This window comes from Thamnophis elegans, chromosome 14 (genome assembly GCF_009769535.1).
Source record: "Thamnophis elegans isolate rThaEle1 chromosome 14, rThaEle1.pri, whole genome shotgun sequence".
NCBI lineage: Eukaryota > Metazoa > Chordata > Lepidosauria > Squamata > Colubridae > Thamnophis > Thamnophis elegans.
In genome coordinates, this window is record NC_045554.1 from 21,263,688 (window position 1) to 21,314,857 (window position 51,170).

Here is a 51,170-nt window from a genome sequence, read left to right on the forward strand (position 1 = left end):
TAATTACTTCCAAAATTGTGTAACAAAACTCCTTTTCCTCCTATAAAGTCCTTAATTTACACCTTTCTTGGATTAAAATCTTATTTAGCTTTTTGCTATTTGTTTCAAATCTTTAAATTCTTAACATTCTTAATTTTACATTTGTTCTCAAAGAAGGTAAATTCAAGTGTCTATGTAAACTTGTCATTTTGCAGATCTCTAATAGCCTTAAGATTATTAAATAGATAATTTTTTAACATGATTAGAATGGCGTTTTGAGATGGAGATAGCATTGATGGTACTCAGCGGCTGGATCCTGGATCCTAGCTGATAAAATCTCTCTGGAGAGATTGTGAGATTGCTCCCATGCACACTCCAGACAGCTGATTCTCACGAGAAGTCCTCAGGAATTGAGATTTTGCCGTCAGTTTATGAGTTGAGTGACTGGGAGTTGAGGAATATCATCTAAGCTCACAGTTGTTACACAGCCTTTTATAGACAAAAAGCTTGACAAGCTACATTTTATAATTTTGTTAATAAATGAATGAACTAAGACAGTAGCAGGCGCAACCGGCAGTGGGTGAGATTGGTGAATCAAACTGACAGGTAGTGGTGCTGTGCAACTGCTTGTGTAGAGTGCAGGAGGAGGAGCAGAAAGAAGGAAAAGTAAAGTTAAAGAAACCAAGGTAAGGGAGAGACATCGAAGAGGGAGAAGGAATGATGTTGGGGCAGCAGGGAGACATGCAGGGCTATGGCTGAGGAGGAGGATGATAGCATCAGGGCAGCAGAAAGGGTTAGGGCCAAAATATGGTGGCGCAACACAGAAGCTGAAATAAATCATTTATAATTTTTAAAATTTATAAATATTGAAGGTTTTTAATTTTTTAAAATAAAGATGGAACCCAAAGGCCAAAATTAGACAAAATTAAGAAACCCTGCTAAACCGATCTTGCCTGGGAGGAAATTAGAATTCTCTATTTTTATATAGTCTGTTACAATAAATGAGCTGAATGACTTTTCCCCCTTCTATTCCTCTCTGGATTACGAGTGCATCTTGAAGGTGTCTGGTTGGCCTTGGATGAGTTACCGGAATATTTAAGGTTTACTTCAACACTAGCCACAAGAGGGAGCAAAAGACTAACATTTAAGTCTTATTCCAACATTAATCACACAGAGTAATTTTGAAAACCAAAGGATACCTTGTTGAAAATACTGCTAAAAAATAAAATTCTTCATTAAACCAAATTTTAAAAGAAATAAGGCACCTGCCTTGGAAGGACTCGGAGCATTTGCAAATAGCATAGACACAGGAAAAACACACAGTCACAGAAAGACTAATCCTGTTATGATGTGTGTATGTATGTATATGTATGTATGTATATGTTTGTGTATACATATACATACATACATACATGCCATATTCATACCCACTGAAGACCCAAATGAAAGAAAAAGCCTGAGAATAAGTATACTGGTGACGGGGAAAAAACAAGATTTCCCCAAAGGAGGAAAAATGTGTTGGTGATAGAAGACACACTTTTCAGAGGAAAGGAACCAGCAGTTTGTAGACTGGGCAATCTATCAAGGGGCCTCTGCTGTCTCCCAGATCAAAGATGTGGCTGAGAGGCTCATTAAAATAATGAAGCTCACAGATTATTATCCCTTTCTTCTCTTTAATATGAGGACGAATTATACAACAATGAGCCTGAAAACAATATCAAGAGACTGAGCAGCTGAATACGAAAGCCAAAGAGATAGGAGCACAGGTGGTGTTTTCATCAGTACTTCCAACGGAAAGTCAACATCCACTGAGGGATGGAGGATTGGCTTAAGGAATGATGCTGTTGAGAGAATTTAGATTCTGAGACTGTGGTCTACATTATCTACATGAAGGGCTTCTGGTAGGGATGGGTTACAGCTCAGAAAAAAATAGGGGAAATGTATTTGTAAAACAACTGGCTCGGCATATCTGAAGGGCTTTTATTTTCATTGAAAGGGAAGGCAGACTAGTCTTTAGGACCGAATTCCAAACATAAACCTTAAGATAACCAATCAAATAATGAGATAAGAAATAGTGAGAGAAAGGAGAACTTGAATGTAAAATATTGTAGGAAGCAAACACAGAGTCAGTCATAAAGGATTCAGATGCCTGTACATTTATGCTCAAAGTATGATGAACAACAGGATGGACTTGAAGTCCTAATACAGGAAGGCAGGTATGACACTCTTGTCATTACCAAAAGCTGGTGGGATGAAACCCTTGACTAGAATGTACTGCTAGGAGGATTTAAATTGTTCAAAAGAAACAGACCTACCAAAAAAGGAGGTGGGGTTGCCTTATGTGTAAGAAACAACTACATCTCTACAGAAATACACAAAACCAAAGATAAAAAGTTTTAATGCATTTGGATTAATATAAAAGGAAAAAAGAATGACAGTGCCATGAATGTATACTACAGGTCATCCAACTAAGTAGAGCAAATAGATGAATTTTTATTAATCAGCTAAGGTGTGCAGGAAACACTACAGTAGTAATGGAGGACTTTACTCAGATATCAACTGGGGGACACACTGCACCAAACGGCATATCAAACAGGTTTTTGACAAACCTAGCAGCCAACTTGTCTGCCAAAAGATAGAGGAAGGAGGATAAACTGTATGATGAAAGATTAAGGGAATTAGGTATCCGGTGGTGACGTCATTGTGCCTAGAGCAGGTAAGGGAACTCTCTAACCCTAACTTTAACCTTAGTTTGGGTTTTTGTGGAGCAGTGCTGATCCCGAGAGAGAGTCAGCAGATTAAAGGGGATACTCTGTAGACGCTGGGGTGATAAGGCAAATCCCCTGCGGATAGGAGAAACCCCCTAAACGGGCGAAGAAATATCCTACCTTTTGGTTAGGACCTTAGCAATGGCGGCCGCATAGAAGGAAGAACAGAGATAGAAGCAGTTGAAATTGGATGCTTGTTATTATTGCTGACAATCCAGAGAGGGAGTAACGCGAAACTGGCAGAGAGGGTGTGCTGGAAGAAGAAATAGCCAGGAGAGAGACTGTTTTTACAGTACAATTTTGCTGAGAAGGAGCGGAGCAGAGATGCTGTGTTAGAACGGACAGGAAGGGACAGCCACAGCCGGAAGAACCTAAAGATCAGCCACAGTAAGAACAAAAACCTGACATGGATTCCAGAAGATAAAAGTTGCTGAAAAGAGTTGGAAGGTTCAAAGAAGTGACTGCTTAATAGGCGGGTTGGTAAACGGAGTTCCCTTTTCTTTCTGCTCACCAGTCCTTCTGCTGCTGTGTTGAACTTTTAAGCATTTGATATTTATCTGACTAGGAGCTTGGAACAGAGATCTGTCTGGAAATAGACTTTTGCTTCGTGGATATTAACAGTGATGCTAAGGAGAGAGTGACACCTAGTGGACTGTAAATTTGAATGGTGAAGCTTGTCGTAAGAGAACATAGAGAGACTAATTATCAGAAGTGAATACTTGTATAACCGATAAAATTGAGAAACATTTATTGATATAAGATAAGAGTGTGATATACAAATTTATAATATATTAATCAAATTAATTAAAAGAATACTACATAGGAATGTTTAAGTATTGAAAGGTGATATCAAGGAAGGTTAATAGTTGAATTGTTGCTGAATAGTGGATTATATAATTATTTATATTTGATATTACTGATATTACTGATAAACTATAAATAAGGTTAAAGTTATAGCCAATTGTGGCAAGGACAAATAGGGGGTTAAAATGGCAACCTCAGTAAAATTAGGGAAAAGACCATACCCAATGTGAGTTCAGCAACATCTCCCCTCCTCAAACCAAAGGTCAATCGAGAGTGCGTGGGGGTTGGAGAAAGCTGAAAAGATGGCAGAATCAGCGGGACCAGCACCAACGATGCAGAACATGCAATTGATGTTCCATTTGATACAGGAGACTTTGGCAAAAAGCCAAGAAGCGTCAAGGAAGAATCAAAATTAAAAAATGAAATGGAGAATAAGTCAACCCCCCCCCCCTCCTTCCCTGTTAATGTCTGGCACCTGGGTCTTCTGCAGGGCTTTTTGGGATAGGACAGAATTGGGATTGTATCAAGGAAAGTAAGTGGTGCCCGGATGTTCAGAGAGGGGATGGGGAACTAGGCTTGTATTATTTTATTGTCTTTAGTGGCTTATATGTTGATGTTCCCTTAAACTAAATTTCTGTATGTGGGAATTGTAAGCCATCCAGAATCTGACTGATTGGAGTGACAATAGAAGCCTAAATAAACAAATATTAGCATTGCCTGCCATCTGGCTATAAAAACTATCTAGGATGCTATAGGCACAATATTCTAGGCTAGGAATGGCCAGCTCTTGGTAGCTATGGGCATCATTTACTCAGTGAGAGCGACAAGTTAAGGAATGATGATGCAAAAGGAAAGACGTCCCCCTTCTTCACCTTTGGTTTTCCGTTCAGGAGTTAATTCAGGTTCCTCCTTTATTTATGAAAAATATTAAAGTTTATTCTGGGAAGCTTTTAGTCCCAGGCTCATTCTTGTTTTGAGTGTTTGTTTTAATTGGGCAATGTATACTTTCAGTGAAAGAGGGGCATAGATGATTTTGGATCAAACACAAATATACATATTCACCTTGATTTTATTCTGTACACAAGAACTTTCTCCATAGTGAGGGGGGAGGAGTATCCATGGGTTGACCTTATCCTCTCGTGATTGGATTGAGTCAGATAAGCTCTTTGGGCAACACCCCCTGGCATCAGGAATCCCCAGTTTTTCTGATGCAGATCGATCGTGAAAGGTTGCTCATTCTGGATCTCCAGCAATTTACTAGGATCTAAGGAAAATTCAGTTGGACCCGTCGAGTTTTGCCTCCCTGCTCCGCGCACAGCCTCCTGCTGCAGGATTGGGACTGCCACTAGCCCCCTGGGGCGGCACGCTACCCTGGCCACTGAGCACATCTAGTATTAAATGTTTTATTCATTTTCATTTTCAATTTTGTACATTCACTTATATACGGGATATTTGCAATAATAATAATATAATAGTAAGAAAAAAAAAAAACCCCAACCTAAACACAACTCATAAACCCAACCTATCGCTTTCATACACCCCTTCTTCTCCCCCTCCAACTTTCCTTTCTCCCTCCAACGATCACCCTCCTACTTCCCTTTCCCCTCCTATCTTCCTTTCTCGCCTTCCTCACCCTCCTTCCCCTCTCATCCTCCTTACATTCCCCTCTTCCTCCCTCCTTACTTCTCCCTCTTCCTTTCCTCTACTTCTCACTATGGTGCATTTCTCTATTCCTTACGCCAAAAAGAAAAAAGAAAGGAAAAAAGCAATAAGAAAAAAAAAGAGAAAAATAAAAAGAAAAGATAAGGAACAACAGTATACAAGTGTATTCTTCTTATTCTATATATTGAAACTATATCTCCACCCACCCACCCACCCCAATGAACCCCCCTCCCTAACCCCCTCCGACTTCCCAGGTCACACACCCGGCACAGTTCAGTACCATTCACCTTCAAAATATCTTATTAACAATAATAATGAAAATAAAATAAAAAGAACACTCCGAAAAAGAAGAAAAACAAAAACAAAAAAGTAAATAAAAAAAAATGAAAATCTTTTGCATTATGCTCAGCCTCCCATCATTCTTAAAATTTAAACAGTGTGAATCATTCCATTATATTTTGTCCTCGTCCCTTACTTCTTTGATATTTACCCCCATCTTCCTGTAGACTCTCCAGATAGCCTTTCTTAACCTTATATTCAAATATTAGTTTATACAAAAATCAATTTATCTTCATACTTTCGCTACTCATCTTCCTATCCTTCGTTTCACGTCTCCATTCCTCCCAAGCCCAAATTGCATAAGATTAGGATCTCGCTCTTCACTTTAAAATCCTGAGCTTTTTATGTTATACTTCAGACATGTAAATTCGTAAAATGTGTGCCCAAAATCCATACCAGTTCGTTCAATCCCAAGATCCCTTCATCAATATCCCGCTCCACCTTCCTTTCTGCCCCACTCTTCCCAACTCCATTCATCCCAAACCGCAATTCAAATAAATCTTAGTCCCCACTTTCCTCACAGAAAACACTTCATGCGCAGTTTGGATTGAAATTCAAATAAGTCTTGTAAAAGTCCCGTATAATATCTGTCTAGAATAAGCAATGCTTCTTTCCATTCCTCATCAGTACACAGCTTTACCATTTCATACCAAACAGAAATCCTAAAGTTTTAATCAGTCCAAAAGCTTAGAAAGTATTTTAAAGACGTCGCTGGGTCTATATTCTTTACTCTTCTGCCCTTCCGGAAAGAAAAGGCAACCCTCTGCCTTATAACCACGTGTCCCGCTGCTTTGAAAATATGACTGAATCCTCAGTTTCCGCTCTTCTGCCTCTCCAGTAGGGGGAGAACAACTCCCTCCTTCTTGTAACCAAGTGACTTGCTGCTTATTTCCTTCACCTTGTCCTTCCGCGTTTCCAAGTGAGTCAGGAAGCCCCGCCTTCAGAGTTTTATAATAAAAGTCCCGAGCTTCCGAAACAGAATTAATACGAAATCTTTGATTTTCAAATGTAACTGTGATTCCAACTGGAGCTTCCCATTTATACTTTATTTGATGATTTCTAAGTTCTTGGGTTAAAAAAGTATAACCTCTCCTTGCTTGCAGCATCTGGAGCGGGATCTCTTTAAAGACAAACAAATCATGGCCATCTATTCGGAGCCTGTTATTGTAAAATTTTTGAGTAATCGCATTTCTGGATTCTCTTGTGAAAAAGTATATAATTATGTCTCTTGGAAGCTGTCGTTGCTCTGCTACACGCGAATTCTGGCGATAGATTTTTCGAATATTCCAATCAAAATTGAGTCCCGGACCTCCCACCGCTTGGCTGAAAGCTTCTACAAACGTCTGTTTCAAGTTCTCTCCTTTCTTTTCGGGCAGTCCTCTAACTCTTATTGCAGACGCCTTTCTGTTATAATTTATCATTGTAAGTTGTGTTTGAGTATCTGTAATCTCTTGTTGTAATGCTTGGATTAGAAGTCAAATTAAAATTAGCCCCCTCCAAAGTTTCCAATTTCGTCTCCATTTCTTCAATATAATCTGTTAAAGTAGACGTGACTTCAAACATATTCGCATTTATCTGGGCAATTTTGGTCTGTATTTTATCGCATAAATCCAACACAAATTCTTTAATTTCTTTTCTAAAGTCATTAATTATTTGAAAGAGAAGCTCCTGTGTCAAAGAATCTCCAGTAGATGGCGTAGGAGACAAAGGCAGCGATTTGGTAACAAGTTCTTTAAGCACAAGGGGGAGGATTTTTTTTCCTGTTTAGACCTGGGAGACATTATAGATAAAATCTGAGAATAGACAGATAAACAGTGTCTTCAGCTGGTCAGTTCTCCATAAATTATTTGTAGATTTTGCTCATTAATGAGTAGCAGTCTCCGGGGAAATAAAGCCAGTTAATTACGTCTTCAATCACCAACACAGTAAAAACGCCATTTTGTATCCCAATTGCGCAGAGAAGTTCAAAGGAAGAACAAGGCTGGTGTTTAGATGGTTAAAAAAAAAAACACATCACAGAAGTGAGACCCGCTCGTATTATCTTAAAAACAATTTATCATTGTCCTGAGTGGGAGTCGGCTGTCTAGGGCTGCAAAAAGGCAGCTGCGAAGAACTGGCTGGAGATAAGAGCTCAGTTACGCTGGGTCTATTCTCTGTTCGCAGCCCAAAAAAAAAAGGAAAAGGGCTGTGAACTACGAATAAATCCTAACACCTGAGCTTCTGCCTGTCCCTTTCTGCCAGAAAGGGATGATATCTATTGATCTTAATTAGATATACAGACCAGTACTCTAAGAGGGGCTCCGTTGAGCTCCTCGGCGACAGGCTCCTCCCACAGGAAGTCCGCCACTGAGCACATCTGAAGACACTCAGTGAGGACCGGGCAGCAGGAGGACAGGCAAAGCCTCCAGCAGGCAGCCCTAACCGCTGAGGCTTGTAAGTCGCTGGAGCGCTCCGTTGCTTCCCTCAAGGGTTGAGCGACAAACCAGGGCTTCCAAACGCCCTGGAGCGCCTGCGCTGCCTCCACATGGCCAGAGGATCGTGAGGAAGCCAAAGAAGCCGTTCCTGGCCACAGCGGCATCGGAGAAGAGGCAGGAGGAAGAGAATCCGGGAGCGCGGACGGCAAGCTCCCTGGAGCACAAGCTGCTCTTCAGGCACTTTTAAAGTTCGCGCCCTTTGCAAGCCGGTCGGTGCCATTTTGAAGCCGGGAGGACCCACATGGTCCAAGATGGCTGCGCCCAGCAGCTACCAGGAAGGAGAATCCCAGGCAGCTGCAAGCATGGACTGTAGCCCCACCGGAGGGGCAGAAGAGCAAGCATCCACGTCAGTGGCTTCCCCAGAGACTGCCCGAGGAGGGGGGGGGAGAGGAAAGGCTAAATGCAAAACCAAGCACCTTTCCCCCAGGGCAGATCCAGAGGAAGTGGGGGTCACAAGCCCCCAAGCCCTCTAAGTACGAGTGGAGGAGGCATAAGGCTTTAGAGAGGCTCTGCAAGAAGGCTGCCAGCCATCAGGCCACCCCAGGCAAAGGGGGAGAAAATCCAGGCACTCCCTTATCCAGTGGAGGCTCAGTGGAGAATCCAGCCCTGCCAGCAAGGATCCCTATAGACACCTCAGGACTTTGGGGCTCTACTCAGGGGTGGCAATCCCCTACCATTCCTACTGTGGGGGCAGCCTTGCCTACTGGACTTCCCTCTTGGGCAGTCCCCTGCTCAGGGGGCACCAGCCCCAGCCAGACACCTCCCACAGGCCCCCCCAACTTCCAGGAGTTAATGATACAGGCTTTTCAGCAATGCATGGCAGCAGCATTCCAACAGCCACAGCCTCAGGAGGCCCCCCCCCCCCAGGGCTCCTGAATTCCCAGACGCCCAGGAGGAAGAAATTCACAGCTCCTCAGATTCATCACAGGAGGACAGTGACAATGAAAGTGAGGAAGGCGAGATCAGGGAACTCAAGCTGTCAGAGGATGAAGGCATGCCTCCTCCTCAACCTACATTCACCGGGTTGTTCCAGCCCTCACTGTTTTAAGTCCCTGCTCTTCAAGGCCACGGCAACAGTCAAGCTAGGCAACAGAGCAGCGGAGGCCACATCAACGCCAGGGCTTCTCAGCAGAGAACATCTTCGATGAGCAGGCCATCGAGGCAGACACCGTTCCTACGCCCAAGACCTTCCTCAACCTGATAAGGCGCCAATGGGCATCTCCTACAACTGGCCCCTCACCCTCCTCTTCAGACAGGGTGTTCTTCAATGTGGACCAAGAGCTGGCTAAGCTACTTGCGCAGCCCACCATAGATGATCCAGTCGTGGCTCTTCATACAGCCACCAACATGCCTGGGGAGCCAGAGGATGCCTTGAAGGCGGAGGACAAGAAGGCGGACCTCACCTTGCAGAGAGGTCATCAAGCAGCGGCCTGGGCTGTGAAAGCATCCACCACAGCCTCCTTCATCATCAGATCATCCTTGCTGTGGCTGCATGAACTACAGCAACGCACCCCCATAGCAGATGCCCGGTCACATCAGAACATCAACAGGCTGGCAGAGGCCATCCAGTTCTCATTGGATGCCACCCTGGCGGCAGCCAGATTTGCTTCCAGGGCGATCGCATCGTCGGTGGCATCATGCAGGCTGCTGTGGCTACGACAGTGGCAGGCGGAGGTTCGTCACAAGTGGCACCTGGCTTCGGCCTCCTTCACAGGAGACTCCCTCTTTGGCTCGGCTCTGGACGGTTCCTGATTGAGAACAAGGACAAGAGGAAGGTCCTTGCCACTGCCCAGAAGAAAGGCAGCTTCAGGTCGACTCCATACCCCAGATGCTCCTACTCCTGGGGTCAGGACTCTGGTTCCTTCTTTCGGGGTCAGGACTCCTTTAGGGGGTCAGAGGCAGGGTTCTCTGGAAGCAGGCAGTACCAGGGGGGATTCCCTGCTAGGCAGAGGTACCCAGACCGACAGCAGAGAGGCAGGGCAGAAGCAGCCCTTTCGAGGGGGCGGAGGAGGCAGAGGGGGGGGCGCTCCTTCCGCAGAAATTAAAGCTAGGCCCAGCGTTCTCCCCATTGGGGGTGCTTAGCGCACTTCGCCGACCGCTGGGACCTCACCTCCTCTGACAGATGGGTGCAGAAGACCATCAGGCATAGCCTTTCACTCGAATTTCTTTCCAGTCCCCCGAGCTTCTTCGGATATGATCAGTTTCTAAGAACCCGACCCGGAGGTTGCTGATGCAGGAAGCCATCCAACACTGTTGGAGATCAGGGCGATCCAGCCGGTGCCTCCAGAGCAACAGGGTCAGGGGCACTACTCCATCCTGTTTGTCATCCCCAAGGCCTCTGGGGGCTGGAAGGGTGGGGGGTAGGAGATGGCGTGTCCTTGACCTGAAAAACGATGAACCGTTCCATTCGCTATAGGAGGTTCAAGATGCACTCCCTGCACTCTGTCTTGGAGGGGGTTAGACAGGGAGACTTTCTCACTTCCATAGAACTCACTGAGGCCTATCTGCACATTCCCATTGCCCAGGATCACCGCAGGTATCTCAGATTCTGCTACATGGGACACCACTATCAGTACCGGGCTCTCCCCTTCGGGCTGTCTTCGGCCCCAAGGGTATTCACGAAGGTAATGGAGACAGGTTCCGGTGCGTATCCAATGTTACCTGGATGACCTGCTTCTGCAGTCATCTTCCTTTAGGGGCCCCCTGCGAGACCTAGACGTCACCATGACAGTCCTGAGGGACCACGGGTTTACAGTGAACCTAGCCAAGAGTCACCTCCACCCCTCTACTAGTCTGATTCACCTAGGAGCCAGAATAGACACCCAGGCGGGCATGGTCTTCCTGTCGCCTGACAGACAGATAGCGCTTAGACAGCTAGCCTCCTCGATAGCCAGGAAGCGCAAGGTGTCCTTAGCCACTCTGTCTAAACTATTAGGCACCATGGTCTCCGCCATTGGCATCATTCCGTGGGCTCGCCTCCACACCAGAGATCTCCAATGGTTCCTCTTGCCATTCCAGCGAAGGCGCACGAGCTGTTCGCAGACCAAGGTACTTCTCCTGGTAGAGGTCTCCCGCTCCCTGACTTGGTGGACGTCCCCAGCGATCATGAAGGGCGAAACCTTCTGGACACCAGACCGCTTGATGGTAACAACGGACGCCAGTCTGAGCGGGTGGGGTGCCCATCTGCTGGCTCAGATGGCACAAGGACAGTGGACTCAGGGAAGGGACTCACTACATAAACTGGTTGGAGCTCAGGGTGGTCCGCCTGGCCCTGTTACGGTTCCAGAACTCGGTCAGGGGCCAGCACATATTAGTCCTCACAGACAATATCACCACCAAGGCCCATATAAACAGGCAGGGGGGGACCAGATCAAGGGCCCTCATGAAGGAGACCAAATGTCTGGGTCAGTGGGACAACACCAGGGCTGACTGGATCAGCCGGGCCGAGGTGGACAACTGGAGGCTGCAGCCTGCGATATTCGAGGAGGTGGCCGAGCTCTTCGGGCACCCGGAGGTCGATCTGTTCGCCACTCCCCTCAACACTCAGCTCCCGAGGTTCTTCTCCAGGTACCGGACATGGGGGGCGGAAGGGACGGACGCTCTGTGGAGCTCATGGCCCAGGGGTCTTTTGAATGCCTTTCCTCCCTTGCCCCTGATTCCCAGGGTCATATGGAAGATCCTTCAGGAGGGAGTGGAAGTGGTTCTGTTGGCTCCTCATTGGCCCTGGAGGCCTTGGTTTGCAGATCTCCAGTCTCTGTTGGTGGAGAGGCCCTGGAGAATCCCCCAGGAGAGGATATCCCTCAGCCAGGGTCTCTGGAGCACCCGGATCCTCAATGGCTCCAGTTGACCGCTTGGCGATTGAGCGGAGCATCCTGAGGAAAGACCTCCCCCAGGGTGATAAGGACTATCCAGGCCGCCCGCAGACCCTCCACGGAGCGCATCTACGGCTCCATGTGGCGGGCCTTTGACTCTTGGTGCAACCCGGGGGTACAACCCCATCCAGGCTATGGTGCCACAGGTTCTGGACTTCCTCCAGGCGGGCCTGGATAGAGGGTTAACTCCTAACACAATTAGGAGACAGGTTTCAGCCATCTCATCAGTTCTCATGTGTGGCAGAAACCAGAGTTTGACGCACCACCCCATGGTCAGGCAATTCCTTTAGGAGGTTGAATGAGCTGGCCTACACTGCAGGCTGAACCCAAACTCTATTTCAAGTGTGATCCCACAGCAGTAGGGACAGGGAAGAAAGCAGCTACGCACAGAGGCGGTTAGACTTGCTGAATTGCCCTCCTGGAAATCTAAGACCTGTCAAATCCTGAAGCCTTTCCTGTGGGCTGAGGTCAATGTTGTCTTTTAGCTGTGGCTTTCTGCTTGTCTGCATGAAGTGCTGCAGATTCTGCAGGATAACAAGGGTTGTGGGCTGTTTTTATAGTTTCCAGACTCTCTGGATTTGTCTTGGCAGGAAAGGACAGCCGTTTGCTGAAATGTAGTAAATAATTCTGAGTGCTTACGTAAAGCCGAGAAACGAAGGTGATCAGAAAAAGATATGCCAATTCCACAGTAGAATTAAGGGAAAGTATTTTAAAAATAAAGCAATTATTGCATATGTACGTATGTACAATGGTAGATTGGTACTCAACTGCTTTGAAACTCATCGAATTTGGTAACAAAAATTTCGATATAAAAATTTTGCCCCAATATTCATTGTTTGGTACTCAACGCACAAGCTAAAACTTGTCGTTGTCGGCTGCCTTCTGATTCTCTACATTAGTTTTTATGGGAAAAAATGTTTAGTGCTCATCACAACTCCAGGAACCAATTAACAATGAGTACCAAGTTACTATCATGTGTTTGTGTGTGCACGCGTGTATGTACGGACACAATAACAGAGTTGGAAGGGACCTTGGAGGTTTTCTAGTCCAACCCCCTGCTCAGGCAGAAAACCATTTCAGGCAAATGTTTGTCTTAAAGCTTCTTAAGCTTCTTAAAACTTCCAGTGATGGAGCATCCCCAACTTCTGGAGGGAAGCAGTTCCACTGGTTAATTATTCTGTCAGGAAATTTCTCCTTAGTTCCTTGTTGCTTCTCTCCTTGGTTAGTTTCCATCCTTTGCTTCTTGTCCTGCCTTCGGGGGCTTTGGAGAATGGGTGGACCCTCTCTTCTTTATGTCTATGTATGTCTATATGTATATACAGTATTAAGTAGAGTAATATCTGTCAGGCTTAATACAACACTTAGTATGGTACTAGTTGGGTACTTAGTACTAGTCAAGTATTAATTGTACTAAGCCCGATAAGTAACTCTGCCAGGATTCAAATCAGAACCAAACCCAGGAGGGAAGGAAGAGGGAATGCTGCTCATGGGCAGCTGAAAGTTGGTGCCACACCCTGCAGCTCCTCCTCCTCCTCAAAACTTTCATGTGGACAGGAAGCAAGTTGGGCTTTTTCTGGGCTACCAAGCTGGGAGGGTTTCTGACTGGCCTTTGGGAAGGGAGGAGCAGCCATTTTTAGCCAAGTGCGCTGGGGGTGTTTGGAGAGAATTCCTGAGGGGGGGTTGTTTCTTGAGGGGAATCTTGGGGGGCTTCTTGTTCAGCAGCTTTTCCAGTGGAGCTCTGTGAAATCTTAGGGCACTGAAGTGAGAGCAGGTTTCACTTATCATGTTATGCCTTTTTGAGGGAGATAAAATAAAAAAGACCAGTTTAATTAATCTCTTTGATTCCCGATGATGACATGGAAAGATTCTTTGATTTTGATGGTCTCCTAGTAAAATGCTGAGTCTCTGGAAACCCCCCTCCCTCTTTTTTTAAATTAATTGCAATCTAAAGCTGGGTCCTACTGTTCTAGTGTCCCCTTCAAATTTTGCAGTCAGTTTTGTGGCAGAAGGAAATGAAGGAGGTGAATTATCTAAGTAGACCTTGCTTAATGACCATTCAAAGTTATAGCAACATTCAACAAAGGTCCTTGAACCTATGGCTGTTGTTGTGCCCTGCCCAACATGACCAAGATTTGAGGGTTTGGGAGTCTCCCTGGGTTACTTCAGTTTCCCCTCCCTACCTGTGTCTGCCTTGTGCTCTCCCCCCCCTCCAGGACCCCTGTTGCTGCTGCTGCCCCAGCATTCCCGATCTGGCCCTTTACAAGGCAGCTCTGGCTGCACATGGCGAGGCTTGGCAGAGAAGGGCTCCTGTGGCTGGCAAGTGACTGGTGGTGAAGGTCGGACAGGGTAGCAGGTGGCGAGGGTGACTGGCATGGGGGGTGGGGGGCATTGGCAGCTGTTCCCTGGGCTGCTGGGCCAGGCTGTGGCTTCTCGGGGTGGCTGTGGTACCACTGGAGCTCAAAGGCTACTTGCAGTCAAGAGGCCCCTGAGCCACGTTGTTCTGAGGCTGCTTGCTGCCCTCAAGGCAGGGTGTGGGGTGGGCAAAAGTACAGAGATTGGGGGGGGGGAATAGTTATGAAGGGAGGGCCGTCTCTCACCATGGAAGAACCAAGACTCGGGCCCAGGAGATACCAAGTGCAGAACAGCTTGGATTGGGTAGGTTCAATGATGGCAATAAGGAATGCCAGAATTGCTTCGTGATGTTGTATTTTATGACCACATCACTTAAAGACAGAAATGTTGGTCCAAAAACTCGAAGGCTGCCTGTACAGTTTCTGTGCTGGGAAAACGGGATGGCCTGCCCAAGCTGAGATAAGCCAGGTGCTAAAGTAGTAAAGTAGTACAGATCAGTAAGTCGTGTATTAAAAATAACAAGTCTTAAAGATCTCAGAGGATTGAGAGGAAAGTCAGGCTAGAAATAATTCATTATGCAAAATCTTGACATTCTTACGCAATGGAAATATGAAAGGGTTTAGAATGAAGTAAATTCTAGAACTGTTAAAAGTACTCTGCTGCTTAAAATGATTTAAAGTTAAACTGCACTTAATAGTGTTTTTAGAGCTTTTATCTCCAAGATTTGTGAGTCATGAGAGGAGCTAGTAAATGTCCCGATCTGTAGCTCATCTCAGATTTACTTTCTCTCTTCTCTCTCTCTCTCTCTCTCTCTCTCTCTCTCTCTCTCTCACTCACTCACTCACTCACTCACTCACTCACTCCTTGTCTACATGATTTGCATCTTTAAATAGTGGATGTTGATTCCATTCAAAGAACCCAATTCTATACATTCTATTAATTATATGACAAAATATATTTCTAAAAACAAAACTTTCTCAGTGGTAAATGGGGTATTAGAAGAAGGTCCAATCCATTTCTTTGTGAATTTAGGAGCTCCTCTGCGCCTGACATTGTTTTCCACTGGCTTTTGGGGGCTCTGATTTCTTGCTTTGATTCCCCCTCTTTGGGGTGCTCTTCCCAGCCTGACTGAAAAATGTGATTTTCTCTATTGGTTTGGCTACCCTCCCAGCCCAGAAGCCCTGCTCTTACTCACTTCTTTTCTCAGTTTATTCCTCCCTCATTTCTTTAATTAGATAAATTGAAAGAAGCTGCTTTAATATTCAGGAAGAAATCCTTCCTTCCTGGGAGCCTGCTGATGCCATTGAAGTAGCAAATACTACATTATTGGTTAGATTATGCCTGACTGCTTGATGGTGTTCATTGTGTTTTTCTTTTATTATAACTTGCCTGGAGTGATGTGAAAGTGAGATGGGTGGCTATATAAACCAAGTAAGTAAAGTTGAATTCCTGGATATTAAGAAAATAACCCACAGAGTGGAGATGAAGATAATAGCCATTGGAAGAGTGGAAGTCAAGGCAGCTGAGATAAGGCCTGGTTAGGGCCCTGACTATGTGTGAAGGATCCTCTCCTTGGGCAGACATACAAGCTCCCTGTGGTCACTGGCTGCCTTCTTGGGGCAGAAGGAAATTTGGTCCAAAAGGTGTGGGGCAACCCAAGTGGGCTCTTCTGCTTGGCAGTTCTACTTTCCCATCATTCCCCTGGAGGAGGGAAGCTGGCTGAGTATCTTGGTTTGGTTTGGTTTAATCTTGTGTTTCTGGGAGGGGTGTGTATTTCTTTTCTCATGTGTGCAAGGTTCTATTGTTTCCAAAAGAGAACTTTGCCCTTTATAACTTACTTTACCCTTCCTTCCCTCCCTATGTCCCTGTGTCATGCATTTCCTGTTGATGATACTTCTGTGGTTTTTAAGCAATTTGTCAATGCCTGTCCAATTGTTTGAAGCATTAATTGCCACTGGCATAACTGGTCATATGGTTTAGGCTAGGCAGCCTCCTTTAGAGAACTTCCTTGCATCCCTGTGACACTCTTACCATTTTGGAATGCCACCCGTTGTTAAAAATGAAGTGTTCAAGGCCACACCTGGCTGCTGGATGTAAAATAGCACAAATGATTCCCATGTTCTCTTGCTAAACTCTGGCTTCCATAGTTAGTCCTGCCCGTCATGACTGTAGAGTCTTTGGCCCTTTCCTGCTGCTGCGCTGCTGCTGCTGCTGCTTCTTGAGTTTGCAATTCCATGTCTTGGAAGCCTCTCGTGGTCAGCCAAACTGCCCAGCACCCTCAGCTGTTGGTGTGGCAGAATCTTTTAGCTGATCCCTCCTTTTAGCAGGAAATTTAGATGCTTATTATAGACAGAGTTGAGACTGCTAATAAGCAAAGTGCTGCATTGGTCAAAGCTAGGCAGGAGGCTATGAGATTGCCTCTGACGTGAGCTGTTGCCATTTAGGCCATGGGAGCTTGTGCAAAATGACAGCCAGTGCCTGCAAGGTTTCTTTCAGGCCGTGCTTCGTGATCTGACCGTTTTTGTCTTGCGACAGTTGATCGATTAAGGGCCACAACATTGAGTGCGCTTTCTACTTTACAGTATGATGCTGTTCCTATCCAGTCCAGTGTGGTTTTATGTTCCTGCTCATCTCCATCAATGGTGAGGAACCAGGTGGATTCCAGCCTTCAACCTGCCTGTGGCAGCAGACAGGAACTGAATATGGAGAGCACCTTGCAACAGCCTCCACAGCCTCGAAAGAAACGCCCAGAGGACTTTAAGTTTGGGAAGATTCTCGGGGAAGGATCTTTTTCCACAGTGAGTATCTGGGGCAGCTGCTCCTCAGTGCTAAAGCAGAAGCCAGATCAGGTGTGCTCTGCTTTTCTCCTGGCCTTTGCGCTTGGTAACAAGTCTGCTTAGGTCATTGAGTGCCTGATCTTCACCACATTAGACAGACTTTGCTTCCCATTCCTATTTTTCCACCCCAAAGCCTTGCATTTTCTTCAGACACCTGATTGCTATGAATCCCTATAAGATTGTGGATCTTGGCTCTCTGAGCATGCAAAACCCTCTTGAGAAGCACCTGGTAAGACTGGCTGAGCAGTCCGGGTAGGACTCACCATGGGGAGCAACTGGCTGAATTTACCTAATACTTTTCTATACTCATTTTGTAAGCATGGCATGTCAGGCTTGCACGATTGATGCCCTTTAGATGCTAAACTTCAGCAAGTCCTTTGTGCGCTTCACCCCTTTGCTGGCCCCGATTGTGACAGCCTCCAGATAGAGAATGGCTGGCTCTACATGAATGTATATGCCTGTCTTGCCTCCAGGGGCTTCTCACATGCTCCGAATGTAACCAGGTTTCTCTTTCTCTTCAAAACAGGTTGTCCTGGCCAGAGAATTAACCACTTCCCGAGAATATGCCAGTGAGTATCACTTGATTCTTGGGTTGTAGTTTGTTGATGACCCCCTAAGTCACATCTGCTATTGCTATAAGGCCGGATGGTGAACCTATGACATGTGTGCCCGAAGTGATACACGGAGCCATGTTGCCTGGCACACGTTGCATTGCCCATTCCTCTTCCGGATTTCTGGCATGCATGCACATGTGGTGATCAGCTGGCCTTTGTGCAGGGGGCAATGCTGGAAACCAGAAGAGCTGGTCTTCCATTTTCCAGTGTGTGCCAGCTGATTGGCACATGCACAGCAGTAACCAGAAGACTTGCCGGCCGGCACACGTGTGTGCGCCGGAAACCGGAAGTTCATTTTCTGGCAGCTCCTCTTCCTTGTCATGGCCTATACAAGCGCATGTGCACGAAGTGCTCCTTTTTTGGCACTCGGTGCGGAAAAGGTTTGCCAATACTGCTAAGGTGTGGTGTGGCTATTTTATTTGGTCAAAGCAGAGAGACAGAAAGTGGGACTCATCGATCGAGGTCCAAATGTCTAGTAATTTGCCTGTTGTTTAAAAGTTAAAATTCTAGAGAAGCGGCATATCATCAAAGAGAATAAGGTCCCCTACGTGACCAGGGAGAGAGATGTGATGTCCCGCCTGGATCACCCTTTCTTTGTGAAGCTCTACTTCACATTTCAAGATGAAGAAAAGCTTTGTATCCTTTCCTGTGATTCACTTGGCAGTAAAAATTATGGGCAAAATTGGACGGGGTCTGTGGTGGAAACTGAACTGGAATTCCACGTGTGCGTGCTGAATGCTGAACCTCCTAAACCTCTGGATGGTTTTAAGGGCAGAATGGGCATCCTAAGATTTTGGAGCCACCTCTGGCTGAGTTGGAGAAAACGGAGGGCATCAGTTTTGTCATGGGGAATATTAAAAACTAAAGTATCTGCTTCACAGGTACTTCAGTATATGAATGGGTCAAAGTTACAGAGGCCTTGGAAATAGTGACTTACAAACTGTCAAATCAACCCACAGTCATGGGATTGCAATTCAACCGCTAAACAAGCAGCTCCTATTTACAACTGGTTCTGTGGTATTTGTGATTTCTTTTTTGCTGATTTCCATGAAAAAATGCCCATTGGGGAAGCTGGGTTTGGTTAGTGATCACATGATTTTCTTAACGATTATATAATTGCTTAACAACCACTGTAAAAATTGTCCTAAAATTTAGATCTGACTTGACTTATGGCTTACAATGCAAATTCTGGCCCAGTTATGGTCCTAAATCAAGGAGTAGCTCTAATTAATAGCTAGTTTAGAAACTCAAGGAAAGAGCCTTAAAGACCAGTAAAAATCCCTCCTCTCTACCAGTTAGACGGTCCTCTTTCCAATCTCACAGCTTTCTCTTTGGCTTTGTTTCCAAATGTATGCTTGTATTGTCTAGATCACCCAATAGAAATAATTCTTAACTTGGCGTTCAGATTTTGGTCTCAGTTACGCTAAAAATGGAGAGCTTCTAAAATACATCCGAAAGATTGGTTCATTTGATGAGACATGTACAAGGTTTTATACTGCTGAAATTGTGGCTGCATTAGAGTACTTGCACGGAAAGGGAATTATCCATAGGTAATGTATTCAAAATTTAAAAATTGGTGCACCTCCTGATTCATACGTCTGCTGTGGGTTATTTCTCTATCGTGTGACTGTATAAGCGAAAGGCTTTGGGAGCCACCTTCCCAGCCGCTGCTGGTTGAGACTTTGAACTTTCTCTTCTGGTTCAGCATCATCTTTGCCAACAGGAACATCCATGCTTTTGAAGCTGAGTGGGGCAAAAATATTGGAAGGGTCTCTGCACTGCCTTCGCTTTCTTGAAGACTGATCTCTTTGGCCTTTTCTTTCCCACTGCAAGAATGGAAACGCATACTTAAGGGTTTTGTCTCACTTTCACTCGCCCCATGCCCAGAGTGCTTGTGTGGCTGCAGTCAGTATGGAGCTTGCAGGATGCTGGGTTTATCCCTGCACCCTTAGTCCTCTGGGGAGCTGGCTCTGTCCTGAATTACAGAGCTTGTTCAAACATTGCAAATGATACAGTAGTCAAGGACACACAGCTCATTGGCCACCTTCACAGTTCAGGTTTTTTGTCTTAACTTGTTCTTGCGAATCCCTTCCTTCCTTCCTTCCTTCGTTCTTTTTCTGCCATCTCCTCATAATTCTTCCCATTCCCCAAATTCTCTGATGGATGACTTTGTGAAATAAATGAAACAATAAAAAAAGCTGAGGTTAATTCAAATTTCATGTATTTCTGTAAGACACATCAACTTCATGAAGCTATGATTCAGTGGCACTCCTAGATGGATCACTGCAAGTTTCTTGAAAATCATCCAAAAATTAGCACTAACACTGATGATCCTAGTTTGAGTAATGAAATGTCTGCAAGAAAACAACCAAGCTCAGACAGCACCAAGGACTCCAGAGTAAAGATGTAAAATTTCCGAAAATGTTGAAGCCATGAAAAAAAGTTTTCCCTCCCCCCTGCTTTTTTCCTGGTAAAAATAGAACTCTTGGAAAAATTGGAAGAAAAAGATTAGTGTGGAAGTAGTTTTACAAATTGTGTGAAATGTAAAAGCATAAAAGGATTATGCTTGCACTAAAACAAGTAAGCACCCTCCCTTTCCCTCAAAGGCAACAACAACAACGAAAAAATCAAGAAACCATCAACATAAAAATAATCAGATTTGGCCCTTAGCACCAATAGCAGATAAAGTTGTGGTTCACCTCAATATTTAAGCTCAATAGAAGAAGGCATAACATATACATGCAGTTTATTCTATCTCATTTTCTGATCTGCTATCATTTTCCGTTTCTTCTTTTCTTCCTTTTTGTCATTTTTTCTCATGGACTTCTAAAAACTTTAGTTTTGCAGTGCACAGATTGAAACTTTTCTACACTTTCACAGATCAGTTTGTTTCTTGATTTGGTATAAATAATATCAAACATAGGCCAGATTCTTTCACATGTAGCAGAAGATGCAGGAATCTGCAGTGGGAGGTGTTGGAGATTGTGTGGTGCAGAGACCTTGCCACCATGTTGCAGGAGGGATATAGAATTGAATAAGAGAGTTGGAAGGGACCTTGGAGGTCTTCTAGTCCATCCCCTGCTTAGGTAGGAAATCTGATCCTACTTCAGATGTTTTGCAGAATCCCAGAATTCATTCCTGTCCCAAATCCCTGAAGATGTTCTATGTTCTGCAACGTTTGAAAGTACTTTTCCAACATCAAGTCCTAAGGGCACAGCTTGTCTTGTAATCCAGTCCTATGCAGCAGCTGTATTCCCATCACTCACACCGCTGTCTTTGAATCTTGAATCCAGTAGATTTGCAGCAGCATGTATTGGATGGGAAGCCAATTCTTCCTGTTTCTTAATAAAATCTTTCACTTTACTTTTTTCACCAGTTGTAAGTGGAGATGCACTTAGAATTTCAAAAATAGATGTTTTTATCATAGCCACATGGTTAGGAATTTCTGACAAAAGTGCCGTGTCTGATTCAGATGCACAGATTGCTGAAAAAATGGGTGTTAAAATCTGTAGGGAGTTCTGCAGCCGAACCCAAAACACATCCTCATCAAGCACAGTGTTCCTTATATTTTGGGGAATTTTTAAGATCCTCAATTATTACTATGCTTGAAGAGCTTCTTTGTTTTTTTAGTAAACTTTCAAAGGAGATCATCCATCCCAACGGAGTTTCACTGTCACTTTTATTATGTGCATTTTTCTTCTAGTTGTATTTTTGTGATGCAGTGGTTTGCAACACTTCCTTACTTGAAGATGCTGCTGGTGAAAAAAAACGCTTCGTGATCATCCAGAAGCATCAGAAAAAGTGTTTCTGGAATTAGAATTCTGGAAGGAAAAGCTACTTGCACTTTCTTTCTGGTTCTCATCATTTAATTGCATAAAGTATTTTTTTAATGTCTTTAGGGCGCCTCTGGAATGCAAGGACATGTTTTGTCGTCCTTGTAGCATTTGAAAAGAATGTTTCTTCACAATATTTGCAAATCGCAGCTTTGCTCTCAGCAAAAATTGCACTGTGGAAATGTTTCCAAACTCTAGAAGTTGGTCTCACCATTTTACTGAAGGGAGGAAAAGAAAAACCAAATAACTGACCAAACTGCAGGTGAACATTATGCTGTGATCATAGAGAACATTAATAGGAACCATTTAAGGGTTACAAAGGAGAAACTAATTTGTGAGGCAGATTTACCCCCTTATCTGTCAGTTAAGGCCCAAGGAGAGAAACTACCAACCATTACTCAATTGCCCAGAGATACACAAGCAAACTTAACTGGAGCCTTTTCCCTGCAGTGCCCCCCAGTGGCACAAATGGATATTTCTCTTGTTTGAAAACTGCATTGAGAAGTACTTGAAATGTATTCCAGGATTTGCTTGTCTTCAGCTGAGAGAACTTGCAATATTTTAAAACTGTTAAAGTCTCAGAAATCTTTCATTAAGGTCTTCATGTTATATAGTTTGAATACCATGTCAGTCATAACTTTATCTTGTAATCAAGGTTCTTGTAAGTAGAACCTTACAAGAATATTTTGTATCGGTTGAGTGTATCGAATTTCAGTATCTCCTTCCAACTTTATTGCTCTTTGAGTTAGTTGAATCATAGGTATCCATTGGCATCCTTTATCTTACTAATTTGAGATTGGGGTCTCACCAATTTGAAGCGGCTAAAATTGCATTAAAAAGCCAGTTTAGCAGTATGGTTTAGCCATCAGACTAGACCATGAGTTCTAATCCTGCTTTAGACACAAAAGCTAGCTGGGTGACCTCAGGCCAATCACTCCTCCTCAGCCCTAGGAAGGAGGCAATGGCAAGCCATGTCTGAAACCCTTTGCTAGGAAAATTGTGGGGATTTGGGAGTCCAGGCAGCCACCAGGAGGCAACACTGCCTAGAAGGGACAAACAAAACAAGAAAAAAGGTTGCATTATGTTTAATGAGAGGATTCTTTAAAGCTTTTCCATATCAAATAAATAATACTTCAAGTCATTTTCAAAACATGTACGGCTGTACCTTTTTCCAGTGTTTAGTTTTTTATCCTGCAGTAAGAGTTTTGAAAATGGAAATTACAGTTAGAAGCATTTGAGCTCTAACTCAATGCCTCAGTGCTTACTAAATCTTACTAAAGCGTCTTACTAATGTGATCTGCTTCTGCAACAGTATAGAGCACTTTAAAAAAAAATAGCACTTTCAACGCTGGACATTGTGTGTGGAGCTAAGCATTTCCCTGAGGAGGAAGAGATGCTCAGTTCATATTACCATTTTGGTTTTTTTAGGGATCTGAAGCCAGAAACATCTTGTTAAATGGAGAGATGCATATTCAGATTACGGACTTTGGGACAGCAAAATATTGTCTGCAGATAGTAAACAAGGTCTGTGTCCTGTATCTTCATTCCATGAAACAGTCACATTGCCTTGAAAAGTCCCCTCCCTGACTTCTTATTTTTTTTTCAGCACGGGCAAACTCCTTTGTAGGGACAGCCCAGTATGTGTCTCCAGAGTTATTAACAGAAAAGTCTGCCTGCAAAAGGTGAGCTCTGCATATGGGTTTAAATGCTTTCATGCTTTCTCATGAACTGCATTAGGAGATGACTTTGACCTCTTACCTTATTCTCCAAGCTTTTTGCATTGTTTTGTTGACAGTTAGATTTTGGGGTGGGTGGGTGTCCAGCAGGTGAAAAGGGATCCTAAAAACTCTCAAATTTATTGAGAGTTTTTAAACTCATTAAACCTTTGTTCAATAGAACATTCCAAAACAACATTTGCTCTGCCCAGATAAGAAACTAAGTTTCTTAACATTTACAGCTAAAATGCTCTTCTTCTTACTAATCTGTTCGAAACAGAACATTTAAAAAAAACAAAAGCTTTTTTCAATGTGTTTTGTACATACACACACACACATATACATATAGTGTATTAGCTGTTGTTTATAGTTTAAAATTTAAACAATAATCTTTGGATGTTGTAAACTACTTTGAGAAAGTTGTGCTTCGAAAGAACTCCTATACACCTCCAAAGAGCAGTCAGGGTTCAGGCCTTTATAGGATGGAAACCACATCGCTTGTGCCAGGGCGCTGCTCAGGAGAGTCCAAGCAAGGGTTAAGTACAGCCAAACTGCCCAGAACTGAATTGAAACTTTAAGCCACGTCTCTGGTGCTGATTATCTTCAGTTTTTTTTCAATTCAGCTAGCCCAGTTGACGCTCTTAGAGTTTCTCTTCATTCTAATAGTATTGCTTGGACTCTCTTTCAGCTTGAATTGTAAGTAGATTGGATTTGAGGAGTGAGCAGGCTTAGTGAGATTATTTACTTCTCCCAGTGATTTACCATCTGATTCTCACTCCTTGTCCCCCCCGGCGTCCTGCTTGCTACCCAGGCGCTGCTAGGGACACAGGCAGCTGTTGGGGAAGCGCGTGGGTCGGAGTTCCGATGCCAGCGCTGCCGCGACCCCGCTGTGGGGGGGAATTTCCCCGCTGAGGCTACTGTTGCCGCCGTCCGTGCCTCCTGGGGGCTGGCGTGCGGTGCGGCCCCTCAGGGATCTTCATAGACTTGGCGGCAAGCTTTAAATAGTGTCAGAAAGTTCCGGCTGCTATTTTGGAGCCACTTGCGGTTTCGATTTCACTTTAAACCGCGTGCTGCAGCTGCCTGCAGCCTGACTCATGGCAGAAACCGCGCGGTGCCTTCTTTGTCCAGCCTGGCTGGCAATTTAGCCTGTTTCTATCTTACTAGAGTGGCAAGGATTTGGGGCCTACCGGTCACAGACCTACTGATCTTGCAAGCGCTGGGAGCTGTCAACGCTCGTGCATAGTACCAGGTAGCTGGAATTTGGTGCTGTGACTGTCCACGTCTCTCTTCAAGCGTTTTTTGGTCTGCGAAGGGCTTTGCAAGGTGGTGAGTGGAGGTAGTCCCTATTCATCAGCTAGATCCAACGTTATCACATGGCTGATCAGGTACCAGAAGACCCCAACCAATAAGGGGCTCATCCAAGACTTTCTCCAGGCAGGCCGGCATGGCTGCCAGAGAGGCCATCAGGGGCTCTAAACCGTATTCCAGGCCCGGACCTAAGCAGGGATCGGGCCCAGACAAGGATGCATTGCGTCGCCAGAAGGCCCTTGAAAAGCAGTTCTCCAAGGCCCAGCACTAGGCACAAACCTCTCATTCAGTGACTCGTGAGGAGCCCTCCATGGAGGTTCCACCAGCTCAAGCACATCCTATTTCATCCACTATCCAGTGAGGAGGAGGGCCAGGAGTTTTCACCCATGGCCTCTATGGCCATGGCAGTCTCCCTGGGCCTTCAATGGTGGATCAGGCTGACCTTTTCACTTGTCCTTCGGATCTGGAGGAAGGCCCTGCTCCAGGCCTCTTGGCCCCACAACACCCACCTCCTAGGCCCGACCCCAGGGTTCGTCCCATGGAAGATCTAGGGCCCAACCTTTCGTTTGAGATGCAGGAAATATTAATAGGGCCATCTCCCAGGACATTGAAGCGGGCATGTTACAAAAGGGCAAACGGACCTGCAAGACTAAGCACCTCCAGCCCCAGGCTGTTCCCAGGGCCAAGTCTCCCCCACGTATATTGCATTCCCCCAATTCCTCTTTGGGTTCTGAGGATTTGGACTGGGGGAGGGGGAGGACATTCTTCCTAGACAGGAGGCTGAGTTTTCTGGGGAGGAAGGTGGGGCCACCGAAAAACCTACTTTTCGGGCCTATTTAAAATTGCCAATTTCAAACCATTTGCAAAGGCTAAGTTAGCCATCCGTATGGGATCTACACCACCAGCTCAGGCATCTGCTGACCCAGATGATTTATCTGGGGACCTGTTTGAGGAGCCTGTAACGGCCCAGGATATCGTACCTATCCCCAAACTCTTTCTTAATTTGGTTCAGAAGCAGTGGGCTCAACCAGCTACCATGGCTACCCCTAGCAGCAATGATAAGAGGCTGTACACAGTGGATGCCAGCCTGGGGGATTTGTTTAAGCTGCCCCTATCGATCCTTCTGTGGCAGCTCTGACCTCAACCTCTGTGCTTCCACCTGATCTCTTGGAGGGCCTCAAGGCTGAGGATAAGAAATCTGAAAATGCCTGTCATAAAACACATCAGGCAGCTGAATGGGCGATTAAAACGTCCGCCTCAGCTTCTTTCCTTTCCATGGCCGCCCTTCTCTGGTTGAGGCAATTATTGGCAAGAATTCCGGTTAGGTATACCAAGTTAAGACAGGATATAAATAAGATCATGGTGACCACGGAATATACCGCCGATGCCACCCTGAGTGCGGCCAAGTTCACTTCTTGGGCCCTAGCATCTAATGTTACCACCAGACGTCTCTTGTGGCTGAGGCACTGGAACGTGGACATGCGTTTCAAGTGGAAGTTGGTTTCTGCTCCCTTCAAAAGGGACAAGCTTTTCGGGGAGGTCCTAGACCCGGTCCTAGTGGAAAACAAGGACAAGAAGAAAGTGATGCTGTTGGTTGCTAAGAAATCCGACAAGAAAGGTTTCTACTCCTACAGGAGGCAGCCCTTTCAGAACACAGAGCTCTCCTCCAGCTCCGCTCTGTCGCATTGATCATTCCACCAGCAGGCAGACAGGTCCCAGGACCGTCAGTCATTCCAGGACAGGGGTCGCCAACAGCACTACTCCAGACGCTCCTTTCGGGGGGGGATCTGGTTCCCATCCCTTCAGAAGGTATAAATGACTGTCGGAGGGCGGCTCCCATAGGAGGGCGGCTCCAGTTGTTCCACGCCCAGTGGGAGCAGATCACGTCAGACCAGTGGGTCTTGCAAACGATCCGACTGGATCTCACCTTAGAGTTCCCCTCCCTTCCTCCCGTCATCATCAGGTGCCCTGTTCCCTCGTGTCCGGTCAAAAGGTCTCTCATGGAACAGGAGGTCAGGCATCTCAGGGAAATCAGGTCCATAGAGCCGATCCTGGCAGGACAGGAGGGGACAGGGTTTTACCACTGTTCCCTCTAAGGTGCGCGGCTGCGCGGCCGCGCACCTTGCAAGAAAGCCCCACGCAGAGTTTCTATCTGCCGCGCAGAGAAACTCTGTAAAGGAAACGTTTTGCAGGCGGCTGCAACTGGATCCGGCAGTGCTGTTGCCTGTTGGAGGAGGCGAACCAGCCTGCCACCACTGGCCACAGCCAGCCCCGCCGCTCTTCCCGCCCCCTTCCCAGCCCCACAGTCCAGCGGACGCAGAAGAAGCAGCCCGGGGCTCCGCTGCCATCCCAGGGAGGAAAATCGTGTTGGACCAGCAATGGTTGCAACAGTGAGGAGTTGGGGGGATGCAAATGCCCAGCTGTCCGCAAGGCATAGAAATCCTCCCATTCCCCACAATCCTGTCAGAGCTGAAGAAGCTCTGTGCAACCCCCCCCCCCTTTGTTCCCGTCTTGCCTGAGCTCAAAACCGCAGCCTTTAAACGAGGCTCAGCGTAACGCGGAGGAAGGAAGGCGTTCCTTCTGGGGAAAGAGCTGGAGGCCGGGAGAAAGAGCCAAACGCGACCCTGGCTATCTCCCCCCCCCACCTCCTCGCTTCCAGGAACTCCCCGCAACCCCCCGCCCCACAAGAGAGACATCAGCGCCGCCCGAGGGACAGGAGGGGTCCCGGGAGCAGCGGCATCGTTCCCCCCCCCCCCGCCGCCCGAATAGGGACTCCCAAGTTTTCTAACATTATCTGTTTCTTCTGTTTTTCAATGCAATCAGAGACAAAATGTTATGTCTGAAATTAAAACACAAGAAGATTGGTATAACTTCAGAATATAGGAGAAATAAGCTTATTTATTAGATATTCAGGAATAAAACCAACCTTATGAATAGCTTTCACACAGGAAAAAATATTTCAGGGAAATGCAAGAAAAAAAGAAGCTGGAGACTTGCTTTGCAACATATTTTACGCACCAATTAGGAAATTTTAATTTTAAAAAACTTAAGAGAAAAATATACCCTCACAATAACCCATATTCTTAGAGACTTTCATTTTGGATCTACAATACATGAGGGTGCCTTAGCACCTTGGAGCCATACAGTGATAGGAAGGGACTGTGATAATAGTTGAATTCTATTTTAATCCACTCACACTTTATAATTCTATGCCTAATGTTAATCTTTATTTATTCTCAATAACACATTAAAACCTTTAAAATGCTTTTGTATGAATCATGCTAGAAAGAATCATGTGTCTCTAACAATTTTATTGAAATTATAAAACAGGCAGTGACATTTTAATAATTTGAGACACAGTTTACAGAAAGCAAAATTGATTGGGGTTATTATAATTCCCCATTTGTTACCAGAGTTTACTTCTGACAAAAACAGGACGAAGCCCTAGGAAGGGCTATTTTACACATTCCTTGAGGGGCTTAATAGTTAAGGCGCTGGACTAGGATTTAAGAGACCTGGTTCAAAACTACCTCAAGACACAGCCACTTTTTTTCCGCAGGAAGGGGGAGTTGAGCTGGTGCTCTGCAGATTTTGATTTTAGTAAAAGAAAATAAAGGCTTCTTGGTCCACCTGGACCGGAAAGTCAAAATCCAGAAAATTAACCTTGTTTAGGAAAGTTTTGCACTGATGGAAAAATAGTGTTTTCCAGTGAAAGTTTTTTCCCTACTTTTCCTTGTTTGCTTTTTTGGCCTCTATTCCTTCTCTCTCTCCTCTTTTCTTTCTTCCTTTTTTCTTTCCTTCCTTCCTTCTTTCTTTCTTTCTTTCCTCTTTCTCTTTTTCTGCCTCTTTTTCTTATCCTCCCACCCTCCTCTCCCTTTTTCTCTTTCTTTTTCTCTTTCCTTTTTGTCTCTCCCTCTGTCTCTGTCTCTCTCTCTCCCTCTCCCTTCTTTCCTTCCTCCCTTCCTTCCTCTCCCCTCTTTGTTTGCTTCTTTAAGTGCTCCAATTGCTAATCTATATCAGTTGGTAATTTATTCATAACTTGCTAATATCACTGCAGACTATTGGATAGTAAGGGGGAAAGTATAGTCCTCAACTTACAACAGTTCACTTAATGACTAAAGCTACATCAGCACTGAAAAAAGTGAATGACAGCTGTTCTTCACACATGATCCATTGCAGCATCCCCATGGTCATATGATCAAAATTTGGATCTTTGGCAACTGCCTCATATTTATGATGGTTGCAGTGTCCTGGGTCACCTTTTGCAACCATCTGCCAAGGAAAGTGAGTAGGAAAGTCAGACTGACTTAACAACCAGGTTACTGATTTAACCGCAGTGATTCACTTAACTGTAGCAAGAAAGGTTGTAAAATGGGGCAAAACTCACTTAACAAATGTCTCACTTAGCAATAGAAACTTTGGGCTCAATTCACAAGATTTCACGACCCAAGGGCCAAAAGGGTCAACGGGAGCTGCTCTACGCCTTCCCCCCGTTACTTCTTCTTCCCCGAGTCATCCGGAAGATCCTGGCAGAGGCAGCGGAGATCCTGCTGGTGGCTCCCTTCTGGCCCAGGAGAACCTGGTTCACTGACTTGGTGAGTCTCTCCGTCAAAGATCCATGGCGGATTCCACCGCAAGAGATCTCTCTCAGTCAGGGGGCCCTTCAACACCCGGAGCCCCAGTGGCTACAACTAGCCGTCTGGCAGTTGAGAGGGATCTCCTGAGCAAGGACAACCTTTCCACCAAGGTGATCTATACCATCCAGGCATCACGCCGCCCTTCCATGATTTGGGTCTACGACGCTACCTGGAGGGCTTTCGTCAGCTGGTGTTCTACTCATGGCGTTTTGGCTCCTTCAGCTTCGGTTCCTGTCGTTCTGGACTTCCTGCAAGACGGCCTTGACAAGGGTTTGGCGCCACTTCTGCTAGGCGTATTTCTGAGCTGGCTGCCTTGTCTGTCCGTGAGGACTTGTGCCTGATTTAACAAGACAGAGTGATCCTCAGACTGGACCCATCCTTCATTCCTAAGATTAATTCCTGGTTCCACCGAGCTCAGGAGGTCATCCTCCCTGACTTCTGTCTGCATTCCAGACATCCCCGGGAGAAACACTGGCACAAGCTGGATGTATGCAGGACGCACCGCAGATACATCAAGCGTACTGCCATTTTCCAGCGTTCTGAGTCACTATTCATTTCCTTCCAGCTGTCGTCTCAAGGCAGGGAGGTGTCTTCAGCTACCATTGGTGGGTGGCTTAGGGCCTGCATCGCCCTCGCTCATATCCTGCAGTATAACTGGTGCCCAGTCACATCACGGCACATTGTACTAGGAGCGCTGCCACCACAGCAGCCTGGGCGACTCGGGTTCCAATTGAGGAAATTTGCAGAGCGGCCACCCGGATTTCTTTGTTTCCGTTTGTGCGGAATTATAAGCTAGACAAATATGCTTCAGCAGAAGGGGCCTTTGGGAGGCGTGTGGTGCAGGGCATTCATTCCAGCGGAGAGACCCTGACTGCTTCTGCTTCCCGCCCTAGTGACATTTAGCTTGGGTATGTCCCTTGCTTGGACTCTCCTGAGCAGCGCCCTGGAAAAGGACCATTGACTTACCTGAAGGGTCGTTTTCAGGGCGCTGCGAAGGAGAGCCCACCCCACCCTGGGGTCTAGCTCCATAAGTTTGGATGTTCCAGTTGGACTTGTTTATTGTTGTATTGTTGTATTCCATTGTTGGACTTCTCAGCGCACAACGGTTCCACGTCTTCATTGAAAAAATCTGAAGATAATCAGCATGAGAGGCGTGGCTTAAAGTTTCAATTCAGTTCTGGGCAATTTGGCCATATTTAACCCTTGCTTGGACTCTCCTTCACAGCGCCCTGAAAATGACCCTTCAGGTAGTCCAATGGTCCTTTTGGATGATCTCAGGCGGGAGCAGGATGGGGCACTGCATCTCTCCTGGCTCTGCTTGACCTCTCGGCAGCCTTCTATACCATCAGTCTCCTTCTGGAATGGAATGGGGCTTCACTTCCTCTGTGGCCGCTCTCAGTCAGAGTTGCTTAGAAGCCAGAGATCTGCCCCCCGTCCATGGCATAGTACTTTCTCCCCTTTTGTTTAATATCTGTGTGAAGCTGCTGGGTGAGATCATGCGCCACCATGGGCTGAGTTATCATCAACATGCTGATGATGCCCAGCTCTCTATCTCAGTCCATGGTGAGCTAAGTGATTTCTGTGACTTCCCTCTCACAGTGCTTGGAGGCAGTTAAGGGCTGGATGGGGAGCAATGGGCTGAAACTGAACCCTGGTATGACAGGATGGCTCTGGTTTCCATGGTTTTCTTGGTCTATGGAGAATTGCCATCTTTGGTCTTGGATGGGTTGACACAGCCCTAGAGAGACCCAGGCGTCATCCAGGGGTTCTCCTGGTCTCCCGACTCCTGCTTGAGGAGCAGGTGGCAGCCATGGCCAGGAGGGCCTTTGCACAATGCAGCTGGTGTATCAGTTATGCCCTTTCCCAAACCAAAAATCTCTGCTCACAGTCACTCACATCTTAGTCATCTTGCAGTGCACTATATATGGGGCTGCCCTTGAAAAGTATGGGGAAGCTTCTGTTGGTTCAAAACAGCAGTGGCTGACATGATTTTGTGGTGGCCTAGATGTGCACATGTATCCTCTTTCCTCCATTGGCTGCCGATTTGCTTCTGGCTCCAATTCAAAGTGCTGGTTGTTACCTTTAAAGCCCCACGTGGCTTGGGACCAGGTTATTTGAAAGACCATCTTCTCCTGGTCACATCTACCTGACCCACTAGAGTGAGGAGGCAGAATGCTGTGAGTCCCTTCTCCTAAGGAAGTTCATCTAGTGGACCAAGAAAAAGAGCCTTCTCTGTGGTGGCTCCCTCCCTATGGAACATCATCCCGCAGAGACAAAATGGGCCTCCAGTTTGACGATCTTTTGCAAGGCCCTGAAGGCTTGTTTTGACTAAGGGTTGTCAAAGATCCTTTGCCAGGAACACCTTGGATAACAGGTGAAGCTCTGCGGAATTGTTTCCTACACCTGGTGGTTTCGGCTGTTGAAAGCAGACACAACAATAAGTGGCTTATGTAATATTAATTCCTGTGCTTTGTTTCTTCCCTTTGTCCATCTTGCTGATGAAGTTCTGATCTTTGGGCTCTGGGCTGCATCGTGTACCAGCTTGTAGCAGGGTTACCACCTTTCCGAGCTGGGTAAGGCAATGTCCTGAATTGTACCAAGTTTCCAGTTTTTAGAAAGGATTTCCCGAATCCTCATACAGTAGGAAGCAAAGGAGAAACAGGGAGGGGTTGGAATTTCTGACTCTGGAAAGAGTGCTGTATCTTTGCTTAATAATGCTCCCTAGGTAGATTCCTTGCTGTGCTTTGCTCTGATTCCCTTAAGAGACACTGAATGGGAATAAAAAGGGAACTTTCTCGTGGACCATCTAAAGACACTCTAGCCAGACTCTCTGTAGTTACAGTTGAAGCTACATTGCTCTTTTTCCTGCCAATTTGTTTGAGTTTGACTAATCATTGTTTAAGGCTTGATATCTGCTAACTGATTTGTTGAATGCTACAGTTGTTGGTTTCCTTCAATTTTAAGAAACAAACTATAGTGTTTGGACCACAATGGTTTTGATATATTAAGCCACAAGGGGCAACTTAATATGGTTTAACTTCTGAAGACAAACATAATTCAGCCATGGCTTAAGCAGAATGTATGGCTCAAGCCAATGTCTAGTTAGATGCATTCAATGCAGATTTGTACCAACCTTGGCCTGATCATTGCAGTATAATGTCTCCCCACCTCCCACCCACCCACTTTCCAGCAGAGAGTATTTCCTTGCTGATGAAGAAATTGCCTTCTTGTGTGATAGGATGTGTTTTTTTTCCTTTGCTATCTGGGATTTTACATTAATGTGATTTTTTTTTTTGCAGAAATGAATATCTCATATTTCAAAAGATAATCAAACTGGAATATGAATTCCCAGAGAAGTTCTTTCCCAAGGCAAAAGATCTTGTAGAAAAGCTTCTGGTAAATGAACATTGCTATCCAAAGAAAAAAAGAAATGTAAAACATTTAACTATGTTCTCCAAGTCCCCATCCCCCATTGGTTTGAGTTTATGATCACCAGAGCTTCCTTTCCAGCAAGTCTTTTTTCACACTTTTTAATGCTTTTCACAACTTAAATCAGGGCCATAATTCTCAATCTGTTTTGTTTTCTTTCAAGCCCCTGGGCTGCCTGCCCATCCTTTGCTTTTTTTTTGCAAGCCTGCCCTGAAGCCTGATCTGATGTGGAGGAGCTGTTTAAGAAGTTCACTCAGGGCAAACGAACAAAAATATATACTTTGGACCAGTTGCCCTGATTTAACCTTTTAAATAATCTTTTGGCCTGGATGATTGAATCTCCATTGACATATTACACTGTGGAGCTGCTACTCTCCAGCCAAAGGGACTCCTTGCTTGAGCAAAAGGTCAGGACTGTGGGACTGCCTCTGCTGAGTGATTGGCACATGCCAGCAGTTGGCACTTGCCAGTAAGGCATTAGTGATACCGTTGCATGATGTGCCAAAAGTGTACTTCTCCTTGCTGATCTGCCTCCCTCCACCTTTGACCGGGGTGTTGCTCCCACTTGCTTCGGGATAGTATGGAAGGTTGGTTCTTTTGTGTCCTAGAAGGAGCAGAGCTGCTTTAAGGACACCTGTAAGAGCAAAGGCCCAGACTGGAGGTAGATGGCAAGACGAACGTCTCCAGCATAATAAAAAGGTGCCCATCAAGCAGAAGCAAGAACTTCTGGGTTAGAGGACCCAAGTGGATATTAAATCATGAGAATAAGCAGGGCCTGTACTTTGCAGGTTTTATTTTATTTATTTATTCATTTATTTTTTGTATAGCCATATTAGATCAATTTCTTACCAAATATAATGAAGAAGGGAAACGTTGGAGGCAGCACAAGATAGAGGAAACCAGTCTGGCTGGTTATCTCTTATGATTTCAATAAAAAGGTCACTTTTTTCTAATTTTTTTACCTATACCACAAGTCGTAAGGGCCTTTTTTTGCAAAAAGTCTGTAAGTAATTTCCAGTCAGCCATAAATGTATTTTTTCTTAAATTAAAGAAGTTAATATCTTCACCAACCATGCCTACATTGGGGATGGATATTGAACCTTTACATTTTTCAGCATAGAAGAGTCTCACTGAAGTTGTCATCTACAAAGACAAAGTCCCTTCAAAAGAAGTTGCTGGATTTAATTACGCCAGAATATGCAAAACAGTTGTAACATTGTCCCTTAGTTGTTTTTTAGGTGAAAACCCACACTGGTCCTTATGAATAGATTCTGCACAATTATTTTCACTCCTATCAGCTAGGATTGTTTTGAACAACTGTCGTCGTCATTCAGTAATGATATTGGTTTGTAATTCCTAAAGCTGAGCTTGATCTTTTTAGGTATTACTGATATATTAATTTCCAGGTCTCTGGCATCTTTCCTCTCTGTAAAATAGGATTCATCGAGCTTTGTTAAAAGTTATAAAAGTTCATCCTCAAAACTTGTAATACAAACTCAGTAGTCCAGTGTTTCTTAATGTCAGCAACTTTAAGTGGTGTGGACTTCAGCTCCCAGAATTCCCCAGATAGCCAATGGCAACAACAATCAATCAGATAAATAAATAAGCTTCCTTTCCATTCAGCCACAAAATTGTTTATAAAATAGTGAATGAGTTAGTTCTAAGGATGGAGCTCAGTAATCCCTAGACTGATGCTGAAACATTTACATGAACTCTGGTTGGATTGTTCAACCAGTTGCAAATCAATTGGACTACACTGTGCTGTAACTCATGTTTATCTATCTTCTCATAAGAGTATCATGAAAGGCCTTGACAAATTTTACAGAGATGGCTTTAGGCCCCATCACCTATGGATTGGACTACAGCAGTGTGCTCTACAAAGAAGGGTCTTCCTTGAAGGGTCTTGAATGCAGTGGCATAGGCAGTGATGGGCGTGACTTAGTTCTTACTGCTCTACAAGCTGTGTTATAATTCCTCCAACTCCAGGTCATTTTGCTGCTGTCATGAGATCCAAATCAGAGGTAGCATGGAGTTGCTCTGTGAGTTGAGCCCTCAGTAATGTGCATGTGGTCTGTGGGTGTTATGGTGTCCAGGAATTTCCAAGCTGCCTCCAATGCCAGGCCCAAAGGAAGACGACGTCCCCCAGTACCATAAATCTGGGGAATTACTGCCACTCCAGCCACAGTATCAAACAGCTCAGACAGGGAGTGTGTTGTGTATCAAGGAGACATTTGCTTTTGTTGACCCTTGTGTCAATGAAAGTTCCTTCTGTTGTCATGGAGGATTTCCTGACAGTTAGAACAATTCATCAGCGGGACAGCTTGCCTTCAGAATTTGTGAGTGCTGGCTCAGGAATTCTGGGAATTGAAGTCTACAAGTCATAAAAGGGCCATAGTTCCCCACCTCTGCTCTAGGGTCTCCTGCTTGAGCAGCAGGTTGGGTTGGAAGATCTCCCAAGATGCAGTTAAGTAATAGAACTATCTCAGGTGTTACCAAAACTTTTCCTGGTTCATCTATTCTTTCTTGCCACCTGTCTCTAAGAAGTTGTTACTCCTGCTGGGGTGTCTTTTTGGGCTCTTCCTCCTCCACTGCTCTGGTAACATTTGGTGCTGTGTCTTCCGAGGTCTTTTACTGGCCTTCCCAGGGAGCTTTCTGCTCTCTCCAATGAACACTGGAGGCGAAAAGCCAGCGCCTGATCCTTTCAGCTTCTCTAACAAGGAGAGGAACTTAAAATTACAAGAGGTCTAATTAGCATATTCTTCAGGATAAAAAAATGAATATAACAAACCAGGGACATTGTTACCATATTTGAATAGAGACTGAGATCAGTTTGTTTCTCCCCTGCAAAACCCGTCTTTTCCTCTTTGTTCTCCATGGTTAGCAAACTCACAACCAACATTCTTTTAACTTTTTTCAAAGAATGGCTTGTTTTAAATATAACCGTCATTTAATTCTAAATATAAAATTTTATTCAACTATTTTATGAATAATGCATCGCAGTCAAATTTTCCCAGGGACTGAGTTTATAATAACAAGCTATAAAAATGTGTTAAATTGTTACAATTGTCTTAGCTGCTGTTACTGAAGTATCAAGAGCCCGAGCAGCCTTTTTTCTATGCTAAGAGGCTTGGTTCACTCTTGCTGCACTCCAGGGGGGCTCAGCTGGTAATTTAGGTTGTTCTTTTGATCCTCTCTAGAAAGAGTTAAGATCAAATTTCAAGTCTCCCTCTATGTGTTTTTGGGAGGGATCCTTCCCAAAAAACTGTCATCGGAAGCTGAGCAGTTTCAGGGGAAAAGTAACTTTCATTTCTTAATCAGGTTCTTGATGCTACCAAACGGTTAGGATGTGAAGAAATGGGGGCTACGGACCTCTGAGAGCCCACCCCTTCTTTGATTTCATCACCTGGGAAAATCTGCATCATCAAACCCCACCCAAGCTCACAGCCTACTTGCCCGCCATGTCGGAAGACGATGAGGATTGCTATGGGAATGTAAGTGCCAAAGGGTGACAGGAAGGTGACTCAGATTCCAAGAAACCTTGATTCCCTCCATTGAGTAGTGCGCCTAGATCAGCTTTGGGGTATAGCCTTCATGTTCACCCTATCATTCCCATCAGGGAAGGGTGCTCTTTGTGCCTCTTGGAGCATTAACTTCACTCCGTCTATCCTTGAATCCCTGAAGAGAGTCAGATGTAGGGAAAAATACGCTTTGGGTATAAAAGAAATCCATCGCTTGGACATTTCTGGGTGGGATTATACTGTGGCTGAGCTGAATCCTGAACCGTTGTGCTGGGTCTGAGCCTCAGAGGTGGCCAAATCGAGAGGGGCCAGCAGGACCAAGCTGGTGCCTCTTTCCAGGACTGCTGAATCCTGCCCTGATAATTAGTTCTCTGGTGTTGAGCCATGTCTTTGGGGAGTAGTTCTCCCCTCCCCCCCATGTATAAGTCTGCCCATGCCTCGCTGCGTTGCACGGCACATATGACATTACTCTGTTATGCATATACAATGCAGCACAGTAAGACAAGTGCTAATGACTGGTTGACCGCAAGGACTGCAAATCCTTCCTTTCCATCAGTTAGAACTGAAAAAGCTGCTCAGAGGAGAAGCAAAACCTCTAAACGAGAAATCAAGAAACTCCAGTTGCCTTAAAAAAAAGGCACCTTTGGGATGAAGGCAGAAAGCCCTGTCATATCATCTGTCTCAACATCTCCGTCTTCAGGGCCAAGTGCTAAATGGCGCTTGCTTTTATTTTGTAGTATGACAACCTCCTGAGTCAATTTGGCTGCATGCAAGTTTCCACCTCCACCTCTTCTCAGTCACTGTCTTCCCCAGAAATGGGTCCCTTGCAGACTTCTGGAAACAACATAGAGCAATACATCCATGACCTGGACAGCAATTCCTTTGAGCTGGACCTCCAGTTCTCTGAAGAGGAGAAAAGGTTGCTGTTGGCAAAACAGACTGGTGGGAATCCTTGGTAAGTCTCGAGAGCTCTTAGCTGAGTTTTCTATGGAGTTTAAAAAATTTTAATCTGTGTACTTTTAATATTTTAATATATTTTAATTATTTTCCTATTTGATTTATAACCTGTAAGCTACCCAGAGTCACCTTATAGAAGAGATGGGTGGCATAAAAATGATTAATAAATAAAATATTGCCCCATAGAACTTCTTACTCTCTTGAACATAGAGGAGGGTCTTAGAGGAGTAAAGAGTGGGGATGAGCTTAAAAATAAACCACAAAGAACTTAAGATCAAACCAGAAGGAGATGAGAAGGTGAATGTGACTAACATTAAATGAAGTAGAGTAATTGTTCAGATAGAAGGGAGAAGGGCTTGCTTCTACATGGCAGCATGGAAGAGATTTTCTTGTAACACTAAGAATTTTCTCTAGCTGACAAAACTTAGGTTGAGAACATCGGCTGCTATTCTTGCAGTGCAGAGAGAAGAGAAGAATTTCTTAGGAGTTGTCTAAAATCACTAAACAACATTGCATAAAACTCTAGCAAGCAGAAGAAACTTCCTCTGGAACTTGTAGCCATCCAGATTAGAAGTGGTGGTCTCCTGACCATGTACAGAGTGCCTCAAGTTCCCCATTCCTTCTTTAAAGTGCTGCAAGCTTTCAGAACGGAGAAGCTGGTGGAAACATAACAGCAGATTTGAAGCTTCGGTTATCAGAAGTTATTGTAAAAAAACTACCAAAGACTTATTCTTGAAGTCATACATTCCTACTTGATTATGAGGATGGAGATTCTCAGATTTGTAAGAGGTAGATTCAGAAAATTTAATTAATTAAACTAAGAATCCAGTCAATTTATGACTCAAAATGTTGGATCTTTATTAATGTTGTTAGGGCTGTTTTTTCTTGGCCCATGAGAATCGATTTAAAAGGGTGATGTTCCCCTTCTGGTTCTCAGGGGTTGTGCTGTCTCATGTTGCAAATTGGGGTGGCTCAAAGATAGGATGATGGAATAATGTGCTGTGTTTTTTTCTCTTTAGGCACCAATTTGTAGAAAACAATTTAATACTGAAAATGGGGCCCGTAGACAAGAGAAAGGTAAGTTGCTTGGTCCTGTTGCTTCTGGGAACACACCACCGGAATCCAGATGCCCCTGAATATTCAATCCAGGGAGACAGAGCGTGGGGACACTTCCAGTTCCTTTGCCACATGGGTGCCAGGAAAGAGAAAGGCCTCGAGGAGGGGCACTAAGCAAGGGTCACCCTGGGTGTGGTGTAATCCTGGAAATGGGGATGCATTGAGTTGTGATGGCCATAGAACTCAAGGCAGGTAAATTGCTTGCCTGCTGGAAGATAGTTCTAGAAGTCTTGGGCCAGAGTTAGCCATTGTAGCCAACCTCTGCAGCAGCGATGGGAGGCAGCTCTGGAACCCCCAGGTCTTTTATGTGGAGCAATCCAGAACCAAATCGGCAGGTCACTTGTTCTGGAAATTGTGCTCTGAATGCTCGCATTGTAACGACAGCCCAAGGACGTCTTTGCTTTGGCTGCTTCTGATAGTCTTCTGAGTGGTAGACGAGCAAGTCTTTGAAAAATGCCTCTGCTGCATTTGGGAGGCAAAGAAAACAATCCCCCAAAAGCTGCCTTAGCTGCATATTCAGAGTCTTGGGTTGATCTCTTAAGAGGTAAATTGTTTAGGAAGAGGCATTGGTGAATGACTGCAGGTACTGTAACCAAAGCGGATTACTAGCCACATAAATGGTGTTTTGGTTGCACTTAAGTTCTTGGGTATATGTAATAATAAATGAACCATAATACATGGCAGTACCTGGAGACACCAAAGCAGAACAGAAAGAAATGGGGGAGGGGTGTCACAAAATTCAAAGAGCTGCAAATAGGAGAACAGCAACTATGGCAAAAGAAAGCAAAGATAGTACCAATAATAACAGGCGCCAAAACAACTGGAGCACCACTTGAACCTCCTCAGCAATGACAAAATCCTCATCAATTATTTGCACAAGGCAGCTTTCCTTGGAACAGCTTAAATCCTACGATGAAACACCATCAAACAACAGCAACCAGTTATCCCAGTTCTTGGGAAGGATTTGATAGGTGAATGAAAGTGATTAAAATTCAGCCTAACCATCTGGCTGACTGTGTGGTCAGTGTGATCATCATCATCAATTGGACACATAGCCTCCAAATCCAAGAGAATCAAGGAAGCTTATAATAATGAAAATGGCATTTCAGAGGGTAGGGAGCAGCAGCAGAGGAAGCACAGCCCAAATACTGGCATTTTAACTGGAAGGGAACCAGAGCATGACAGCTGCTGATATCCTGGGTGATGGATGGCTTACACGAAGAGGGGCAGCAGGAGCATCTCTGTTAGGGGAACCTATCCATTGATTACTATCCATGCCTGGCCAAAAGTGTGGGTGCATAGTAGGGTTCTCCTAACCATAACTCAGAGGTCGGATGAAACAATAAAGGCTAGCCCTTGTGACAAAAAATGTCCCCATTCCTGACTCAGAACATTTTTTTAGGGCTGTGTGCAGCTTTGGATTCAATTGCCATTTTCTTATTTTATTTCTTCTCATTTGCCACGGTTTATATGCTGTTTTCCAGGGCGCTGCTCAGAGAGTCCAAGCCAGGGTTAAATACATAAATACAGCCAAACTGCCCAGAGCTGAATTGAAACTTTAAGCCACGCCTCTGGTGCTGATTATCCCCAGATTTTCAATTTAACTAGCACGGCTTAGACGCGCTTTAAGTTTCTCTTTATTTAGTTTATTAGCTTGGACTCTCTTGAGCATTCACTGTGAGTATTTTCAGTTTAGGGGTGATCAGGCTGAGTGAGTGTAATTAGATTTCTTTAATTTGTTTCTAACTCTCTCCGGCGTCCTGCTTAACTCCCAGGCACCGGGACGCAGGCAACTGCTGGGGCAGTTAAGACCCTAGCTGGGGAGGGGGAAAGCCCCGCTGAGGCTCCTGCCGTTGGCATCCATGCCTTTGGTGGCCGGTGTGCAGGTGCGGTGCCTCAGAGCTCCGGATGGCTACTTTAAAGTAATTAGAGTTCCGGTTGCCATTTTGGGAGCTATTTGCAGTTTTGGTTTCTGATTGCAACCTCATGGCAGCTGCCTGCAGCCTAATTCACAGCAGGTGCTGAGGAGCCACTCTTTGTCAGGCCTGGCTGGCAATTAGGTGTATCCTTTTCACCTGAGCGGCAAGGATTGGGGCCGCTGGTCACAAGCCTCATTCCTGAAGCACTAGGAGCTGTTAATGCTCGTGCTTTATTCCACCTGCTGGATATTGCTGCTGCGACCCCCCCCACGTCTCTCCAGAGTGTCTGTTGGTTTGCAGGGCTTTGCAAGGTGGTGAGTGGAGGTAGCCCCTGATTATATTTGGCCCACAGTTTAATAATGGCTGAGCAGGCTCCCGAGGATTCCACCCAGGCAGGGGGTTCCTCCAGGGTTTTCTCCAGGCAGGCTGGCGTGGCTGCCAGGGAGGCCATCAGGGGCTCCAAACCATACTCCAGGCCAGCCCCTAAGCAGGGATCAGGGCCAGATAAGGATGCATTGCGTCGCTAAAAGGCCCTTGAAAAGCAATTCTCCAAGGCCCAGCACCAAACGCAGTCCTCCCAATCGGTGTCTCCTGAGGAGCCGCCATGGAGGTTCCTCCAGCCCAGCCAAGGCCTGTTTCAGACAGTGAGAATGAAGGCCCGGAGCTTTCCCCCACAGCTTCTATGTCTAGGGCAGTATCTCCAGGGGCCTCTATGGTGGATCAAGCTGATCTTTTTGCTTACCCTTCGGATCTTGAAGAAAGCCCTGCCCGAGCCCCTTGGCCCCTCAGCTTCCACCTTCAAGGCCTAAACCAAGGGCGAGGCCCATGGAGGATCTTGGGCCTGACCTTTCAGTGGAAATGCAGGAAGTTTTCAACAGGGCCATTTCCCAAGGTATCGAAGCGGGCATATTGCACAAGGGCAAACGAACCTGCAAACTAAGCACCTAGAGCCCCAGCCGGTTCCCAAGGTGGCTTCTCCTCCACGTCCCTTGCATTCCCCCACTCCTCTTCAAGTTCTGAGGCTTCGGACTGGGAGGAGGGGGATGACATTCCGCCTGTTCAGGAGGCTGAATTCTCTGGGGAGGAAGGTGCAGCAGTTCAAAAGCCCTCTTCTTCGGGACTATTTAACATTGCAAATTTCAAAACCATTTTGGACAAGGCCAAGCTGGCCACCCATATGGGGTCCACTCCACCTGTTCAAGCTCCTGCTGAACTGGATGATTTTTCTGGGGATTTGTTTGAGGAGCCAGTCTCGGTTCAGGAGATCATTCTATTCCCAAGGTTTCTTAATTTGGTTCAGAAACAATGGCTCAGCCTGCTACCATGGCTACCCCCTCTAGTAATGATAAGAGGCTGTGGATGCCAGCCTGGAGGATTTACTTAAGCTACCACCTATCAATCCTCTGGTTGCGGCCCTCACCTCAACATCTGTGCTTCCGCCTGATCTGTTGGAGGGCCTTAAAGCTGAGGATAAGAAATTGGAGAACGTTTGTCATAAGGCGCACCTGGCAGCCACCATTAAAACGTCTGCCTCGGCTTCCTTTCTTTCCAGGGCAGCTCTCCTTTGGTTGAGGAAGCTGATGGCGAGAGTTCCAGTTAAGGATACCAAGTTGAGGCAGGAGATTAACAAAATCATGGCTGCCACCGAGTACACTGCCAATGCCACCCTCAGTGCGGCTAAGTTCATTTCTTGGGCCCTGGCTTCGAATGTTACCACCAGGCGTCTCTTGTGGCTGAGGCATTGGAACATTGATATGTGCTCCAAGTGGAAGTTGGTGTCTGCCCCTTTCAAAGGGGTCAAGCTTTTCGGGGAGGTCTTAGACCCTGTCCTAGTGGAAAATAAGGACAAAAAGAAGGTGATGCTATCGGTTTCTAAGAAATCCGATAAGAAGGGCTTTTATTCCTATAGGAGCAATCCTTTCGGAACTCGGAACCTTCTTTGAGTTCTGCGCAGTCGCATCGCCAATTCACCATTAGAGACAGGTCCCAGGACCACCACTCCTTTCGGGACAGGGGTCGCCAGCCGTATTACTCCAGACGCCCCTTTCGGGGGAGATCTGGCTCCCGTCCCTTCAGGAAGTATAAGTGACTGTCGGGAGTCAGCTCCAATAGGAGGGCGGCTCCAATTGTTTCACGCCCAGTGGGAGCAGGTCACATCGGACCGGTGGGTGTTGCAAACGATCTAGCTGGGTCTCACCCTAGAATTTCTCTCATTTCCCGTCATTTCATCAGGTGCCCCGTCCCCTTGTGCTTAGTCAAAAGATCCCTCATGGAACAGGAAATAAAACATCTCAGGGAGATCAGGGCCATAGAGCAGATACCTCCAAGTCAGGAGGGGACAGGTTTCTATTCCATCCTGTTTCTGGTTCCCAAAAACTCCGGAGGGTGGAGGGGGATCCTAGATTTAAAGAGGCTAAATTATCATGTCACCTATCAGAGGTTTAAGATGCAGTCCCTCCAGTCAATCCTGGGCTGCATCAGGCAGGGAGACATTTTCCCCTCCATAGACCTGAAAGAGGCCTACCTCCACATACCCATCCGCAAAGCTCACCGCAGATACCTGAGGTTCACCTACGCCGGTCAACACTACCAGTACCAGGCCATGCTGTTCAGCCTGTCATCAGCCCCAAGGACATTCACCAAGGTCCTCGCAGCAGTGGCGGCGTTCCTCAGGTCGCGACCAGTAAGACTGCACTGCTATTTAGACAATGTGCTCATCTAGTCGTCATCCCCCCAGCAAGCGGTCGAGGATCTGCAGTACACTATGCAGGTTCTCCAGGGTCATAGCTTCTCCATCAACTTGGAAAAGAGCCATCTTCACCCAACGACCAGACTTCAGCATCTGGGGGCCGTCATCGACACCGTCGCCTGCCAGGTCTTCCTGTCGCCAGAGAGGATGGAGAGCCTCAGGAAGATGGCCATGCAGGTTCGGCGGTCTCCTCGTGCCAAGGTAGTTCTGCTGTCACAGCTCCTGGACAAGGTGATATCATGCCTGTCCATCATTCCGTGGTCACGTCTTCACTCTCGTCCCTCCAGTGGCTCCTGCTGCCCTATCAAAGGGCCAACGAGAGCAGCTCATCACGGCTCGTTCCCGTCTCTGCAAAGATGTGTCGCTCCCTCAGTTGGTGGTTGTCTCCGGCCCTGAAGAAGGGGTCTCCGTTCAAGGAGTTGACCCGGCTCACCGTCACGACGGATGCCAGTCTGTACAGTTGGGGGGCTCACTTCCGCAACCAGATTGCTCAGGGCAGGTGGTCCTCGGCTGAGGCAGCGCACACCATCAACTGGTTGGAGCTGAGGGCGGTCTAGTTGGCCCTGCTTCGGTTTCAGACGGGCATTCGGGGTCATCATGTGAGGATACTGATGGACAACGTCGCGATGAAGGTGCACATCAATCGCCAGGGGGGCACGTGATCTAGGTCCCTGCTGTCGGAAGCCGACGACCTAGGTCGGTGGGCGGAGCTGTCCATTCAGGCGGAGCACATCTCCGGCACGGTGAACACCCAGGTGCACTAGCTGAGCAGGGCGACTGTCGATCACTTGGAGTGGTGCCTGTCCCTGCAGCTGTTCCAGCGCATAGTTCAGAGGTTCGGTTGCCCCCAGGTGGATCTGTTCACTACAGCGGCCAACTCTCATCTTACCAGGTTTCTCCAGGTTTCACGATCCAAGGGCCGAGGGGGTAAACGCTCTTCACTGCCCTTGGCCGAAAGGTCTGCTCTACGCCTTTCCCCCTTTGCCTCTTCTTCCCAGAGTCATCAGGGAGATCCTGGCGGAGGCAGCAGAGATCCTTCTGGTGGCCCCCTTTTGGCCCAGGAGGACCTGGTTTGCTGATCTGATGAGTCTGTCCGTCCGAGACCCGTGGTGGATTCCTCCACACGAGATTTCTCTCTGCCAGGGGGCCCTTCTTCATCCAGAGCCCCAGTGGCTGCAACTAGCCATTTGGCACTTGAGAGGGATCCCTTAAGCAAGGACAACCTTTCCACCAAGGTGATCCGCACCATTCAGGCGTCACGTCGTCCTTCCACGACTCGGATTTACGCCACCTGGAGGTCCTTTGTTACCTGGTGTTCTTCCAGAGGTGCTTCAGCTTCTTCAGCTTCTGCTTGATTCCTGTCATTCTGGACTTTCTGCAAGACGGCCTTGATAAGGGGTTGGCGCCTAACACCCTTCATCGTCAAGTCACCGCGCTCTCCACCATCCTGGCCCCTGAGGGGCAGCCTTCTCTTGGCCGTCACCCCACCATTCGCAGCTTTCTCAGGGGGGCGACTAACTTGAGTCCCCTGATGGTTCACAGATACCCGACTTGGGACCTTAATGTGGTTTTATGGGCTCTGGTTGAGCCACCGTTCGAGCCTCTCCTTTTGGCCAGCTTCAAACAACTCACCTTTAAGACCGTGTTTCTCATTGCCATCACCTCAGCTAGATGTATCTCTGAGCTGGCTGCCTTGTCTGTCCAGGCGGACTTGTGCTTCTTTCACCAGGACAGGGTAGTCCTTCGGCTGGACCCTTCTTTCATGCCTAAAATTAATTCCTGGTTCCACCGGGCCCAGGAGGTCATCCTTCCTGACTTCTGTCCGCACCTGAGGCATCCTCGTGAGGAGCGCTGGCACAAGCTGGATGTTCGCAGGGTGCTATGCCGTTACATCAAGCGTACGGCCAGTTTTCGCCGTTCGGAGTCGTTATTTGTTTCCTTTCAGCCGTCGTCTCAGGGCAGGAAGGTTTCCTCGTCTATGATTGGCGGATGGCTTAGGGCCTGCATCGCTCTCGCTCATGTTCTTCAGTCTCGACTGGTACCCAATCGCATCACGGCGCATTTGACCAGGAGTGCTGCCACCACTGCGGCCTGGGCGACGCGGGCTCCTATTGAGGAGATTTGCAGAGCGGCCACATGGACTTCCTTATCTCCGTTTGTGCGGAATTACAAGTTAGACAAGTTTGCTTCAGCGGAAGGGGCCTTTGGGAGGCGTGTGCTGCAGCGTATTCATTCTATCGGAGAGACCCTGACTGCTTCTGCTTCCCGCCCTAGTGACATTTAGTTTGGGTATGTCCCTTGCTTGGACTCTCCTGAGCAGCGCCCTGGAAAAGGACCATTGACTTACCTGAAGGGTAAGGGGAGTCCACCCCACCCTGGGGTCTGGCTCCGCTCTTATCACATTTGTTTCTTTGGATGTTCCAGTTGGACTTGTTCCAGTTGTGTTTCCAGTTGATCCAATGTTGGACTTCTCAGCACGCAACAGTTCCACGTCTTCATTGAAAATCTGGGGATAATCAGCACCAGAGGCTTAAAGTTTCAATTTAGCTCTGGGAGTTTGGCTGTATTTATGTATTTAACCCTTGCTTGGACTCTCCTTCGCAGCGCCCTGAAAACAACCCTTCAGGTAAGTCAATGGTCCTTCTACTCAAGAAGGCCAAAGCAATTTACAAACAAGGAATGCAGTAAAATGAAAACTGTCATAAACTGTAACTAAGGCAAACATGCAACAGCCACAGCTTTCCATCCTGAAGCGGGTTTGGGTTTCCTTTTCCATCTCTTCCTGAAGCTTTTTAGAAAAAAGACAGATGATTACTCCCATCAGACCCTGTTAACATCCTGACTTGGGAGGGCAGCCTTTTGGTGGCCCTAGTCCCTTGGCCTAGGGGCAGAGAATGAGGGCTTTTCCTGTGAGACAGGAGCTCTGGCAAGGCAATTGAGACTTCTGTGTCAGTGCACATCAAGGAATGTCCATGTTCTCATTCGGAGACGGTTGCCTGGCTGTTGCATTTATACTTCTGTGAATGTTAATTTTATGGATAGAGATATTCAAACAACAATGTGCCCAGCAGGAAGTGGGATCAACCAAACAGCATCCGGGAGGCACATCACACAACTTATAGTTGAGATTTGGGAGGTGTGTGCATTGGGCTGTCTACAACCATCTGCAACCTGTGCTTACAACATCAGCCCCTTCGCAATGTAACAGTTGCAGACAAGTCTAAATCCAGCTTTAATGTTCAGCTCTGCTTTTTGGAAAGCATTGAATTGTTTCAGTTTCTGACTTAGGGAATTTGTTATACTAGTGGCATAACAATAGCTTTTTGTGAGGCCTTATTTTCTGCAGCTAGAAGATAAGATCCCAAACAGCATCCCATGGAATTGTATGTACTGATCAAGTTTTAAAGCCTTTAATGGGCTCTGGGTGCCATGTGCTTCTCCACAGGGGCTGTTTGCCCGCCGGCGACAGCTGCTGCTCACGGAAGGGCCACACCTATACTATGTTGATCCTGTCAACAAAGTCCTGAAAGGGGAGATTCCTTGGTCACTCGAACTCCGACCAGAAGCAAAGAACTTCAAGACCTTTTTTGTCCACACAGTAAGTGACCTACCCAGACAGTTCAAGTGGAGTTTTCATTAATTGCAAATTATGTGCTGGGATGTTCATCCAAGTGATTTTAAAGCGGGCGAGGGGGGCTATTTAGCCTATTTTGAGAACAGGAGCTGTGAGAAATCCCTAATTGGGAAACAAAATAGGCCCAAATGCCAGCAACTCTGAGCTTGGTGTCTGCAGCCATTTCCTCTTAGTGGCAGCAGAAAATAGGAGCAGTCCTGTGTATTTGCCGTAGGACACTGGATGGTATGTAGAGGGGAAGCCCCATTGGGCAGAAACTGGCACAGAATTCTTATGCCTACAGCCAAACCTGCTGCTGGCACTATATTAACTGGCTGATGAAATGAGCAGGCGCTAAATCTTCTTTACTTACAGCCTAACAGGACGTACTACCTGATGGACCCAAGTGGGAATGCTCATAAGTGGTGCAAAAAGATACAAGAGGTTTGGCGACACAGATATCACCAGAATGCTGCGAAATGAGACTGCCCCTCAGTGCCCATCTCACTCCTTTGCTGCTAGAGTGCCACGTGCCCCCAGACGGAGGACTCTTCCACGCCCGGCTCACCTCCAGCTCCAGGGCCGAACTACCTCTTCTGAGGAGGAGGAGGAGGAGGAGGAGGAAAAGCCCAGCCAGTGGAATTCAGGGTTGCTTTGCTTGCTTTTGTGCTTCTGGTGGAGCTTCTACACCCCCACCCCCACACTCACGTTCTGCTGAAACTGATTATGTTGGCTTCTGCTGCAAACAAGTGGAGTTTGCATTGCTGGCTTTGCCCTAGACCAGTTAAGGTAGCCAGGCCCAGATCATGTCGGGCCTGGATTATTACTGTGATCTTCTGATTTATCATGCAACTGTGTTTTGGGGAGCTTAGGAATCCCTCTTCGTGAGAAGTTGCCACCCTTGATGCTGCTGCCGTCACTTTCCTTTCTAACTAACTGTTGGTTCTTTGGTATCCAGCACTTGCCATCACTCTGGGTGTAAACCACAAAATTCTCCAGGTCGTGTCCAGTTGCAGGATCTCCAAGGATGGTACTTCTAATGCCTGCCAGCCTATCTGCCTTCAAGATGCACTCCGGCACATATAGAAAGTGAGAGGAATGATGAACGTGATCCTTGAAATTCTGGCATTCTAGTATCAGACATTTTTAAAACATGGAATTTTAATTTGATGCATTTACATGTTTAACTGAGCATAAAAAGTTACCAGCATGATTTTAACTAATACTAAAGGTGAACTAGTTAGGACAAAATCATATTGACGTCATGAATAGACTCTTCACTTTTTCAGAAGAGGGAGCAAACGGTTTTCTTTCCAAGGTCTGGCAGGGCAAAGGGTTGCAGGGCCGGCCTTTTGTGTGGCAGGAAGGCCAAACAAAATGCTGTTGTACGACTGATTTGATTTGTTGTCTCTTTGTATAATGAGGTGTACAAATATTCCTGTATTGTTCATTGGCCAAGCATTGTACCTTTTAGCAACTTTGAAAATATTTTACATGATTTAAATATTTAAGCCCCTCTATTAATTGGACTAATTGTTGTGTTCATGTAAAAATGTTGATACAGAGGAGGGGGAAAATGTATGGTACTTGAGTCATATCTATCATATGTTTCATATTGTTTTTTGTCTTTTTCCAATTAAACTGTCACGCTCAAACATTCTTGAAATAGAGGCGAGGTGTTGTTTCCTCACCCCAAGAATCCTTCCCTTTGTGCAGGGTTGGATCTGGACTGTCTCACCACCCCCATTTCTGTTCCTGTTCCTTTACATCCGGAGAATAGGAAATTAGCAAGCAATGGCCGATATGGCTTTTTCCAATCCAACAGATGAAGATGTTGATGCCTCTGTTCAAAGGGATACTTCTTGTGCAGCACAGAAGTGGCCTCTTCTGGCAGGAGCCCATGTGGAGGTTGGCCATGGCAACGTCAGGACATTCTGGGTTTGGGGCTGTTCTACTGTAGGAGGACTTTGGGCAATGAGAAAAGCCTTTATTTTACTCTCCTGCTCCCTCCCCCCTCCGGGGGGGGGGGCAAGCAGTCAGATACACGTAGCCTGAACGAGATCCTACCAAAACCCTAAACCAGGTAGGGATTTAGGGAGCATAGGGTTGAGTTTCCTTTGTGTTACTGTATTGTATGATGGAATGGTGGGGTGGGGTTGTGGAGTTAGCGCTCAAACTGGATTTGCACATTGCTGATAATTTTCATTTCTTTATTTCAATCACTGAAGAAATCAGAAATGTACTGGGAAATTGGGCAGGTTTAGGGTAGAATTCAGTTCATTACTGTACCACTCTGGAACAAATTTGAAACAAAATGCAAGTGTTGACAGTCTTATAAATGGGTGAGGGGAATTTATGGGAATTAATGCTGGCCTTACTTCAAAAATTATGTAGAAGGTGGGATTTGGTCCTCATGTAAGCACAGCATTTGTCTCTTTAATAAAAATGTCGTGGCGCTCTCCCCCCTCCCCTCCCAATTTTGTGCACATGACTGAGGGGCAAAATAGCACAGCTACTTTAAAAGTTGCATGGTTTAATAGAAGTTGATTCATTTAAAGAAGAGGCATTTGGGCAGCATAGAAGCCAGGAATAAGTCCAGTCTATTTTACTGAATAGCACAGAGGTGCTGAGCTGCATTAGTCCTGAAGAGCATGAGGAGAGAAAAGGTTGGATGATCAGTTCCTACTGTGGAACATGTTCAAAGTGACTCCCTACCTCCAGATTCCGCCAGGCTATGGGACATCATAGTAAAAGGCCTGACCAGTCCTGCAGCTGGTCCCTATTAGGTTGTTGTGAATCCAGGAAAGAACTGAACTTTCCCACTGTCCGATAATCTCTTAAAAAATGAATAGCAATTTTGTTTCAAAGAAGTAAAAAAAGTAAACTTTATTTTATTCCAAATGTACAAAACATTTACAACTGTACAGTGTTGCTTAAAAGTTTGTAAATTCTTCTGGATTTTCAATATTTCTGCATAAATATGACCTAAAACATGATCTGTTTTCCATATAAATCCTAAAACTAGTTGAGAACCCAATTAAACAAATTAGTAAAAAGCAATATACTTGTTCATTGATTTCGGAAAATGAACCAAAGCTACATATTTGTTGTGGCGAAGTATATGAACCTTTGACAATAACGTGTGTTATTTCCTAAAGAGAACCTTTTAGTCAGCAATAATGGCATTTCCAATACTGTTCAGATAGTCCTCAGATTATAATGACAATGGGAAATGGAACTCTGCCGCTAAGTGTGCAATGTCCCCATGACCATGGCTCTTAGCAATGGCAACTTCAGCACTCCTGGTTGCTGTCATTAAACAAAACCTACACAGACAGTTAAGCAAGGGCCTCATCTGATTGCAACTTCCGATGTCCAAAAGCCAGCAGGAAATGTCAGAAATTGCAAAGTGTGACTGTGACTCACTGTGATGTAATTGTGAGACTGGCACCCAGATAGTCATGTGACATGAGTGCTGCAATGACCAGAACCTTTGAGAACTTGTAAGTACAATACCTATTGTTTAATGTGGTGCAGCTTTGAAAGATCATTGAACAAATGGTCATAACTTAAGGACTACCTTTAATAGGTGACCAGTCCTGCACATCTCCTGGGAGAAATTTTACCCCTTTCTCCTGGCTGAACAGCTTCGATTCAGGGATGTTGTGATCCTTCCCCAACACTTCTATGGGATTACAGTCAGGACTTTGACTTGGCTATTCCAAAGCATTCGTTTTCTTCTGCTTTATCCATCCTTTAGTCATAACTTGTGTGTTTGGATCGTTGTCTTGCTGCATGACCCATTTTCTCTTGAGCTTCAGTTTACAAGCATACGTCCTGGCTTTACCTGTAGAATTTGGGAACATGATTCAGGATTCATAGTTCCATCAATGGTGGAAGTCATCCTAGTCAGCAAAGCAGAACCAAACCATGATCCTGCCATGTTTCACATAATGTGATAAGGTCCTCATGCTGGAATGCAGGGTTTGCCTTTCCCCAAAACATGACAATTTATTCTAGCCTAAAAGTTCTATTTGGTCTCATCCATCCACAGGATCCTTTCAGGCGTTTTCTGGCTTACCTGGTCTCTCAATTTGTACAGAGCCAGCAGTCGCCTTCATGGGGAGGAGTGGCTTTCTCCATGCAATCCTGCGATACCGTGTTCAATGTTCTCCTGTGGTGATCCCACAAACACTGACATTTGCCAATGCAAGAGAAGGCTTTTAGTTCACTAGAAAATATCCTGGGCTTCTTTGAGATCTCTTGGAAGAATTATTCCCCTGGTTCTTGGTGTGATCTTGGTCAACTGCTTGGTGAAGATAATTGTGTTGAATTTCCTCTGCACATCATCTGCCTGACAGTGTATTGGCAGAGTCCAAACTCTTCAGAAATAGTTTTGTCACCTTTTCCAGCTCGGTGAGCTCAACTTTTTCAGATATCCTCAAAAATCTTTGTACAAGTCATGATATGCTGGCTTCTTTTGTTCCAAAAATCAGACTTTGATAATGAATACCCAGAAAGAAGACAGGATCTCTACTCACACTGATTATCATCCCATTGACTGAATTACCTGACTCTTCCTCCTCAAATGAATGGATAATCTTAGAGGTTCACATACTTTTGTCACACAGATATGCGTAGTCTTATGTCTTCAAATAAACAGGTTTTGACTCAC

General features: G+C 45.8%; 1 protein-coding gene across 1 annotated transcript; it reads left to right on the forward strand.

The window, feature by feature from the left end:
• Window positions 1-11,408: 11,408 nt before the first annotated feature.
• On the forward strand, window positions 11,409-49,555 carry PDPK1 (3-phosphoinositide dependent protein kinase 1). The gene is given in 17 exon segments (XM_032231057.1): window positions 11,409-11,593; window positions 16,781-17,048; window positions 17,614-17,656; window positions 18,200-18,337; window positions 19,107-19,251; window positions 20,752-20,762; window positions 22,973-23,032; window positions 23,035-23,058; window positions 23,141-23,216; window positions 31,699-31,767; window positions 32,494-32,590; window positions 35,942-35,975; window positions 35,978-36,114; window positions 36,879-37,096; window positions 38,118-38,175; window positions 46,328-46,480; window positions 46,871-49,555. Coding segments are annotated over 17 exon segments (1,824 nt in total). The 3' UTR covers window positions 46,979-49,555.
• The last annotated feature ends 1,615 nt before the right edge of the window (window positions 49,556-51,170 follow it).